The sequence below is a fragment of the Cryptomeria japonica genome, chromosome 7, assembly GCF_030272615.1.
Source record: "Cryptomeria japonica chromosome 7, Sugi_1.0, whole genome shotgun sequence".
Lineage (NCBI taxonomy): Eukaryota > Viridiplantae > Streptophyta > Pinopsida > Cupressales > Cupressaceae > Cryptomeria > Cryptomeria japonica.
This window is the reverse complement of record NC_081411.1, coordinates 716,040,046-716,112,134: the sequence shown is the minus strand read 5'-3', so window position 1 is coordinate 716,112,134 and position 72,089 is coordinate 716,040,046. Positions and strand designations below refer to the sequence as shown.

The window sequence follows — 72,089 nt, the reverse complement described above, 5'->3', positions numbered from 1 at the left end:
GTCTTGATCCGGTGCGAGTTAAAGATCCTATTTTTATAAATCTTGATGATGATATAGATGAAAATGTTATTCATGATGAAAATGTTACTCCTCTTGCTTCTGATAGTGAATATGAACTTGTTGATGTCGATAACCATTTATCTAATGAATTTTCTAAAGCACTTATCCTAGCTCCTAGACAAGAACAATGTGGCTCGGAACATGAACATAGCCCTTGTTTGGATCTTGTGATAGCTCCATCTGCTGTGTTGGATGTTCCTCCTCTAGCGTGTTCCCTGCCTTCCCGAAACATTGATCAGCAAGATCGGGGGGTAGATGACGTGCTAGACTAGTTACATTAGCATAGCAGATTCTCTCCTCCTCTCTTGTGTTACTTCTTCCATATGTTATTCTCATTCTTCTATTTGTTGTCCTTAGTGTTGTCTACTTGAGGACGATGCAAAGCATTGAGATCTCTCGATCTCTCTCATGTTGACTCAAAAGACACATGTGTTCCCTTCTTCTAGGTGACCTTCCTTGATTGGGGAATGAAGAACAATAATGCATACATACATATGATATATATACATGAATTATCATACAGCATACTGACCCCGAGGAAAGCGAAGTCACCTTGTGCTTTGTGTTTTGTGTCTATTATCCTTGGGTTTATCTCACACTTGGGGGCTAAATCCTTGCGATAACGTGCTCCTTTCCTTTCTCATTTCTTATGTGTATCACTACGTTAAAACAATCACCCCCGGTGAGGCATGTGCGATCGCTTTAACGTAGGGGGGCATACATCCCATTCATATCTTTTCAAGATACTTGAAAATTTCTTGACAAATTTAGCTTTACCTTGAAAATTCTTGATATCTTTCTTGCATGACTCATAGTGAGGGAACCTTGCTACTGACAGTCATGGTTCTCCCTCGTGATCTTCCCTTTTAGTTTGTCAATCGAAGTCGTAAGATCCTTAGTCCACTGGGGGCTTGGTGTGTCTTGCCTCCTTGACGTGGTGAAAGTCTTTCAATGTTGTTTCCTTGTACTTTACCGGAAGTATGAGCATACATACTCCCGCTAAAGTGGGGGCTAAATGTAGCGTCCTAAAATTGCGACACTTGCAATTTCGACTGCATTTTGGTCTTCACGATGGCGACGCAACACGCAACCTGAATGGAGACCCCGAAACCTGATTATGACACTGAAAACTGCATTTTTCAAGCACTCTGGCCTGAACCTCCTTGCACCCTGCTGTCCCGGGAGGTGGGACCAGAGCGCCCAGCGCCCTGGTCCTTCAAGACCAGGGCGCCCAGTGCCCTGGTCCCTGGGTCCTATTTTGGGCCCGGTCTCCTAAGGGGTCTCGGGTCTTTTTGTTTGCAAATTGGAAATTAACTTTCCTGGTCGGCCTAAGGTCGGGAAAATCAGTCTATCAGCCCTAAATAACATTTTTCTCTCTCATTTGGCATAAAGAGGATATGTGTACAAAGCGTGGAAACTATACTCAAGCATTCAAGCATTCAAGCATTCAAGTATTCAAGCATTCCTTCTAAGTCTCCATTCAAGGCTAAGTGTTGCATTCAAGACAAGGATTCAACCATTGAAGAGGAGATCACATACAACATATTACTACAACATACAACATACAACATCTAAACCTTCGCACATAAGGATACCAACATCCTTAGAACAAGGTATTAGTACTTGTTTTACAGTCATTTACATTTACAGCTCTTGCTCATTTCTTGGTTAATTCCAAAACCGGGGTTTGACCTAAAGGCAAACCCCTAATCCCTAACCCCCCAATCGTCTTCGCTTTTCTGTGTGTAGGTTGCAGGTACACGGCTGAAATTGAAGATCTGGAATCCTTGTGAAGAGACGAATAGATCCCCCTTCGTTTCGCGGATTTTTCGGAGGACCGTGGCGCCGGGCGCCATCGTCCCGACAACTTTTGCTCAAATTTGTAGGACAGCGCCGTATCGACATTTTACTGCTAATTCCAGGTCCGCAGCTTCATCCTATAACCCGAACTCAGTTTATAAGCGAATCTTTATGACTTTCTATGCATACTTAGCTTAATTTCCTTAACAACATTCTTTACAAAAGAGGGTAGCCTTGCTTTCCTAACCCTTGAAACTCATTTAGCATCCAATCTTACATTGTGTGGGATTGGATCTTATGAGTTTCAACCCCTCTTTTGAATGTAAAGTCTCTCCCCTAAGTGAAAAACCATCGAATCCTAGCGAACCTCCCTTCTCTCTCCTCGGAGTCGGAAGAGGGGAGAACAACTAGGGTTCGATCACGATTTTTCCGCTTTACACTCTCACATCAAAAAATATATAAACATTATAGTGAAAATATACATTTTTCTTAAGAATATAATCTTAATCTAATTATTAAATTTATATAATTATAATTATAATAATAAAATCAATCTTAAACTTAATTATTAATTATTAGTGCCAAGGTGGGTGCTAGGGTGGGTGTTAGGTGTGGGTGCTTGGTTGGGTGCCAGGGTGCTAAGGTAGGTGCTAGGGTGGGTGCCAAGGTGGGTGTCAGGGTGGGTGCCAGGATGGATGTGCACCCAGCCTAGCTAAGGTGCACACCTGACCAAGGTGGGTGTGCACAATGACCAAGGTGTGCACCCAACTTGGCCAGGGTGGGTGTGCACCTTAACCTGTGTGCACCTGGCTAAAGTGGGTGCATGCCATGGCCAAGATATGCACCCACCTTGATTGATCCTATTAAAATAACTATTAATAATTATAAAATTATATAATATAAACAACAAAATGAATTCAACTTTGGTAAGTTTTTTGCAATGGTAGGAGTAGTAGCAAGCGGTAATGGGAGAATTCAAAATTCAAATTCTCTGAAAGGTGGGAACTCTGGTTCCAATGGTGGGAGTGCCCAGATCGAAGGAGTTGGTCCTATGGGAGAGAAGGAAAAGCCTCCAGATATTCCGAAGGTTGTTGACATTCTGCAGACTGATGGTACTCTACCAGAGAAGAAAGAAGGTTCTGGGTTTCCGGGGAGGGGTCCAGTGGGGGGTCCAGCCCACGTGATGAGACCTTGGAGAATGGAAATGAACCTAGAAAATGGTCATCCCTTTTTGGAACAAAACCATCTGGTAAATCCTCTTTACCTCCTGTCAAGAATATTTCTAATCCATCTGATGGAAATTTCACTATCTCTATCCCTGATCTGGTTCTGGATCATAATATAAATAGTATGTCGAACTCCCTGGTAGGCAAATTTATGGGTTTGCATCCAAACATCAAAGTTGTAAGGGCTTATGTCAAGCAAAAGTGAGCTTTGAAGGGTAATGTTGAAATCTCGGCTTTGCCTAAAGGCCTCTTGTCTTTTACTTTCTCATGTGAAGAAGATAAACTAAGGATACTTTGTGGAAGTCCCTGGAAGGTAGGAAAGCCCAACCTTGGTTCTTCGGAAATGGCATCCAAACCTGAACATGAATGACTCCCTCTTGGCACAAGTTCCAGTATGGGTAAAATTACCAGGTCTGCCTCTTGAATATTAGGCAGAAAGCATCTTCTCAGGAATTGCAAGCTTCTTTGGCGAACTCCTCTCTATAGACCCAGTCACAACTTCAAAAAGGAGACTAACTCATGCTAGGTTTTGTGTAGGGATAGCCCATGATGTAGACATAGCAGAGCAGATAGATATAGTGTCAAAGTTGGGGACATGGAAACAACAAATAAAATATTAATCTATCCCCTTTGCCTGCTTCCATTGTAAGAAAGTTGGCTACTGGGTAAAATCATGTCCTATCAAGCCGAAAGGAGAGCTCAAGCAGACTAAACCCCCGGTTGAAAGTAAAAAGGCTCCAAAAAAAAAGGTATGGTAAGTCAAAAACTCAGAGAATAAGGAAGATGACTTTATTGACAACAACTATTTTGAACCATTGGGGGAAAATAAGGAAGTGTCCTCAACCTCTGCCTCCAATCCTCCAACTCATGAAGTATTGAGAAATGAGCCAACCAAAGTAAACAACTCTGTGACAGAGCAGATCCGAATAGAGGAATTGAAAGAATAGTCGAAAACTTCAAAAGACACAGCTGGAGTGGTAATTGGTGATACTTATGATGGTAAGGAAATGCAAAAGAAAGAGGATCAACCTGAGGAAGGGGAGATCCTTAGCTCCCAGAGAAAAGATGGATTCTTCCCCACTCATGAGAAGTTCTGAAATGCAAGAAGCCCAAAAATATGCTATACTAGGTATAAACCTTTCAGATTCAGATTAGAACTCAAAAATAGTAAATAGTGTCTCACATGATTCTAGATTCCCTAATTGGGGAGATGAAGATGAAATATCCAGAATCCTTAGTAATCTAGAAGTGGTTCTTGAGAAAGAAGCTAACTAGGAAATACCAAAAAGTAGGAACAAGAAAGGATCCACTCCCTCGGCTTCTCAACTAAGGAAATCCAGCAGAATAGCTCAAGTTGATGCTGGGTATATCTCCTCTTCCCCAAGATGACCTTCTAACCATAAAGCTAGAGACAAGGAGGCCAATAAGAACATTGCAAATGGGACCCAAAAGACTCTTAAGGAGTTAGGAATAGGTAAGTAACTATGAAGATGATCTCTTGGAATATAAGGGGACTTAACAATCCTCATAAACATGATATCATTAGGAATATGATAAGGCATAGAAGACCTGATGTTTTTATTATTCAAGAGACCAAAATGAGTAGAGAAAAAGTTGAATCTTTGAAGTTTTTAAAAAATGGGAGTATCAGTGATGGTAGTTTGGAAGGTGCTTCGGGAGGTATAGCTACCATTTGGAATCTTAATAGTGTCAAAGGCCATGTTCTTATTCAAGAAATTTTTTTCTCTTGTATCAGATTTGAGCATTTAAAAGATGGAACATCATGGTCCTCACCAATATTTATGCACGCAACACCTTGAAAGCCAGAAAATCCTTCTGGAAAAAACTTAAAGAAGTTAGGAACAGTTTCAAAAATATTAGCTGGTTGGTCATGGGAGATTTTAATACTCCTTTGAGAGAAGAGGAGAAATTTGGTGGAAGCCCCTCTCAGTTGGAAAGTAGTTTGGCCCTTATGGACTTTATAAACACTCTGGTTCTCAATGATGTGGAGATACAGGGATGCAACTAACATGAGAACTGGTAATGATCTTATCCAAGTTCACCTTGGCAGGGCTCTTATCTCCAATGAATGGTACATACATTATTTCTGCTCCCTGTCTTCCCATATCCGGGTTGGGTCAGATCATTTTCCCATCACCTTCATTGCTAACCCAATTAATAGAAGAAGACATTTTCCTTTCAGATTTGAGAAAATATGGACTCATCACCCAGAAATCACTCGTAATATTCAGAATTGGTGGAATATCCAAGTTGAGGGAACTGCTATGTACAAAATTGTAAAGAAACTTAAAAGTGTAAAGGAAAATATAAGACTCTAGAATAAATCCATCTTTGGGAACATTTTTGAGGCCAAAGGCAAAGTCCAGATGACCTCAAGAAAATACAGGTCCAAATTCAAAAGGATGGCTTCAGTACTGTGTCTATTGCTGAAGAAAATGAGACCCTTAAAAAATACCATGAAATCATTGCTAAAGAGGAAACTTATTGGAAGCAGAGATCAAGATGCATTTGGCTAAATGAAGGAGATAGGAATACAATATTTTTTCATATGTCTACACTCAAACATAAAGCGGAAAACAAGATAACTAAACTGACAGTGGACAATGGGGAGCTGGTCAAGGAGGAAGAAATTAGGATTGAAGCCAAAAGGTACTTGTAGACACTTAAAAATATATTTTTTAATTATTTTTAATTCCTCACATAATTAATTAACTAATTATGTTAGTTAAAATTATTCTCAATATTAATTAAATATAATTAATATTGTCACTATAGCATATGATTTATTTAATAAATCAATCCCTTTCTTTATTCTTCTAAAAAATCAAATCCTCACAAATCTTCCTCTTAGCTAATTAATTTCAATTAATTAGCTAACCTACATGATTCCTACAAATCATCTTCTTAATTCATCATTAACCTAATAAATTCTTCTAGAAACTCCCTAAACTCACTTAACATTATTCTTCTAATTTTTTATTCCCTCCACTCATTCTCTCTCCTAGTCAAATTCTCCTACAAATATAAATCCCACCTAACATTTCCTCTAATCCCCCTCCTAATGAGTCGTTAATGGCTAATCATCATGATTAGCCACAAAGTCAACTCTTTGTCCGTTCATCTAGCCACTAGCTTTAAATGCTCTTTTTCTAGATGAATATAAGATTTTCGAAATCTCACAATCCTCTAGGCATTTCCCTCTCCCAAGGAATTTTTAATTCCTTTTTATTCTTCTAATCCCCATAATATCCATTTTGGGAGAATTTTTAATTCCTCCAATGCATCTTGTAGAGTGTGGAGATACGAAATGCCTTTAGGGCATATTTCTTGGTCTCCACACCCGCTCTTGGAGCTTGTGTGAGCTCACAAGTAAATCGTAGCCCCTCATCTCAAATTCATCCTAGCCATTTGTTTTCCTCTCCTCTTCCTATAAAATAGGGCTCCATCCCTTCATTCAAAACATCTTGAAATCTAGTAAGCTTATGCTGCCCTTTTGAGCCCAGGAAATCATCTTGGCAACTTGATCATCTCATCCTTATCATTCATCCTTATCATTTGTGCACAATATTGGAGAGCCATCCACATCTAGCAATCAAAGGAGCACATCAAGTGGAGCATTATCAAGGGGCGCCTTCACTTCATCAAGCTCAATCTGAAGGAGAAGGTAAAATAGCAAGGTGAAATGGTTTTTTTATGATATTTTAGCATTCAGCATGTTTATTTTGTTATGTTTTGATTAGTTTACCTTTCAAATCTATTTTTCCCTCTTCAGTACTTTTCAAAACTTCTTAGGAGGGATCATAGGTTGGATACTGATGCTCAATCTTCTTTTCTTCAAAATATTCCTTGTCTTATTGATGAGTAGATGAATATCTCTCTTTCTTCCATTCCTTCGATTTTGGAAATCAAAAATGTTGTTTTTTCTTTTGATGGTTATAAAGCCCCCAGACCAGATGGTTTTCCCATGTTCTTCTTCCAAGAATTCTGGGACATTGTCGGGAAAGATGTTTCCAACAGGGTCAAGAAATTTTTTGGGGCCAAGAGAACTTTTGAAGGAAATTAATGGCACCTTCATTTCTCTTATTCCCAAAACCCAAGGTGTTGACTCCATGGACAAGTTCAGACCTATCAACCTATGTAATTCTTTCTATAAGATCATCTCCAAGGTTCTTACTACCAGAATTATGACTGTCCTTCCTTCTTTGATTAATCATTAGCAAAATGGTTTTGTCCCAGGAAGACAAATTCTCAACTCCATTATTATTGTTCATGAGAATATTCATTCTCTTGTTAGGACTAAGAAACAGGGTCTCGTCCTCAAGCTTGATCTCTCTAAGGCCTATGACTAGGTTGACTGGTCTTTTCTTGTGAAGGTTCTTGTGGCTTATGGTTTTTCCACCAAATGTGTTGACCTCTTCAGCCAGCTTATTACCTCAGCCTCTTTTGTTGTTCTTGTCAATGGCTCCCCTTCCCCCTTCTTTCAAGCATCTAGAGGACTGAGGCAAGGGGATCTCATCTCCCCTATCCTCTTCATTATTATGGCTAAATGTTTTCGAAGGTCTATGGAAAATATGGTTATGCGAGGGCCTTTTAAGGGACTTCAACCCTCTTCAGTTGATCTTATCTGCTCCCACCAACAGTTTGTGGACAATACCATTGTCATGGGGGAATCAAGTATTTTTGAAGCTAGAACCTTGAAGGACACTCTTTGCAAGTTTACCTTTGGTTCTGGTCAGCTCATTAATTGGGTCAAAAGAGAATTTTTTTTCATCAATACTCCAGAGAGAAGACAACAGAGAATTAACAAAATCCTGGAATGTCGAATTGCAGATCTTCCTGCCACTTATCTTGGCCTCCCTTTGGGCATTGCACCTCCTGATTATTTCTAGAGCTCTCTAGTGGACAAATTTCATAAAAAGCTAGCTGGTTGGAAAGGTTCCCTTTTAAGTCGGGCTGGAAAGCTTCAACTTCTAAAAGCTTCACTTCAAAGCATACCTATCTATGCCTTAAGCCTTTTCAGAATTCATGTTAAGTATGTTGATGCAATTGAGAAAATTCAAAGAAAATTTCTATGGTCAAGGCTTGAGGACAAGAAAAGAATGTCTCTTGTGGCTTGGGAACAGGTATGCAAACCAAAAAGTAAAGGAGGTTTGGGACTAAGAAGAATCTGGACCTTAAATGAAGCTCTCCTATCCAAACAAGTTTGGAGAATATTCCACTCAAATAATGAATGGTGTAAAATCTGGCGAAGTAAGTACTCTCTTCTGTCCTCCTCTCTTTCCTCTTTTATCAATTCTGAAATCAGCATTAATGGGTCCCACATCTGGAATCATGCCTCTAAGTGCAGAGATAGAATTGCTAAAGGAGTTACTTGGAAAGTTGGCAATGGTAGGAAGGTTAAATTCTGGGAAGACCCCTAGCTTTTTGATAAACCTTTGACTGATATCTCAAAATGGCCCCCCTATGCCTCCTCCTGTATTAGATCTTTTGGTCCTCTAGTTGAAGGGTATTGGACAGACAATAATTGGCAGAACATTGAAAGCATCCACCCAAGCCTCACTAAGCTTAAGAAACATCTGTCTTCGGTCTGGTTGAATGAAGAGAAAGACTCCCTCATTTGGAAATATGAACCCAAAGATATCATTACTGTCTCTTCAATGTATGGTGTTCTTTCCCCTGTCCCTCCTGATAATCCTTTTTGGTCTAAAGCTTGGATAAAGGGTCTGACCCCCAAAATCAACTTTTTCTATTGGACTATTATTCAAAATAAAATCTTGACCTTAGATAACCTCAAGGGTAGAGGATTTGCCTTTCCTAATAGATGTGCTCTTTTTCTTAAGGAGGAAGAGTCAGTGGACCATCTAGCTATCCACTATTCCTATTCTGCTTTGATCTGGGAAAGATTTCTAAAGAGTTTTAGCATTGATTGGGTGTTTCCTAATACTATTAGTGAGTTGTTCTACTCCTGGAATTACCATTGGTCTAACTCCTTTTTGAGATCTCTGTGGTAGCTATCAATCCCTCACATTCTGTGGGGACTATGGAAAGAAAGAAACAATCGTATATTTAGGGACACCACTCTTACTCAAGATATTGTGTTCCAAAAAATTCAATAGGCGATTGTGGAGAAAATTGGGATCATTGGGGGGCCCTGTTTTTCAACCAACCCTCTGGAATCTCACATTTTAAGTTCCTGGAATTTGAAGAATGCTGGTAATTCTGATCCTAAGAAAAACAAAAGACTTGAAGAAAGGTGGTAAACTCCCCCTCATGGTTGGTCCAAAGTCAATTTTGATGGTGCTACAAAAGGTAATCTGGGCCCTGCGGGATGTGGAGCTATTCTTAGAGATGACAAAGGTATATGCAAGGAATTGATTGTTGTTCCAATAGGAAGTCAAACAAACCACAAAGCAGAAGCAATGGCAGCACTCCAAGGTATTCTTCTCACAAAAAGATGGAATTGCGCCTACATATAAATTGAAGGGGACTCAAACAACATCATCAAATGCCTCAAGGGGACCTCTAAGCCTTCATGGTCTATTAATAACATTATAAAAGAAGCTAAAGACCTCATCAACACTTTTGATAAAAGCTACATATCTCATATCTACCGTGAAGCTAATGGGTTTGCTGACTGGGCAGCCAACGCAGTGGTCAATCAAGATGAAATGATTACTTGGCAGGGTGAACAAGGCCTCCTTGAGGAAGTAAGATTAATCATTTTCAAGGACCGATATCATAGCATCCCAAATATTTTTGATGTACAAACTAATAATGAAACAAATTAAAAGGAGCACTTCGAGCAATTATAATATTGCTAGCACCATTTATTATAACACTCAATCAATCACTTCCCACGCTTTCTGGGTAAATTTGGTAGCTTCGAGAAACTTTCAATCTAAAGTTCTCTGCAAGTCTCAACATTCTACTCTGAATAGAGAAAATATGGGTGGAAACAAATGCCGATACAAGCCTAGTAGGTGCGAGGAATGGAAGCAAAAGGAGGCAGTCTGGAACATTCTGCAGAAGGGTGGTTTTTCTAAATTTATGGAGAGGCTTCATGGACAGGACACCACAATCACCAATTTCTTTTGTAAAAACTGAGAAAGGGTATTTTGAAGATGGGAGACTAGTTTGTTGTCATAGATGAAGACCTTATTGCCCAGGCCATGGGGCTCCGAAGGGAAGGAAGCAACTACTACAGAGATAGAAAAGTGAGCAAGGAGGCCATTGATAGATATCTAGAAACTGAAAAGGTTAAAAAATGCATGGTGAAACTAAGTAAAACTTACTATCCCCCTAGGGTTTTTGTCAAACCATGGAGGGAGGTCCTTTTTATTATAATGTGCTATATTACTTTAGATGGTAGATTCACTAAAGTATACGACTACCATTTTGTTTTGCTGAATCATTTTAGGCATGACGAGAAGGTTAACATTCCATATTTTTTGTTATGTTCTATGAATGCCACCATAAAAGCCTATAAAGAGAACCCTAAGGGGGACACTGCCATGCATCAAGGTTTAATGGTTCTTATTTATGACCATCTCAAGGCTAACCAAATAGCTCACTCGCAACCCTCTATTTCTGAGTCTGAGGAGGATGGGTCGGACTCTATTTTTTCCTTGGATGAGGGTTCTGATAGTGATCCAACGAGTGAGTTTGAGGAGAGTATGGATGACTCAGAAGTTGAAATAGGTAAGAAGAGGAAATATTTGAAAACCAGGCCTTCCTCCTCAAAGGGAAAGAAACCCAAAGGCAAAATTCTCCAAATTAGCTCCTCCTCCTCGGAGGAGGGCTCAGAAGATTCAGAGAAGGAGAAACCCCAGGGTTCTCAGAAAAAGAAAACTAAAGTTCATACACAGACCAGAAACAAACAAAAGAGAAAGGATGAGAATGTGAAGGAGTTGGAGGATCATAAGCAGAAAAAGATTCTGGAAGCTGACCAGAACTTGGAGGAGGTGACCACTGGAGAAATTCTTAGGGTTGATGATAAAGCTAATGTTGGTGACACCCAAATAAGGAACATGACAACTCTGGCAAGATTGATCTCTCCGTAAACCCACCTCCTCAGGGTATGAAAGATTTTATGGACACCATGGAATGGTTATTCACCAGTTGCAAGAAAGTTGTGGATGACAACAAAAAACTCAGCCATAGAATCCAAATTCTGGAAACTATTAACACAGGGGAAGGGAAGACTATGGCTGATTATATGGAGGATTTTGACAAATATTGTTGCTAAAGATGAAAACATAAGAGACTCCTTCAACCCCAGATTCGAGAAAATCTAGAAAGACCTATTGGAGAGGAAAGCAAAAGCTAATGCTATGGATCAAACTATGTCGCGAACTGTCAGTAAAGTCAACAAAATTGAGGAATCTCTCAAAAGTATCGTAGAGCAAAGCTTGAACATTCTGAAGGTCTCTGCTGGCAATACTAAAACTCTCATCAACAAATTGGATGAGGAGAAGGATACCCTGGACATTGACCCTGACACTGAAGGCACAGGAGATGTTCAAGGACCCAGAACCAGAACCAAAGGAAAAAAGAAAGAGAAGAAGCCTAATAAGAACCTGGATGAACTCAAAGTTGTTGTGGCCTCCTATGACCAGCTGGTGATTAAGGCGGAGGACCTTCTGAAGACTCTTTAATTGTGCAGTGTTTTCCTGGTTTCTATTGTTTTGTTGTTCCTATCTTATGTTGTCTTTTTGTTTACTAGCTTGTTGCCAGTCATTTTGTATCTAGTTTTTATATTTTAGAACTCTATGATGACATTTCTTAATATCCTTTGTTAAAGGTTTCGGGTCCTGAAAACCTGCTTTTCTAATTAATCAGAACAACAAAATGAAAATTATATAACTATTAAAAAATATATTATTATATAATTATAAATTAATTACGTTGAGAGGCGGAACACTACAGTGGCACCCACCCATTTTTTTCGGTGTAATTTTAAAGATTAGATATTTAAAAATAAAAAATTAAAGACTAAAATCTAATTAAAAAGAAACTTTCTATTATTATTATTTATAATAATGACTAAACAATGGATTATTTAAAAATAAGTTTAACAATAAAATCTAAATTAAAAAGCAATTTTCTATTATTATTATTTATTAAATATGAAAAAAAAATTAAATCTAGATTTAAAAGAAACAAATCTAAATTAAAAAGCAACTTGTTATTATTATTTATTAAATGTGAAAAAATAAAACAAATTAAATCTATATTTAAAAAAACTTCTAATTTAAAAATTATGTTTTTAAATCTAGATTTAAAAGAAACTTCTATTTATTTATTTAAAAGAAACATGAAATAAATAAATAAATCTAGACTTAAAGAAACTTCTATTTTTTTTTCATGCAAATAATTTCATATTTTAAAATAAGACTAAATTCTAATAAATATTAACAATATGAAATTAATTAAGTTATGCTAAAGGTAAAGAATTTTTAAATTTGATATCTCTTCATCTTCTCTACATAAATTTTATTTATAAAATATAGGTATGCTAGTGATTAAATGTTATAAAATTATATTGTATATATTAAAATGATTAAAAAAAATTGTGATTTTCAAAAAGTATTAATATAAAATATAATGATTAAAAAAATATTTATACAAAATTATATGAGAATGTTGTGTAAAGCCTGCAATGAAATTGTTTTAAATATTTATTTAATTTTTTATTCAATTTAAATGATGTGAATCAAATTTTTAAAAATAGCAATTGATTTATTACCTATATTCTCAAAAATAGAAAAGAAACAATTAAAATTTTGTAGAGAAAAATCACCTTTTTATAAGATTATCAATAAAAAGTGAAAAAGCTCTTAAACATATGTGAAAATGCGATTTGCGAATATTCAAATTTCCTATGTGAAAAAGCACTCCATCGAAAAGTGATGAGATAGGAGAATGACAGGAGGTCATTAGCAAAAGGGCGAGGAGATTAGCAAGGAAAAATCAATCACAAAGGAACTGTAATAATAGCTCTTTTATTTGACTTCCCGATGGCGATATGAGAAATACCCTAGGAATTTTTCATGGAGGGTCAACCAAAGGCGAGAACCAGTAGTGGAATTCTATTCTTACTATACCTCTTCCTATGCCGAATCCTGTAGGTTCCAAGAATAACAAGTGAAATTCTATCCAGATATTGGTTAATCATCATAGGCCTCAATGGGTTTATGAGAATGGTTGGTGGATAGACAAATGTGCTACTTCTAATCAGGAGAATTTCCACAAAGATAAAGTATCAAACAGGAATTCATTTCTTGATCGATATGAAAAGAGGCCAAGGAAATTCAACTAGCATGGGGTTTGGAATCCGTCATTTCCCCCAGCGATAGGAGCAAATTGTACCCCCCTAGGAAAGATAAGGGTATTTCCCTCTAAAAAATTGACTCCCGAAGTCCCTAGGAAACATCAGGTGAAAAAATTTGTCAAGATTACCTCGATCAAGCTCAACCCCATCTGGAATTTATATTCCAGATTAGGGTCTTTTGTCAAATGGAACGGCAAGAATCTCCTAGCAATAGAGGCTATTGATTAGTGGGATTCCAAATTCATGCATCAGGTAAGTATCTCTCACTTAGAGAATGATATTTTGTTCATTCGATGTAAAAATTTAGAGGTTAAGAATGAAATTCTCTCAAGTAAAGTTAGGTTATTTAAAGGTCATTGTTTTTCTTGCATCGAATGGCTTCCAAATTTTGATCCCTATTCCTTTAAACCTAAATTCATGAATAGATGGGTTGATTTGGGCCCTCTTCCAATCAAATACCACTTCCCTCATTTCTTAGAAGAGGTTGGGATTAAAATGGGCTCCTTTATTGGTTGTGAAGGTCTTGATAGGGAGGATCAAAATGAACATATTAAATTGCTTATCAATTTAGACCTTGATGTCAAAACCTTTGATCCTATGGAAATTGTAATAGACAAAGGATCGTGGATGATCAAGCTAGTTCTATATGATGGGTTCATTCATACCACAAATATAATATTGAAGAATTTCAACAAAGTCGACAGTAACCCTGCTAAATTTGAGGCTCATGCTTCTAGGCCAGACATAGTTGTTAAACTTAATGAAGGGTCAGGGGGTTTCTATTTAGAAACTATGGAGATGGCCCAGTCGGACTCCCCAAAAACCTTCTCATTCCTACCCTGATGTAGATATAGATTCCTCAAACACTAAAAAGGAATCTTTGAAACTCCTCGTTGAGGACACAAAAGCCCTTAGGACTGAAGTGGTGCATGAATTAGAAAATCTCAATCCTAAAGAATCTAATCCATGGCCCCCTTCAGTTCCGATGGAAACCTCTCCTAATGTACCCAGTATAGATAATTCAAACTCATAAATTCCCCTGGAATTAGAAACAACATTTAACATGATTGGGATCGATAATGAGGAAACTTTAAGGCCGGAAGAGGCTACTGAAAAAATTCCTCGTTCAAAAAATTCTAGATTCGATGGAGGGGGAAGTTGAAGGGGAGATGGATTCCCCCCACGATAATCCACAAATTCCCCTTATGATAGATGAGTCTAGTTGTGTTGAGCTCGAGGATTCATTTAAGGAATGTTCAATGTTGGGGATCAAACAAAAGTTGCCACAGTAAAGAGAATCCTAGTTGTGCAACAAAGGGAAAGAAAAGAGGTAGGAAGTCTCTTGTAGAACTTAGGACAATGGATGGGTTGGCTAAAGGCCAAGGTAAACTCATAGCCTTTTTTGATGCAGGGAAGGGGAAGGTCCTTCCCAAGGAGGCATGCATATTATAAAGCGGAATGTTAGGGGTTTAAAGGCCCCTAACAAACAACGTTTAATCAAACACTTTATTTTATCCTGGAAATTTGACATATTGATGCTCCAAGAGATAGTTTTCATTAGAGGATGCATATCAATTTAGTAAGAAAATAGGAGTTTGGCAAATTGACTTGGTTAAGGCGGATGGTGCCTCTGGGGGTCTAATTATGATATGGGATCCTAGACGGGTATCCTCTGACCCCTTGTTTAGTAACAAACATTGGATGGGTGGAGTTGTTAGGAGTACCTCAAGCAAACTCAGATTCTTGTTTATCAACATCTACGGCCCCATCCCAGACAATAAGAAAAGGGTGGTCTAGAAAGAGATTAGCAATCTCTTTAACCTACATCCTGATAATCATTTCATTATGGGGGGAGATTTCAATGCCATTTTAGACATGTCAGAAAAAAGCGGGGGGGGAAGGGGTTAGTAGACTCCCTCAGTCCATGAAAGATTTCAAACAATGGGTGAGTATTAACAATCTCATGGAAATTAAGGCTAGTAACGATAACTTTACATGGATTAATAGAAGGTCGGGCTTTAGCCACATTGCTTAAAAGCTTGAAAGATTCCTCTATAAAGGAAATCTGATTGAATTCCCTCATACTATGAGCTCACACATTGTTCCTGCATCAAGTTCGAATCACTTTCTAGTCCACCTTTTGATTGAAGAGGAGAGACATCCTTCTATATGCCCCTTCAAGTTTGAAAAGATGTGGATGTTAGATGAAAATTATTTTAGTTTGATTTCTCAATGGTGCGAAGAGCATTTCATAGGATCCAAAATGTTATGTTTTATATCTAAGTTGAAATCTATTAAACAAAAACTTCTTCTATGGAATAGAGAAAAATTCGGAAACATGTTGGAAGATAAAGTTAGGCTAGAAAAGGATCTAGCTGAGCTTAATGACAGAGTAATCAAGGATGGGATGAACCAACAAAGTTATCTTAGAGAGAAGGAACTTTTAGGGCAGTATTCAAACATTTTAGCTAAGGAAGAAATCTTTTGGAAGCAAAAATATAGAGAGAACTGGTTGCAACATGGAGACAAAAACACTAAATTTTTCCATAACAATACCAAATCAGAAGGAACATTAACAAGACCTCTCTTATCAAGGATGGGCATGGTTGCATCATTAATGATCCCAAACTGATAGCCCAGGAAGTTGTTAATTACTTTATGGAAGTTTTGAATAGTTGGGACTCTTCTGATTTAGGGGCTCAAACTACGGTGCTGGAAAGCATCCATAAGATTGTAAATGAAGCCCAAAATCAAATGTTAAACAACAAGTTCACAGAGTCAAAAATTCTCACTGCATTAAACCAATTGCACCATGACGAATCTCCTGGGCCTGATGGGTTCCTAGCATGCTTTTTTCAAAAATGTTGGCACATTCTTGGGAAAGATTTGGTAGAGGTACTAGAGGCCTCAAGAAACTCAAGAAATATTTTGAGAGAAATTAATTATACTCTAATCACTCTCATTCCCAAAAAAGAAAACGCTTCACAGAGTCAGAAATTCTCATTGCATTAAACCAATTGCACCATGACGAATCTCCTGGGCCTGACGGGTTCCTCGCATGCTTTTTTCAAAAATGTTGGCACATTCTTGGGAAAGATTTGGTAGAGGTACTAGAGGCCTCAAGAAACTCAGGAAATATTTTGAGAGAAATTAATTATACTCTAATAACTCTCATTCCCAAAAAAGAAAACGCAGAGGATTTTGATGATTATAGACCCATTTCATTATGCAACACCATTTACAAAGTATTAACCAAAACATTGGCAAATAGACTTAAAACAATAATACCCTGCATAATTTAGGATGAACAAACTAGATTTGTTTTAGTTAGGTCAATATTTGATGGTATTATTATAGCACAGGAAAACATTCACTCTATCCAACAAAATCATCATCCAAGAATGTTGATAAAATTAGATATCAAGAAAGCCTATGATCAGGTAGATTGGAGGTTTTTGTGCAAGTGCATGGAAGCTTTTGGATTCTCAAAATGGTGGATCAACTTAATCTTTGAATGTCATCCTGGTCCCAAAGTATTTGTTCTGGTAAATAGCTCACCTGAGGGCTTCTTTAATATTTCTAGAGGGCTTAGACAAGGAGATCCCATCTCTCCTTTCCTCTTCATCATTATGGCATAAGCTCTTGGGAGGTCTATATCTAAAACAAGATTGAATCATTAGTTAAGCAGGATTAAGGTCACAAGTGATATTGAACCCATTACTCATCAACAGTTTGTAGACAACATGATGTTAATGGGTGAAGCAAGTATAGAAGAAGCACAACAATTTAGAGACATTCTCAAGACTTATACCAAAGCTTTTGGACAACTAGTAAATAATAGCAAATCTGAAATTTTCTTCTTTAACACTAACCCATGAATTGAACTAGCTATATGTAGAATCTTGGGGTATAACAAGGGTGTTTTGCCCTCCAAATATTTAGGAATGCCTTTAGATAAAGGTCAAAGGAGAACAAACATGTGGGATAACATACTTAAAAAAAACTGATCAAAACCTAGATACTTGGAAAAACAAATGGCTATCTTCGGCAGGTAGGCTCACTATGATAAAATCAGTTTTATCTACCATTCCTATCTATTAGATGTCCTACTTACAACTCCTTAAGGGCATCAATGAAAAACTAAACAAGAAACTAAGAAGCTTCTTTTGGAACGGTGCTTCTGATAAGCAAAAGATAGCTATGATTGCATGGAATAAGATTTGTAGGCCTGTGAATACAGGGGGGTACGAGATTGAAAGATTTAAACATGCAAAACAAGGCTCTAGGAGCGAAATTGGTATGGAAAATGTATAAAGAGCCTAATCTCAAATGGGTTAAAATATTGCAATTCAAATATCTAACTAGTAGTGACCCTAGTTGCATCTTTAGGATGGCTTCGCCTCCGAAAGGTTCTAGGATATGGAACTTTTTATTAGATTGCAAAGAGGTCATCTAGGACAAGCTTACTTGGGATATTGCAACTGGGGATGAAGCCTTGTTTTGGGAAGACTCTTGGGGTGGATACTCGACCCTTGATTCCTTAGGATTCAATGAGCAAGTAATAGCATGACTTAAGGAAGAGTGGGGACCACATCTTAAAAATTATGTAAATTTTCCCAAAGGGGACCCGGCCTTGGGATGGGAATGGAAATCATTGACTGAATCTAATCTTCCTGACCAAGATATTGAAGAGATTGCTAGACATTTGAGTAGTAGAAACCTTTCCTTCCACCAAGGTAGGGATAAGTTAGTTTGGGCAGGATCCAAAACTGGTTCCTACAAAGTTAAGGATGGATACAAGTTGTTGCAAGAGAAATTAGCCTTACCTAGAACTGATCTCCCAACTCGATTATGCTGGTCTAAAATGGGACTCCCCAAAGAAGGATCCTTTGCTTGGGCTGCTCTTCAAAAGAGAATCCTTACAACTGACTGGTTTATGAAGCTTGGATTTGAAGGCCCTTCTAGATGTTCTCTCTGTGGAAATGATAGTGAAACAGTAGATCATATTCTGCTGAATTGCCAATATAGTAAAAAATGTTGGGACTGGTTATGTGAGAGCCTCAGTTGGTACTATCCAAAGCATAATGACCTTCTTAAATGGTTCCAGGGTTGGCCCTCTCAAGATAACATAGGAATCTACAATATTATTTGGAATATTGCCCCTTCAATTGTAATATGGGAGATTTGGAAGGAAAGTAATAGAAGAATATTCAAAAACAAATCTATGAATGAGATCCTTTTAATTAACAAAATAGAAGCTTCAATTGTGGAAGTAGTCAATAGTAGACTCCTACTAATGCAAAAAACTGATGCTAAACTCTCTAGATGGGATGAAATTATCAAGGGAAAGTGGCATGGTCTCAAAATCCCTCCCTTTATAGGCAAAGGGGGTTCGGGTAATAACAGTATTAGAAATCAAGTTAAATGGGCTCCCCCTTCATTGGGATGGCTTAAGCTAAACTCCGATGGTGCCTCTAGAGGCAATCCTGGCATTGCTGGGATAGGTTGTGTGATCCATAATTCTGAAGGTCAAGAGATGGCGAGTCTTTGCAAACCAATAAGTATAGAAACTAACAATATGGTGGAGATTCAAGATCTTTGTGAAGGCTTGATTATGGCTAAGGAATTGCACATTAAGAATTTAGAAATAGAAGGGGATTCAACCATTATTATTAATGCTATCAAGGCAGGCTCGACCCCCAATTGGAGGCTTAATAGCTATCTAAGTCTTCTCAAAGCTTTTGACAATCATTCAGTGAACTATATCTACAAGGAAGGCAACAAAAGGGCTAGCTTTCTGGCCAATCTAGGGGCGGATGGCCAGTTTGTATCTATTTGCAAACCTCCCTGAATGAATGTTTAGTTATCTCCTATAGTCCTTTAAGGGGTAGATTAAGGGTCTTATCTGTAGCATTCTTTAGCATGAACTGTGGGATATAAATCCTTTTATAGAAATTCTTATACCCTCACTCAGGTTCCCTTGTTCGGATAATGTAACCTTTAGGTATCTTACTGCCCTTATTTCCTATGTTTTCTTTGATTTTTTTATATATATTGAAATTTATATATGCATATTTATATTCATACAATATATATACATATACATATATAAGTGTGTATACATATACATATATAAGTGTGTACACACACACACACACACACACACACATATATGTATGTATGTATGTATGTATATATGTATATAAATACACACGCACACACACATACATACATACATACATACATACATACATACATACATACATACATGCATACATACTATATACATACATACATACATATGTATATATGTATGTATGTGTATACACACACACATATATATATGTGTAAGTATATATATACATATATATATATACATATTCATATACACATACATATATGTATATATATATATATGTATGTGTATATGTATATGTATGTATATATATATGTATGTATATATGTATGTATATATATGTATGTATATATACATATATATATACACATATACACATATATATATTTGTGTGTATATACATATATGTATATATATGTATACACATATACATATATATGTATATGTGTGTATATATATACATATATATATGTGTGTGTGTACATATATACATGTATGTATATGTGTGTGTGTGTGTATATATATATATACATATATATATGCATGTATACATATATATATGTACATGTATGTATTGGTGTATATAGAGATATATACATGTATATATATGTGTGTGTGTGTGTGTGTGTGTGTGTGGATATATATACATACATATATATATATATATATATATGTATGTATGTATGTATATATACACATATATACATACATATATATACATACATACATACATATATATAAATATGTATGTATGTATATATATATATATATATGCATATATATGTATATATATACATATATATACATACATATATACATACATATATATACATACATACATACATATTTATATATACATACATACATACATACATATATATATGTGTGTGTGTGTGTGTGTGTGTGTGTGGCATATATATACATGTATATATATAGATTGAAATATATTATCAAAAATATATTATATATATGTATATACATATATATGTGTGTGTATGCATTTATACATATATATGTATATATAGGCATATATGCATATATATGCATATACACATATATATGCATATATTGGCATATACATATATATGTATATGTATATATATATATATATATATATATATATATATATATATATATATATGTATATGTATATGTATATATATATATGTATATGTATATATATGTGTGTGTGTGTGTGTGTGTGTGTGTACACACACACATATACATTTAAACATTATACATATATATTATACAAATCAAAGAAACGAGACTCAGACTCGGCAAGGCCGACCTGGACTCGGACTCGGGACTCGGAGTCAGATTCGGCTGGACTCGGGAAAGTGAAAAACTCAAGAAATTTAGAGATTTTTAAAGATTTAAAATTTGTTTCATGCACCCTTTATTAAATACACCTTAAAGACACAATAACATCATCAAACTTGGCTCATTTGATTACATACACAAGTATACATCAATCACATAAGTATAAACGCAAATTGTAGGTGAAGGAAATGACAAACATAGATTTATAAATATTGTCAAATGTATACAATAATACAAAACTCATGGAATAAAAAATCCATGTTATCATATGATCATCATCAAATGTTCCATACAAATACCAAAGGTAAATACAACTACAAGCCTATGGCTGAAAGGAGCCTGCACCCTCCGGCCCTAACCCCCCGCGAAGGCATCTAAGGTAGGTCTTGGATGATTCGACAACCATAGCCGCTCCTCGTGACACCATGCCATGCTCACCAATATCAGGAACATTTGTGTCACTATCTACCTCTGAATCTCCTGTCTCTGCTCGTGCTCTCCACTCCTCCTCTGCCATGGCTATAGTCTCAATCTCTATATCTACCTGGTCGATCCAATTAGTGTTAGACTCGGAGGTTAAATTTTCCCTACTTCTATCGACACAGTTTCCCTCCATATTTTTCAATGGGGGTTTGGGGGTAGTGCCCCCAGGGTGGGGTCAACGCATCAAGTGTTATTTTTAAATTGGCTGACATGTTGTAACCCTAATTTTTCTCATTCTGAGGCGGAGGTTGTAGTGAACAAAGATGAGATTATTCATTTTAAAAAAACTTTTAAAAATGCATTTTTTTTGGCCTTTTTTGGGCCTTGCTGTCGGCTGAGTTCCAAGCACGGGACTCGCCGAGTTTGGCGAGTTTATGCCAAACTCGCCCAACTTGGCAAGTCTAGCGAGTTTATGCCAAACTCGCCAACTCGATGAGTCTGGCAAGTTCGCCCCCTGAACTCGGACGAGTCCGAGTCCGAGCTCGCCAGACTCGGGGGGCATGAATTGTACTCGGACTCACTGAGTTTAGCGAGTCCTAGGCGATTTTTCGATCTCTAATATAAATAGATGTGTATATATATTTTCTTTATCTCTTAGTTTGCTTTCTCCTCCCTCCCCATTTTGTTCATCGGACGCTCTCCCATGTGGTCATCATTAGTCAGTATAATGTGAATTATGCTCTGTCCTCATCATTTCTTGTTAAGCACCAAAGGTTCCATATCTGAAGGGATGACACTTTGATTTGACCTTTCATATCCTTGATATTTCTATTATTACACTTGATTATTCTTCCCTTGTCATGTGTGGCATTTATGAGAATTTCTTTGAGAGCCTTCTGGACTTCCTTATTAACAAACTTTGCATTGGCTCGGGTAGATTGGTCTTTTCTAGGTTTTCTAATGGATTATTCTATCTGTATGCTACTCGAGGAAGATAGCAGAATGATGGCTTTTAAGGGTCGTATAAAACCTGAGAGATGGTGCAGAGTCTTGAATGACCTGGATGATCTTGTAATTAGGGTTGTGTCTATAGTGATGGGGGAGGAACATATGAATTATGAGTTTAGATTCAGGGTTAATTTTGATATCCATGCTACATTTGTAGTCATCCTGCTAGTGATGGGAATAGCCAAAAATGAGGCTATTCAGCTTTGTAAGGCAATTTTCAAGGAAAATTTGAGTGGTCTAGAGTTGGTTGTCAACAATATTGATGATAACCTGATGATCCCATACCTAGAGGATTATATGAAGCCGGGTGAGAGGATTGGTGATAGGACTGTGGTAAGATGCCCTATTCTGACCATTAAGGATGTCTCCTCTTTTGAAGAGAGGAAACCCATAATTGCTAGAAATATAGCTTTCCTCCAAAAATGGCTCAACTTGAAGCCTGCCTAGGGAACGAAATGGTGGATAGATTATATGGTTGAGGAAGGTTTTGTACCCCCTCCACACTTCCCTAATACTGAAATTGAAAGATTTCAAGTATTACCTCCGGTGATGATTAAAGCTTCCCATCTGTCTGAGAAATATCCCTCTTCACTAAAGAAGATGAACCGCATGACAACGGTGGTAACTGTACCGTCAACCTCTTCTGCGACCTTTCTTCCTCCACATGGGGATTGTGTTTTCAAAGATAGAAGCTTGAAGGAATGAAATTTTACTCAATATACTTTCTTTATATGTTATAAACTAAGTATATCTTAGGAAGGCCCCTAAGAAATTTTGATTAGGTCAGTTTTGTCAAACTTGGACATAATCCAAAATGGTCACTTGGCAATAGTTTTCATGGACATTTTGTAGCACTGACACTTGATGTGTGGACTCTACTTTTATAATTAGCTACTTATAAGTGCATTTCTGAAACCTGTTAATGATTTACATATTTGTAGATGGTTTATTATGGCTCATTTTAAATGAATTATGTCATCTCTATGGGGACCTTACTAAGTTCTGACCTATATTGATGCCACCTGTAGGTTACTATATACACACAGGTGGTATTGGTATTGGTTAGAAACCTTAGTCTAGTCTGAGCTATGGTTGGCATTGTCCTCTTCTCGAACATGTTCCTGGAGTAATATTTGTGGTGTATTTGGATGCCTCTGTTTAAATGCACTCTTGCCTTTTATGGTCCCATATGTTCTTTATACGTTATATACTTAGTATCCTGGGAAACCCCAAGAATTCCTGATCTGGTCAGTTGTGGTTATCTTGGATGCATACCAGTATAGTTTCTGGGAATCAATTTTTGGATATCTTGCAGCTCTAGCATTTGATAAATGGACTTTACTTTTATAAATAGATGCTTATATTTTCATATCTTATGTTTGTCTATTACTTACATTCTAGTGACTGTCTTTATATGTAGATGGCTCAATTTTAAATTAAATCAGCTCTGTGTATTCTTTTGGTTTTTATGGAGACCCTTTCAGAGTTTGACTCGTATATATGTCATTTGTATAGTAGTATGTACATACATGTTGGCATTTAAATTGATCAGAATCCTCAGTTTGGTCTGAGCATTGTTTGTATCTGCCCTCCTTCTCTACATGGTCCTAGGTATACTACCATAAATAAGCAGTGTAGTTGGATGTCTTTGTTTATATGAAGCACTCTCGTTGTATGGTTTCTCATAATATCTAACAGATGGTCTAGATTGTTTGGGAGTTGTTTTTTGGCTTCTGCTGTGTAGAGTGTTAAATCTAGTGGCATGGATATTGAAAGCTCGATAATCATGGAAAACTAAAGTAAGGAACAATTATGTGCCTTTCCAAGAGGACATTTTGGAGCGAGCCATATACTCTATGGCTTTATAAAACAAAGCTCTATTCAATTCTTGATGTAATGTAGCAAGTAGCCAAATTATACTGAAAGAGGAAAATCCCTCAAATTTGTAAATGTATTTTTGTATTGCTTATTCTTTTATGGGGCAAGACTGAAGGTTTTCTCCACTCGACTCTTTCCTACTAATGCCCCTAGTGAGCCAAGTTGTAATAGGTTTTCAAAATTAATAAAATTCTTTGGCTCTGGCCTTTTACCAATTAAAAAAAAAGTGAAATTTATTTTATTTAAAATAGACATTTATTTTATAAATATAAAGAAATCTAAAAAAAATCCTAGAAATTTGCTTCTATAGCACCAAATCTTTTTCATCCAATCATATTGTAGACAAATAATTTCTGATTTAAAGATATAAATTTTAATTTTATAAAAATCAAATTTATTTTAAAAACAAAATAATAATCACTTTGACTTTGTGCAAATAATCAATTAATTAGCCTTGTATAATAGTAATTGATATTACATTAATTAATTAAAATTAATTGAAATATCTAAAGCCTTTAATCATTCATAAGAAAAAATATAAAATAAACTAAAATAAATTGCAATGTAAATAAAATGTCAAATAGAAAAATTAAATAACACAATTTGCTTAATTTTCAAATTAAAGTTGAAAATTTTCATGAATAAATTAATTAGTTTTGAATCTTTCATCTCCTCCTTGGTATTCTTGTTCATTCTGATGATTTGAAACGTTGATGATAAAAAATTGGTATACACGATCCATTCCAGAAGCAAACCACTCAATATTAGCATGGATTATGGAAATCTGATAACATTAATCTAAATTGATTTAAAAATTTATTAAACTTTTTAATAAATTATAATAAAAAATTAAATAATTTGACTTAAAATTAAAAAATTACTTTTATATAAAGATGGCACATTTTTTTTAATCTCTAAATCAATTTATAAGACTTTCACACATTCATAAAAACAACAAAAATATTAACTTCCTCTGCTCTTTTGTTCTAAATGACAACAACTTTACTCAATTAAAGAGAGAGAGACACATAGATACAGAGAAATGGAATAATATGCCTCAACTATCCTGTCATGCAATTTCTTTTCATTGCTCTATAACTTGATAAAGAAAATAAACCAAAATTATTAATATTTTTAGTTTTCCAAACCATTGCAAAAAGAAAGAATTCAAGCCTTCATGTTAAGAACTGTTTTTCCTGGAAATTTGGGTATAAAACGCAAAATAGTCTACTTTTCAGACGACACATTGTAGTTATGTAAAGTAGAGATAATTAATAAATTTTGAATCCATGATTAAATGTTTCAAACAGGTACCGATCACTGAAATAGAAAGAATGCATCTGTATAAAAATAAAAAATTACTTACTATGAATGACTAAAAATCCCCATTCAAGCAAATTCACAGTAAAAATAGCGAGACAAATTTTTTTTAAAAAATGTAAACACAAAGGAAAGAAAATGTGAAAGATTTGTTTCCAAAGAATATGGAGTCACATTATTGAAAAGAAATCCTTTGACTGAGGGCTATGACAGTGCTGCTCTGCAGATTCGAACTCAGGACTTAATACAATATATGTACATGTATGTATATACATACTATGTACACACATATATATACACGTTGAACTTAAATTGTTGGTTTAACTCATTTTTATTTACTAATAATGATTAATTAGCTATGTATACAAGAATTAAGAGGTGAAGATTAAAATAGCAGTATACCTAGGTAATTGGTGAAGTGTAAGAAGGCAAAATTTTATGGTCGTGCAGAAACGTGAATGGTGAAAAGCATTTCAAGACAAGTGCCATGTCTTTCAGAAATAGAATACTGTCTACCCTGTCTCCTGCATTAATTGCTGCCAAAAACAGAACACCAAGTGCAAATTGCTCTGTCAGTCTTTTTGTCCACCAACTGCATATTAAATACACAGAAAAAATCCCACCATACATGAAACGTTGAAATCCATCCTATCCATATCTATTAATATAAAATCCAGATCAGAGTCATTTTAACCTGCAAAAATCCTAACCATATAAAAAGTGAAGGTATAAAAAAGAATCCAGATCAGAGTAATTTTTACTAATATTACTTAAACCTGAACCGTTACAGAGAAATAGAATGAGAAGCTATTCTGACCAGGGATATGGTACCTATCAGACGTATATACATTAAACATACGTTCCATAAATTGAAAATGGTCTCACAAAGACTAAGATGTGGTTGACTGCGGGTTGAACTTGAGATATGTAGGTATATGGTTGATATATGATTCTTTATTTTATATCTCGATATAGCTATAGATCAATCTGTTTGCTTAGGTTTATATGATTGATTTCAAATTGTAATAAAGAATAGCAATCCATTAAGTAAATGGGTTGATCCTCGAGGTCTATAATGTCATGTTGGAGAGGACCAATTTGGAAAGCTTGTCTGGGAATACATAAGAACAACTTTACCATCAATCTGAATTTTAGGAAAATGTTTATCTATAAATAGAATCTAGCTTGTGTGATTTCAATTTGCAAGTCTGGTTTTAAAGCTGTTTTGTTTTCATTGAAAATCCTGCTAATCATCTATGGTCATTTTGTTTTAACTGGTAATCCTATAGATAGTGAAAAGAAATCTTTTTGAGACATTGTGGGATGTACAAAAAACTATGACTAAATCAATGCAAACTGTGGCAGAGACAGTGGAAGAGATCATGAGATTGCACAGATCTCTTTCTTCAAGGCCCAGTAGTTTTGAGGAATTTGAAGCTTCCAAGTGCTTTGGTAAGGGATGTGGAGAGCGAAAAAGTAGTCTTCGATAGAAATGATTATGAAAGAGGAGAAGCCTTTTCAATTATTTGCAGTGTTGCGGGAAATGCAGAGGAACCTTGTTTGTATGAAGAAGCATTAAATATATATCATAAGCCTTCTAGCAAGTCAACTAGTGATGGTTTAGTTGATGAAGATGCTTATCTTTCATAAAATCAACCACTGAATTTTTTTAAACCTCAAAATAAATAGAATAGAATCAATAGATGCTTAAAAATTCTATCATGTTTAGATATGAAAATAGATGGACCACTGATATTTTTTTGTAAAGGTAACTAGTAACTTTTTTTTTATATTAAGTAAATAAATGTAATCAATAAAAGTATTATTAACTTAGGTGAATCAAAGGAGCTAGCAGATATAATAAACGATTTATAATACTTTAATCTGTGTATATGATCTTGACTTTTGTATCTACCTGCTGGATATATGCCCAATCCAAGTTCCCAAGTGATCTTGTAGCCTCTTGTTCTATAGAAACTGGAATTTTTTCCCCTGTGATCTGGCAGGCTTGAATCCTTTTCCATTGAATGTCAAATCCTGATGAATCAAGTTGAGCTTGTGCTTCAAGTTTCAACAGTGCAATCTAGAAGTATGTTGTCATCCAGTGAAATAGTACTTGAGACAAAAAGTATTCAAGTCTAGAAGAATATTGTCCAGAGGCTCTTGGGCTTGAACAGAACAACAATTCCTCAGTGACTTGGTCACTTCAGAACACCATCTAGCCTGTCTCCTGCATTAATTGCAGCCCAAAACAGAGCCATTGCTCCGTCAGTCTCTTTTTCCAACATTTGCAATACACAAAACAAATCCCACCATACATGAAACATTGATATCTATCCTCTCATTACATTCAAACAACAGAAATCCCAACTATATGAAAAAAAACAAAATTCATGCCGCACCATTCATTTCAGCAAATCATAACCGAATACACAATAAGACAAAGACAAAATAAAATCAGAAGCACAAATTTTATCAAAATAGGGATAGAAGTTTGCATGTGAATTGAATGCTATTAAATTCTCTAAGTAATTAATGTTCCTTCTGTCAACTCCATTGATATTTGCTTACAACATGGAAAATCAAAGTACATCATGGAAAACAGATATTGCTTACAACAAGCACGCAGTCAGCCATCTAGCTATTCAGAAGAAGCTAGACGAAATGAAGTTCATGCTAATGCAAGCAAAGTTTCTGGGTCCGTGCAAAATTGGGTGCATTGAGCATTCATGCAAGGATGTTCTCTGCTGCAAAGAGATTTAAATTGACAACTCAAACATCATGAACCACACTCTACGGTAGGGAGTTCTGAATGGTTGGCCTTCAAACAAAATCCAAAACTCAGAAGTAAACCTAAACCATCAATACGATGGTAAGAAGTAAGAACACAACAGGAAAAAATGATTATACCACAAAATAACATTGTAGGCACATTTAGGCAATGGTTAGAACTAATATGAATAGGCAAAATCAGGGATCATAATGAACCCTAACCTAACATATAAATATAAATTAAATATGCTCTCTCACCTTTTCAAATAGCACTAAAAAGTTTATTTATTGAACGACCCAACAGTACTCGAAGAGGCCATATTCTTAACCTTAAGATGGAAATCTCTAAACAAGCTTTAAGACTTCAATCTATTGAAAACTGCGTCAAAGAAATTCAACCGAGGGTACCAAAAAAATTCGTTCGGGGCAAACTAGGGGAAAGGACCTAGTAGTTGAGCATGTTCCAATTGTTGTGAGGGTTGTTGATACCTTTTGTTCCAAAAATTGAACAAATAAAACCTATTGTTTGAAACAAAAAATATCAATTTTTGTTAGGAAATGTACCAACAGTTGTTAGGAAATGTACCAATAGTTGTTAAGAAATGTACTAATATTGTAAAAAGTAACCAATCAAGTGATGCCACATCGGCTGCACAACTATTGGGGTCTCTAATGCACGCCTATTGGTCTCACTTTTTTTGGGGGCTGTTTTGGACACCTTGGCAAAAAGCATGCTGATGTGGCATCATATTTGATGATGTGGCCCTGAAACCTTAGTTATAAGCAGGGGACTTGCCAAGTAAGCTGCTGTAAAAAAATCGGAGTGATTCGAAATTTCCAAGTAGGATTTTGAGAAGCGTGAAGTTAGGGTGCACGACTACTGGGTCCTTTCCCCTAATTCTGTGGTCAAGATCAAGTTAAAAATACAAATACACGTTGAAATGTAGCGGGGCGTCACTCTATAATTAATAACTTATACTCTATAACTTTTCCAAATAACCCTAACGCTAAAGGTGAGTTGGTCTCAATATTTTATGCAGGCCATCTAGGGCTTGAAGCATTCACCAAAACCATATTCTGTAAGAAACTAATTCTATTCTTTAAGGCTGAAAAAGGTAAAACAATAAACTGAAGGTATAAAAAAGAATCTAGATTAGAGTCATTTCCAGTTCTACTAAACCCCAACAAATCCAAATGAAATTCATGGAAATTAGATCATTTCTAAACAGACCTCAGACACCCTCCAATGTATTCTGGATTCCAAACCTTATATGTGAATAAGCCTCTCTAACAAATACCCGACAATCTAATTCTAAATTTTAAACCATGTTCACAAAAACAATTCAAGATAATAGCAATAAACGCTTAGCAGGGCCAAAAATTCAGTCATAAATAATGATTTGAAAACCGAACAAAGGGTATAAATGAAACTGGTCTTAAATAAAATCAATCATATATAATCACATAATTATCTTAGAAATAAATCATTGATATAGAAGTCTTTGGGTGTAGATTTAACAATTGCATTGTTAAAAAGATATAGACAATGGTTGTAGATTTGAAACTTCATTTGTCCGCTTTATGTTAGGGGAAACGTGTATAGCCTAAAATTTATAAGGGGTCCATCCTATGGTTAAAGTTGCCTAATAGTTATGTAATGTCCCCTTTTCTAGGTGACATGAGATGAGTAGGGGTTGACCTACCATTCGAGTTCCCGTAGGTCAATGACATGGTTAGGGGGCTCATTCTGAGGGTCATGGAGCTTTGCATGGGCTCTGTGAGCCATTTTGGACCTTCAGACGACCATTCCTATTTTTTAGGGAGAACTGGCAATTGACTGAATGACCACCTGGGGGACCAAGGAGTAGAGCAGGATCCTTTTGAGCAGTTACAGGTGTTTGGAGAGAGGTTCCTACTTTTTAGGGAGATTCCCTACTTTTTAGGAGGTTGTGGCAGTTTCCATATTTGAGGTTCCACGGGACCATACCATGGTTTCAGTTTTAGGAAGATTAGGTGTGTTTCCCAGTTTCTAGGAGTATCCCTAGATTTTAGGGATGGGACTGCTAGTTGGCCCATCTTGTCCGGCATCAATCACAAATAGGTGACGAAGTCAGATTCATGTTTGGTTGGTTATTTTGGGCTATTATTGGATCTATGGAATATTTTAATATATTTAAATATTTTCTAAGTTAGTGATTAAATAAATTAAAATAAGGCTATGTATATAGCCATTTCAGAGTAATAAGGGGTTTTTGGCTTCATCTAGTTTGATATGCCTATGTGTTATAGCTCGTTGGAAAGGTCTTGAACTTTGCTACATGATTCTCACCTCCCGGAGTCTTTTTGGATGCTTGAAGCTATTTATTCGCAATAAAGTGATATTTTTCTATAGTTTGAAGTCATAATTGGGAAAGTGTCACTTTAATTATAAAGCGCAAACTTTATTATTCTTTAGGGTTCGACTTGAAAAGGGAAAGGAGTTATAAGAAGATGAAAACCTAATTGATAGTGTAGTCACACAAATCTGTCCAGCTTAATTAAATAAATATTTGCTATTTATTTGATTAAAAATCCACTAGCCATCAATTAATTAAATTAATATTTAATTAATTCATCCCCAAACATTCTTCTATTAATTAAATAAATTATTCAATTTATTTTAATTAATTCATTAAATCAAATTCAAATCAATTAAATAAATAAAATCTATTTATTTAATTAAATCCCCTTTTCCTCTTTTAAATAAATTAAATAAAACATTTATTTAAATCATTATCCCCCCCCACTTGCATTTTCCTACAAATGCAACTTGCACACATTTATTGAAATAAATGAATTTTTATTTTAATAAAATCATATTTTCCCTCACCCACCAAGTCCACTTGCAAAAATCTAATCCCCTTCTAGATTCTTCTAACCCCTTCCTAATTAGCCTAATCCATCCCCTAATTTTTGTCACATTCCTAAGCAAAATGGAGTCACTTCTCAAAGACTCCAAAGTCTTTGAAAAGCATTTAATGCTTTGTGTGTTCAACAAATTAACCCCCAAAGTCTTCCAAGACCACTAATGGCTCTTACATGACCATTTATGGCTCTTACATGACCATTTATGGCTCTTACATAACCATTTATGGTTATTTCAAACTTGTCCCCCCAAACATTTATTGTTTTGACCATATTCCTCCATTTCACATTTGCACAAGAGTTTATCCATTGGATAAAAGCTTTATTCTTTGAATAAAGAGTTTATTCATTCAACCAACTTTGACCCTAAATCCCAAAGTCATATTAGGCATTTAATGCTTATTCCCTCTCCTCTCAACCTATCTCACATTGACACTTGTCATCCTGGGATTGGGTTGAAAGTCCTCACATGGATTTGAATTCATTCAATCCTGACCCTTGTTGAGATTGCTCAATCTCAACCATCCATTGCTTCATTTTTCCTATAAATAGAGTCCATTTCTTCATAATCCAGATCCTGAAAACTTGTATGCATCTAAGCTATAGACATTTTAGAGAGCATTTTTAGCGTAATCATCTAATATCTTGTTATTTTGGTTAAAATATATCATTTTAGCATAAAAAGCATAGCATTAGCTTCTCATTTCATATTCGAAGTTCAATATTACAATCTCAATCCTCCATAAGCATCCATAGTGCAAAAAGCTGCTGAGAGCTACACTATTTTGGAACTTGGAGAGGAGAGGAACAAGGGAGAAAGGAACCAAAACCATGCTAAGAGGCATTTGGAGATGTCTCATTATCTTTGCTTCTTTAGTTAGATATATTAGCATGTTTTTAGTATCTCTCTTGGTATGCCTTTTTAGATTAGTTTTTGATTGACTAACACTAACAATCTAACGGTTTTGTGTCCTTTTGTGTTGTTGATCATTCACTAACCTTGTGCCATTTAGGAGGGCATCAGATAGCATCTTTGATCATTTTGAAACTTGCGAATTTGGGAATTGCTCTGGAAGAGTGATTTTGGTCAGGGACGCAAACCCTAGGTCTGAGCTTGCTGGGACATAGCCCTCAGCAGGAGTTGACAGTGGATTTATCTAGGATTGCACAGAGATTGTCAGAGGTAGAAGACACATCTTCTTGTCCTGAATATTCAACGTGCACATTGGAGGTTTCAACAGGGCGACTAGTCTATTTCAGCTAGCACGTGATTTGCAGCAACTTCCACGCCTCCTTTGCAACCACGCCTTGTTTGTACGTTGGTTTGAAGGGTTGTATTCAACTTATTTGGTCTTCCTTGTTCGTTGCTAGTAATATTCCTCCATCTGGCATCAATCTAGATTGAGAACAACTCCAAATAAATGTATGGATTCTTGCTGAATACAAAACTAGGTTATTTGCCTGGTATGATTTACAGTATTTTCAGATTGCTTAAGTGTTCTTACACATGAACATTATTTATTGTTTTATTTCAGTTGTTTCTATTTATCAATTACTTTACTTATAACTTCAAAACCCAAAAAGAAACAATCCCTTTCTACAACTTCTGTCTATTCTATAAAATCACCAGAAAATTACAAAAATATAGTATGTTTAATTAAGAATTTACAGCAGCAACAACAAAAGGATCCATTTGGGATCTTTCAAGTTACCTCCAAGTTGTTGAGCTTCCAATCTCTCTTGTTAATAATGGAAAACATAGTTGACTCAAAGATTTGTAATATTACTCTCAAAATTGATCGGCACTCTCATTTCTTTTTTGGGTCATAGATGCAAACAAATTATTCTAAGGTTTTATATGTGATATTTACTCTCTACAAATTTAGATTTTGTTGTTGATGGCTTCTCCCCACTTGGCCACACTTCTCCCAATCCACTGATAATTTCACCTTAATATTTACTCTATGTACTTTCAAAACAAGTCGCATGTAGGTTTACTCCAAATTTCTCCTCAATCTTTTCATCTTATAAAGACTCCTTCATAAGCATTATTTTGAAGCCTCTAATTATTGCATAATTTCTTCTTGAAAAGATGTAGTGTCTATGACCTCCTTAATTAATCATTATGCTCTCAACTTCCACATTGACTATAATAAGGATTTTTTTATGGAAGCTCTAAAGTTTGAATTGGTTGGGATCCCCTTCTAATTTCAAGAAAAGATTCCATACTACTTAGATCATCAAAAAATAGGAAGTGGTTAAGTGTGAGAAATATGTGGTTTAGTCAATGTGCTTGTTTATAAATTCTTCAATTTATAAGCTAAATTATCCAAACTATATGAGTGAAGTTCTAAGATGTGGAAGTATTTCTTGGAGAATAGAATTTATATTTATCCTCATGGGCCAATGCTTTTTCAATTTTGAGTTTTAATATATTACATATAAAGAGCCCATCTTGAAGCTTGGTTAGTCGGAGTTCAGAGAGGATTTACTTTGTATTGACCCTTACTTTCTTTCCTTTGTTATATTCCAAGTAATTATTTCTCTACAATCCTTATTTTCGTAAGACTTCCTTGGTTTTTATTGCAATATTGGTGGTCTCCAAGTCTATTGACAATTGGTAATGACATATAAAAACTTTGTGTGTTTTGCAAAGGAGATTAAATGAATAATCATACCAAGATAATACTTATACTTTCATTGGTTAATGGAGGAAAGAGATGAAAAAATTTAACTAAGAGAACAAATAGAGCACACAAATTGTCATGTAAAATGATTTAGACCTACCACTAAGTTCATTCTGTCCTAGACTCAACCTTTCATACATTCATTTGGAGCCTTTTTCTTTTATTAGTATTGTATACACTCAAAATTGTCTATGAATAATTAAATAAATACTTATTATTTATTATTTATTTAATGCTTATTCCTCTATTGCATAATTAAATTGAAAAGTTTAATTAATTTAATTCATTTGGTCATTCTTCTAATTCAATCTAATTAAATATTTAATATTTAATCATGCACTCTGCAATTCTTCTAAAGTCTCCATTAAATAAATAATTCTACAATTATATTATTTAAATAATTCTACAATTATTTAGTCTCCTTTTCCAACTCACCTTATCTCCACGTCACTCAATCTTGCCAACTCACAATTTTGTGGCTAAACAAATAATTAATTTTCAATTATTAAATGGCCATATTTATCTTCAACTTCCATCTCTTAAATGAAATAATGTCATTTTCAATTCTTCTATATTCTCTCTAACATCCCTACATCTTTGGAGGAAGTTGAGTCCACTTGTCTCAACATCCCTAAATCTTCTCCAACCATCCTATATTCTCTCAAGTCTTCAACTCCAGTCAAGGTGAGCCTTCTGACACTTGGCTACTCCTTCCACCTTCTCCTCCATCCTAAATGTGTAGGAGGAACATCTTCCTCATGTTTCTCTCACATCCCAAACAATCTCTTCATAGCCATCAATCTTGCAAGATTTAATCTCAAATGTTGATCTCTACCACATTGGATTTTTGCTCATAAAAATCTATAAAAAGGGCATTTCCTAAGAATTTTAGAGCTATATAGTCATCTAGGAGTTATCTTGCATTCACGTGAGTTTTTAGCAATCAAGCATTTTAACAATTTACAGTGTGCCTTTAACATTTTAGCTTAATCATTTTCATATAGTTTTGCACAATCATTTAGCCGTTATCAAACATCTAGTTATCAATCCATTCATCATTTGTCATCTTGGAAGCTACAACCAATGCAATCTGAGAGCAACATCTGCAACAAGATCAAAGATGATATGACACAATGAGACAACAAGTGGAGGTTTTCTATTTGAAGTATATCTCTTTTAAATGCTTCATTGGTAATTTTGGAGTTTCCTGTAGGTTTGTTTTATTGTAAAACTAAGAAAATCTTGCACGTGTTTTCTTGAAATATTTCTAGGTTACACATTTTGGCGCCCACCATGGGGCAACCCACAAAATTTCTAATATTTTTCCATAGGTTTATTCACAGGTTTATCTACACGTTTAGCCGCAGGTTTATCTACAGGTTTATCTGCAAATTTTTTTTTAACAGGTTTTTCACGTTGTTTTTCCACAAGTTTTTTTACGCTGTTTTTTTTTTCTATAGATTTATCCACATAGATAGAGAGCCCAATTTTGTAACCCAAATGAAAAATCTAGGCTTGTCTAGCCCACCTTGGTTTGTGATATTTGCTAACGGGGTTTTGCAGGTTCTCAAAGAGTTAGTTCATTTTTTTTTTTTAACTTGCTTTCTTTCAAAGTTGGTTTAAAAAGAACTCACTTCCCTTCTTGTTAGCAAAGCTTAAAATGAACTTCACTTTCTTTTGGTGCATAAAAAGAACCTCACACTTCATTTGGGGGCTCTTAAAAGAACCACATTTGTCTTTTTTTGCAAAGTATAAAAGGAACAACAAAATATCACATTTGCTTTTTGCAAGTTAGGATCATAATTCATTTTGGGCTCTAAAAAGAACAAACAACTTTTCAACTCTTGCAAAGGGTAAAAAGAACAATCAATATCTCATTTTCTTGCAAGTGAAAGGAACAAACCGCATTTGCTTATAGCAACGCAATTTCTTTTGTTAACCAGGTTTATTTTCAAGTCAAAAACAAATTTCTATGTGGAACTAAAATGAACACCATGATTGTTGGAGCAACATCTCCAAATAGCAATTAGAAAATCATTGCAATAAAGGATTAAAATGAACAAATCATTTGCCTTGTATCGAAAGTGGTAGGTTATTATGCTCTCACCTTAACCAGGTGATCAGAAAACCAGAACCATTTTTAATGTGTAACCTTTAGAGGGCTTGCCTCTCGAGTTGCCAATAGGGTCAGTGAGAGGGAACGACCCAAGTGGAAATGGGCTAAAGTCAAGCTCTTCTAATCCACTATAAATAAATTGTGTTTGTAATGAAAGTTATAGGAAACAAGTGTTGATTAGTCCATACCGACCTTATGACTCCCCATAAACCCTATAGAGAGCAACCTATATAGGCTAGGAGACCTTCCTTAACGGAGCGTAACACGCCACATGTATAGCCACTCGATCGGATGCCCTTACTAAAAAATCTCTTGTATAGAAGCCAAAATCCTTCTAGTTGTTGGTACAAGAGGTCGGACCTCTGATGAGACTCACACACATACGGTTCTAAGTAGAGAAACGAAGTTTGCCATGAGGATTGAACTGATGTTTGGTTGCCTCGGAGAAGTGAGTGTCATGGAGTGGAGCCAGTGGGGTCAAGCATCTAAGTATCTGCTTTGAATAGCATAACCTCAGAGAAACCCATGTGAGATTCAACAACTATTGTCCTGACCTGCCATAGGAATTGTGCTTGTCTTTTCAGTTTTATTTTCTAAACATTATGTATGTTGTGTTTGTAGTACATTCTCAAATCAAAATAGAAAAATCATCCCTTTTGAAAAAGAGTAGAAAACTAAAAATTTTGCAAAGAAAATGCAAAGTCACGCATTTACAACACAATCTAGCACATTTGAACCAAAACAATGGCGCATACAACCAAAACAATGGCGCATACAAGCAATTAAGTGGCACATTTGAACAATCCTGTGGCGCATTTGATTAGCACATTTGAAACAAAGGTTCATCTGGAGGAGATTCTCAGAATCCCAAAATAGATCTAAATACCCTTTTAAGAGGTTTTTCCTTTTCAACTATCTCAGACAAATTTCATCTTCCAAATCAGAGGTGTATCAAGCTAGTGATCATAAGTTTTCATCCAGCTCAATATCAACATCATATACTTAGTCTAGGTATCCAAGTTGGTCAAATTCATCTAGTTTCCAATATCGGGGAACTTTATCATATCATTTGACATACTTAGTCACATCAATAGGGGAATATTGAACCCTCTATTCGACTTAGTAAGCTTGGGTGTCCAAAACAAGGTATTTATTATCAAGTCAAACTATCAAAAATATCAAAAATGAGTCCTAGCATAAATCAAGATCAAGATATCATGACTATCCAATCTAATCCCATTTTTTATCAAGATCCCACCTGCCAAGAATCTTATGATGATCCCCTAAGATTTTGGTATTCCATCCACAATGATCCCCTTTCATCTCAAGAGCAGAGTCCCATTCAACATCCATCTCCTAAGCAAGAGCATGATATCTCTTCCATATCCTCCACTGATCTAATTGAAAATCAAGAGAAAAGTGCAAACTCGAATGATCTTATTCCAAGTCAAGATCAAGGTATCCCTTCATCCTCCAAATCCATTTTAGGTCATTTCATTCCAAAGTCAAAGCCTTCCTTCCTTCTATCCATCTTAGGACCTTACATCCACCCATCCAAAATACCTCCATATCATTCCTACCCATCCATGAATCCCATTCCTTTTGGAAGAAATCTAGATATCGAGAGTAAAATCCATAAGTCTAAATATCCAAAGATCTACATGTTCAATCTAAAAGACATGTCAAATCAAAGAAACATCCGATCCAAAAACAAAAAGCAATATCCAAAAGGCTACAAAACCCTTTAAGAAAAAAGAAAAATCAAAATCAATGTGGAGTCCCATAAAAGCATTACACTCCAAAGAACAATCAAAATTGGAATCTAGACAAGTGTTGTTCCAAAAGCTTCCTTCAACCATTTATCTAAACATCTCCCACTTTCCAAATCTATTCTTCCATCATTTCCTCTATCTATTTTGGGTCCTTATGTCCCAAAATTCAATTTTCCTCCATCACTTCATCGCCACTCAAGTTGTGTACCAATTCTCATCTTGAAGACATTTACATCTATCCTTGCACAAATCTGCAAACATCATATCTATTATCCAACACCTCTTTTCTATTTTTCCGTCTCTTTCATTCAATCCTTTTCATAAATCCGTCATCTTTGAAATAGGCGCTTGTATCATTTTGTCATATGCTCGCCCATGCTCGATCTTATGTTCACTCCATTTCCTAGATATATATTCATGAAACACTTCATAATCCAAGGTTGTTCCTCTTTAACATTATCTTTTGGTTAGGATGCATACTCAATCCAGAATGGAATCACTTATCGTATCTTGGTACCGACATCTTTTGATTACTATATCTCATACACTTAATCAATTGCTCTAAATCATTGTGATCTCTTAGTTGAAGACACAACTAGTGAAAAATCTAAAATCTTGCTTCAACACCACTGTAATTATCAAACCCATGTAAGTTTCATCACTTACAAGCCAATGCAAGCAAAACAAGAAGAGAAAAAGGCAATATCAAAAGATCAAAAACATGATCAAGAAAATAAATATCAAGAAAATAAAAATGCAATGAAATGCAATATCAAAATGCTTGGCTATGGGAACATACGAGTAACGCCATCGAGGCTATGGATGTTTGGCTGGCATTGGAGCAATATTTGTGATATTACAGTGATAACCTCGTCAGAGCTATGGATGATTGCTGGCATCGAGGCTCTATCTAGGATGCTTTTGAAGTCAGGGTAACTCATGTAGCTAGCCACATTGGTTTGTGAAGATTACAATGATCATATGAGCTGGAATGAACCCACTTGCACACACATGGGTAATCAAATATTAATTACCTCGATCCAGTTTGGGATTCTTCTTCCCTTTTGAGTCTAGTTCTTAGTCACTAGATATGTTCGGCTGAATTTTCCAGAGGTTCTAAGTGTGGGTTGGGTCTCTATCTTGAAAAGTTTAGAAACACTTATTCGGGTGGCACTAGATGTTTTGACAATCTCACATATTACCCTTTTTAAAAATGGAGACCTCTATGCTTGGGGGCAAAGTTCATCCGCTCTATTCTTCATACCATATCTCCCCTTATCTTTCCTCCAATATCCATTACCCTATCTAAACTCATCATTATCTATGATCTTGCCTCACTTTATCCATACCATCTATCATATATATTCATTGCTTCCATCATCCCTTACTATCTATGATCTTGTTTCTCTTACCCATATCCTATCTCTATTGATATCCCCTTTTCCATCCTTGATATTGATCAAAACTAAGGACAAAACATGATTTCGAAAAGCTCTTGATGTGTCCCTTCATGTTCCATAATAAGTTGTACCTCCATCTTTCACCCATTCATCTTCACCTCAACAGTTCATTCATCCATTCATAATATTCCTTGTCTTGCTAGACATTGGGGCAAACAAATACATCTTGCTTCTAATCCAAAAAATTCTAAAAAAACACAAAATGTCCAAAAAATAAAAAATAAAAAATCGACAAAATCAAATAAAAAATTAAAAATCAAAGCATGACAACATGGACCATCCATCAAATCAAATCAACAATAGGCAAACTCTCCAAAGTATACAATCAAACTGATCACATGTCTAGCTAATCAATCCATCATGTTGAAAATATATCAACATCAACATGTCTTATATAGGGAAAGGTACACTCAAAACCAAACAGATCTGTCTTACACTAGATACTCACTCTTTGAAACCAGACATTCCTATCAATCATCAAGTAATCAAAACAATGACATAGATCAGTGTCACTACTGGATTTTGTCCTAGTTAGTCTTGTCTTTATCAATTGATGGCAGGACATGTTTTATCTCTCAAAAAATAAAAAAATAAAAATCAAGAAAAAAGACAAAAAAAATCAAATATAAGGAAAAATGCAATAAAAATAGATGGTGAAAACCTGGCAAACAGGCGATATCTGTCCGTTGTCTCTTCTATCTATGAGTTCGCATTTTCTTCTCACATCCATCCATCACATCTGTGCATATTCATAATAAGGGCTTTTGTACATAATCAGACGTAGTTGTCTCAACATGTTTTGATCATTGTTGTACATCCATAATAAAGTTTGTTTCTAGCTGGGGGCAAAATCTTGAGCTTAGTTGGGGGCAACATTGAAAACTTAGAAAAGTTAAAACATTGGAAAACTTACAAAAACCAAAAACAATTTGGATTTTGAAAACAAACGACAAGTAGTAAGACAACAAAGCAAAATCAGGACGTAGACAAAATTGAATCGTGAAACTCAAACTTCGGAGATTCAACAAGCAAATTGCAATTCATATCAACAATAATTAATTGGGATGATTATTATCTGTTTTGCCTAAGAGAATGTACATGTGACATATATGATTCAAATGTTTGTATCTTGATTTTTGTTAATCATGTTCCCTATGTAACTCGATGATGTCTGAGACTAGAGGAGCTATGATGGGGCATGGTTATTTTTCTTTCTTTGTTGTTTGTTATTTATCTCTTAGTAGTATATGTACTTGTCTGAGAACATGATTGACAAAAGATCATCGAGGACGTACCGAGTCATATATGGAAGGGGATAATCCTTGTCTGTTATGCAAGAAATACTCAGGTCATCTTGGTTCCTTATACCTAGATGCTTGTATTAACTTGCTAAATCAAAATCCATGTAAGAGATACGCAGGTCATATTGATGTAATTATACCTAGGTGCTTGTATTTTCTTACAACAATTTAAAAGCTCAATGATGAATTGAAGCACTATACTAAAAGTTGAAAAGATGATAGATATCATTTAGCTAGGTCTTTGCATTTGTATTTACATTATAAGCATTTCATAAAATATCATTTCATCTATCATTAGAACATATCATCATATCGTTTAACATCATGCATTTGCACATCTCAATCTTCTTGTAATGGGATATCAACAAAATGTTAGTTCTTTATCCAATCAATCTCTTCGAGCACCTATTAGTGAGACTCATTCATCATGAGGTCACGCATCTAGTCTATTCAATCTTGAGTTTACATCATTGACGCTTATCAATCATGAGGTCAATCAAACTCTATCAATCATCAAATCTTGAAAAATATCAACGTAATCAGAGAACTGACACTTTCATCAACCAAAGTTGCAGGAATCAAATAAATTTTAACCGGAAATCAATTTTGCAAAAATCCAAACAATCCAATCGTCAATTCTCTCAATTGATCTCTTGAGGGGGCATCCTCGTATCATCATCTATCAATCAACGTTAGGGGCAACAAAAATCAAGACTTGATTTTTCTTTGAAACAATGTTGTTCCAATAACATTTCAAAGAGGGGCAAAATGTATACACTCAAAATTGACTATGAATAATTAAATAAATATTTATTATTTAGTTAATGCTTATTCCTCTATTACATAATTAAATTGAAAAGTTTAATTAATTTAATTCATTTGGTCATTCTTCTAATTCAATCTTATTAAATATTTAATATTTAATCATGCACTATGCAATTCTTCTAAAGTCTCCATTAATTAAATAATTCTATAATTGTGTAATCTCCTTTTCCAACTCACCTCATCTCCACATCACTCAATCTTGCCAACTCACAATTTTGTGGCTAAACAAATTATTAATTTTTAATTATTAAATAGCCATATTTATCTTCAACTTCCATCTCTTAAATGAAATAATGACATTTTCAATTCTTCTATATTCTCTCTAACATCCCTACATCTTTGGAGGAAGTTGAGTCCAATTGTCTCAACATCCCTATCTTCTCCAACTATCCTATATTCTCTCAAGTCTTCAACTCCAGTCAAGGTGAGCCTTCTGACACTTGGCTTCTCCTTCCACCTTCTCCTCCATCTTGCATGTGTAGGAGGAACATCTTCCTCCTTTTTCTCTCACATCCCAACTAATCTCTTCATAGCCATCAATCTTGCAAGATTTAATCTCAATTGTTGATCTCTGCCACATGGGATTTTTGCTCATGAAAATCTATAAAAGGGGCATTTCCTAAGCATTTTAGAGCTAATAGTCATCTAGGAGTTATCTTGCATTCACATGAGTTTTTATCAATTTACAGTGTGCCTTTGGCATTTTAGCTTAATCATTTTCATATAGTTTTGCACAATCATTTAGCTTTTATCAAACATCTATTTATCAGTCCATTCATCATTTGTCATCTTGGAAGCTACAACTAGTGCAATCTGAGAGCAACATCTACAATAAGATCAAAGATGATAGGACACAATGAGACAAAAAGTGGAGGTTTTCTATTTGAAGTATATCTTTTTTAAATGTTTCATTGGTAATTTTGGAGTTTCCTGTATGTTTGTTTTATTGTGAAACTAACAAAATCTTATAGGTATTTTCTTGAAATATTCCTAGATTACACAAGTATTATACATTTGCACAAGCCACCATACTCTAAAGTGACAATGCTACACCAAACCATTGATATATATATATATATATATATATATATATATATATATATATATATATATATATATATATATATATATATATATATATATATATATATATATATATATATATATATATATATATATATATATACTTCAAGTAAAAATCAATGTTCTATTGAATGCATAGTTTCCATACATGATTTGAGAAAGAGGGATTTCTCATGAGTTTCCCAAGCACTTATATTCCTTGTGAATATAGCAACTACCCAACAGATGAACACTACACTCCTGCTCATATGCATATGTATGGTCTGAATATTCATCTTCTATAGGGGCCTAATATTATTTTGTTTTATAAATTTAATAAGAGTTACAGGATCTAGCAATTTAATCCTCTATATTAAAATATCATTAATTACTCTAGGTTCATTAATACTCTAATAACTAGCACTTAACGAGGCATGTATATGTGCATATACTTCGGTAAGAACTAAAATAGCTCCACTCTATCTATTTGACCAATAATGTCTTATCACTCAATGCAACCTTTAGACCATACATTAAACCATCTTAAGCACAATAGAATATAAATTTAGCATACACAATACAACATAAATTTGACTTTCAATGTAGGTAACTTGATAGGGGTGTAGCTTATGTGCAAGTTATTTCAGAGAAGTGTCGACAATTATTGTGCTCACAATATAAAATGCCCAATTATGATAGTGAATCAGCCCAAGAAATAAAATATCACTTAATTAAAGAATATTTGTATGGCATGGATTTGTTTTGAGTATATGTTTATCTCTCTTTTTACTTATCTTTGCAGTACTAAAGGAGAACGATTTATTTGATTCAATAGGATAATCAAAAGACTGCCCAAATGAAATTATTCCTATAATAACAACAAATAGAAGTCGATGATCATTGTTTATTTTGGCAATAGCAACAATGAGTGAGCATCTAAACTTACTTCCATCTTTTAATTAAAAGCACTAACATCATGTTCCCATGCGGCTGCTTAACTCTATTTTCTACTTAAATTTAAGCAGTTAAGTGTTCCCATGCAACTTAAAAGTTGTCAAAAAAGGGATAATTTGGAATCTTTCACTATTTTGGTGGAGCAGCTATTGTTTAGGAATTAGAAATAAGCTATGGAAAACAAGGGGGGGCTAGAAATAAGCAGTGGTTGCTTATTAACAAAAATGCCACATGGCTCCACAATTTTCTTTCCCTCTTTTTTTAAAGATTTTATTTTTTTTTCTTTCCAAATTTTATGTGCACAAATTAGTACTAATGCTATTAATACAAATTTAAGATGTTTTTCTTAAAAATAAGCAACAAAGATAAATATTCATGGGGTCAGTTGTTTCACAAATAATCCCTAAAAATATTGAGCAGTGGCTGCTAGCCAAAATAAGCTAAGCAGACGCATGGGAACATGCCCTAAACAATCAGGCCCTTTGGTATCATTCCACTTTTGCAGGAAGGAATAAGAGACTCATTAATCATTAATTTATTTCTACAACATATAATAAACAAAAAGCTCACTCACATTTATTTTTCTTCTAACATGATTTTAACTGAGGTTTGCAAACCATCCCATCTTCTTAGACATATTCTACAATACTTTTTAAGACTTACAATAAGGATCTCTTAAAATGTCATATTAACTTTATTATGAATACTCAAAGAAGGTGAGGTAATCTCCCTTCAAGTTTGCAAACACCTCCAACCTACATATGACATCATAATTCATTTTTTTTCTTTCATTTCCATGATAAGTTCACCTCCCAGGCATAGGAGTTTGTTAAAATCCCATAACTGAGCTAGGAAATTCTCGAGGAGACTAGGCCATACACATATCCACATTTATGTAAATACAAGAAATAATGTACAATGAATGTAAAATAATTTCCACCCAAGGAACTTACACATAATAATGAATCTCTCTCTCTCTCCCTCTTCCTAGACCTCTACATTTATATCTATTTGTCCCTCTATCTCTATTTCTCCATGTTTGTTCTTTCTTCTCTTTCTCTATCTCTATCTTGATATCTCTTTGTCTCTCTCTACCTCTCTGTATATATCACTTCCTATCTCCATCTTTATCTTTCTTTCTCTCTCTCTCTCTCTCTCTCTCTCTCTCTCTCTCTCTCTCTCTCTCTCTCTCTCTCTCTCTCTCTCTCTCTCTCTCTCTCTCTCTCTCTCTGTGTGTGTGTATATATATATATATATATATATCACTTCCTATCTCCATCTTTATCTTTCTTTGTCTCCCTCTCTCATCCTCACCCTCTCTTTTCTTCTCTATATATTTATCTCTTACATCTCTATCTATCCCTCTCTCCTCTCTCTTTTCATCTCTTCCTCTCCTCCATCTCCATCTCTATTTTCTTAGGTTCTCTCTTGCTCACCCTTCCCCCCTATATCTCTCCTTCTTTCCATCCTACTCTCTCTCTCTCTCTCTCTCTTCCTTCTACAAACATAACTTGAAAATGTTGGTAATGGAGCTTAATTATTTTGGCGATTCAAAGGTTTTGTTTTAGTCATGTCTTGATCCATGCAAGCATCTTTGTTTCTTAAACAATATCATTTGCTAAATGGCCTACCAATTGACTTCATGTATTACACAACTATACGTAAAAAATAGAACAATTTTTTTCCTAGTTGACCTTTCAAACCTCTCTGATGTACCTATTGCACACCAAGATTCAATTGCTAATTATTTGTATTGTTTTATCGATCTCAGTTATTTATCTTTTAAATTACTTATTTATAAATATTATGAATTATTTTAACTTAAAATAATTTGAAGTGTGATATTTTCTCTTACAATTATAATTAACGTTTTCTTCTTCTTCCAATTCCATATTAATTGAATTCTCATTAAATCAAACTCCATGTTAAATCTTAACTTTTTTAAAATAAAAATAATTATTATTATTATGTAAACACAATAGTAAAGCTCTAACTATACCAATCAAATTAGCAAACATATTTATAGTATGTTTATAACCATTAAAATTGTATCAATCCAATAGCTTTACAGGGAAAAACCATAAAGCATCCGTCTCACCAAAAAGTATAAATTGATAACAAATCAACAATCCATTAAAAATAGTTACAAATTCTTAGAAAAAATACTTCTCTAGGCAACAAAGATCAAATCCAATAACTTGACTTTGTCCTCTTCAATGTGGTTACAATTGAAAAATATGTTTTCATTTATTTAAGCTGGCTGACTTGGAGCGGCTCAAGCAAAGCCTAATTTACAGAAAAACATGCTGAGAAAATAAATAAACAAAAAGAATCTCAGAATTTTCTTCAACCGGTAAGAACTTTACTTGCTGCCGAATTGTTGCTTAAGTAGGACTATCATGAATAGAATCTCATAAAATGAAGTCAAAATAATTCTTAACTGTCTCAATTTAAAACATGGGAAACAGTTCTAGCTTTTATTCAAATCATACCATCGCCAGTAGAAAGTTATGGAAAACAAACAGAGGTCTAAGAAGTCTTTCTTGTAGAAACAAAGTATATTAAAACTTTAGCCAAAATCTTTAGTTTTTTTTTTTTTTCTTAAATCTAAAGTACTTAGATAAAATATTACAAAATGAGATGAAACAATTTGAAAACCCAAGACACAGCTAAACAGGATTAAAACCACCTTTCCAATCTTGGCTGCACTCCAGCTCTTAGCCTGCCTTTTAAAAAAATATGTAGTTAAGCAAATGAGAGATAGTAGAGCTCAAAAAATATCTGTCACAAAACCAAGACTTGACTTAGTTTCTGAAACTTTCAAAGAGATAAACGATGGTACAGTCCATCAGCTGTAAGCACTTTCTGCTCAATGTTGTGGTAAAACACAACACTCCAATAACAATATTAAACCCAACTGCAAAGCTAAGTCCTACTCCCAATCCCCACCACACATCCTTTTCTTCATCATCCTCTTCATCACTTTTGCTTCTATTGACATTCTGCATTGTGGGAGGGCTTTCTGAGCTCAAGGTTGCCACAAGAGGCGTTCAGTGGGAAGCCCAATAGATCTGAATTATTTGAGAAAGCTGAGGCTTCAAATGTTGCGAACTGCCTCCCTTGTGGGATTATTCCTGTTAGATGATTGTAGGACACATCTAGAACACTTAGGAATGTCAGATTGATCAAATCTAAAGGAATAATTCCAGAGAGTTGGTTTCGTGAGAGGTCAAGGGACTCTAGCTGTACCATTCTTCCCAAGGACTCGGGGATAGCACCACTAATATTGTTTCTTTAAATGTTTAGAACAATCAAACCAATGAGAGATCCCATGCCCCCGGGAACAGAGCCACCTATTTTATTGCTTGATAGATCAAGGCATTTTACCAAACTCAAAGCTCTCGCAAACTGGAGCTCCGATCCTTTGCTTCTGATGATTATTTTCTCTACATAGGTTAACTCTGTCATGATCCAAATTCAAAGACTTCTGCGTTCATGGAGTCGTTTGCCATGCTCTTCATCTCTGAAATGCTGTCAGGAATTACTCCTGAAAACCTGTTCATTGAAAGGTCTAATATTTGAAGAAATGGTAATTTGCTTATATCTTCAGCTACAGTTCCTTAAAATCTGTTTGATCTTAAGATCAAAATCTTAAGATTAGGAAGCTTTAGAAGCCAATTTGAAGAGATGTTCCCAGTCGGATCGTTATCCCCAACATCCAATATCTCCAACTCTGTACAATTTGCAAATACTGGCAGAACCCCATTCAGACGATTTCGATTGATTTTTAGTGTTTGAAGTGAACTCATGTTTCCCAACTCTGCTGGTAAGTGGCCTTCTAAGAAATTTTCCTCCAAATTCAATACCTCAAGATTACTGCAATTTACATAACCTACAGGAATCTTACCTGCAAGTCTATTATATGATAAATCCAGAATCTGCATAGACCTTTGATCACATATTGTAGAAGGAACTCTACCACTGAGATTGTTGTGAGACAGAGATAGATAGCTGAATCTATACTCGCCAGTTTCAGGTGGAATGGATGCACAAAAGTGATTTTCTGACAGGTCCAATACAACCACTGAAGGAGGAGGAAGCGGAAGAGGACCTTGTAAATTATTGCAATGCAAGTCCAGAACCTTTAATCGTGGGCGGTTCGTTAGTTTTGAAGGTAAAACACCTGTGAAGTGATTATGAGACAGGTTGAGCTCGACAAGAGCAGGAGAATCCCATATCCACGTAGGGATTTTGCCCCATAATCTGTTATCGGACAAATCCAAACGAGAAATGTCAAACTGAGTTGTTAGGAAGGCAGGTAACTCACCTTCCATATTGCACGATCTTAAATTCAATGTCCTAAAAGAGTTTTTTGGAATCCAAGTCGGACTCATTTTCACAGTTAGCATGTTATTGGAAATATCCATGTAGACAAGGCTGTCCAGATTAAGAATAAACGACTCTGAGAAGTTCCCGCTTAACCGATTTGAGGACAGGGAAAGAACCTGAAGTTTGGATAGATTTGAAATGTTGCGAGGTATGGCTTGACTTAACATGTTGCTGCTGAGATATAGTGTCCGGAGAGAAAATAGCTGACCTATGGAAGCCGGGATTTTACCACTCAAGAGGTTTTTACTCAGATCAAGCTCGATAAGGGACTTTAGGTTGGCTAAGGAAGGAATTCTGCCGTTTAGTTGATTGTTGCCCAGATAAAGCCATGCGAGAGAGGTAAGATTCCGGGAAGGGGATGGAATGCCGCCGGTCAATCGGTTCTGATTCAATCTGACGTAGCTGAGCTTCCCAAATGCACCCAACAGAATGGGGGCGATGGAGCCCTCCAATTTGTTGTATGAAAGATCAATATAGGCTGAAGGAAACGACTTTCCTAGTGAAGGCCTAGCCCCAAACGGCGGGATCTTCCCTTGGAAGTTGTTCGATGAGATATCCAACTTTACAAGCCTTGAAAGATTTGCAATAGTGGAAGGAAGCATACCTTGCAGTAAGCAGTAGGAGACATCCAAGAGAATTAATGAGGACATGTTGGCAATTGAATCTGGAATACCTCCTGCTACAATTGTTGCTGAAAGAACAAGTCAGGTTCCCTCCCAATTCCAGATTGGCAGACTAGTCAGATTCTTGCAGATTTGGATGGCTTAACAGATCACAAGGGATGGAACCCTTGAGCTCACAGCTACCAAGCTTGAGAGAAACCAACTTGGAAAGGTTCTGTAAGCAAGCAGGTATGGACGAGAAGAAGAAATTTTCAATTTTGACTAAGTTGGAGGTGGGTTAGATGGGTAAGATTCGCAAGGGAAGTGGGAATCGGTCCAGACAGCTCACAGTTGGACATTTGAAGACGCCTGAGATTGTACATGGTGGAGATAGCTTTGGCCCATTCATCGCTTGCCACAAGCGACATATCCACCCCGGCCAGCAGCAGCTCCTCTAAATCTCCCAGGTTTCCTATCCACATCTGCATGTTCTCAATTGTGAGGAATCGGAAATGTAGTATTCGGTGGAAAGATCCAGGCAGCGCAATCTTGACATGTTGCCCAACTCCCTGGGGATGATACCCACAAATCCAGCATTTGACAAGTTCAAATACTGCAGTTTATTCAGCATATGAAATTGGTGAGGGACACCAACACCAATGAAGTCATTGTAACTCAGATCCAAGTGTTCTAGCATTGTTAAATTAAACAAGGGCAAAAGCACATCATGTCTATTTGCAGGGGTAAGAACATCATCACTGGCATATCTCCCCAAACCAAAATCACCATAGTAGCCACGAGGATACCGAAGATCCAGATGAACGACGTGGCCTGTATCTCGGTGACATAGAATTCCCTCCCACTCGCAATAGTAGGTGGAGGCATTCCACGTTTTCAATCGACCAGAAGGGCCATGAAGACCTTCCTTAAACTGCAAGAGAGAAAGTTTTTCACCTTCTCGACAGGAAGTTCCCCAAGAAATGGGCGCCATGAGTAGCATAAATGTCCAAAACAAGTTCATTGGATGTTTGGGAGTTCTACAATCCAAACGAACTGCTCCAGTTGCTCTGAGACGCCTATGACTTTGGGAGCCAACTTTTGAATGTTATTTGTGAATAAATCGAAGACTTCAATGATTCTGATCCACAGTGCAATCAAGGCCTCAAGTAAGAGTCCTGGATATTAATGGAACGTGTGGATTAGGCCAATTGATTCTTCTGATATCAGAAAATGTCTGAAACTTCAAATTGAAAAGGACAAGAGCCCTTACCGCGTTGTGCAGAGGATGAACCGACAGAGGCAGGGATTGTGGGAAAGTGGCCGCAGGAAAGAGTTAATGCAGATGCAGAGGGTTCCCTGGCCAATAGTAGACAAAATGTCTATGTGGCATTTAGGATAAAGGAGGTCTCTAATCGATAGTGGGAAAATGTCTATATAGCATTTAGGATCCACAGGGTATGTGTATGTACAATTTAGGATGGAGAGGGTCTCCTAGCAGACAACATGTCTATGTAGCATTTAGGACGCAGATGGTCCCTCTGGTCAATGGTAGACAAAATGTCTATGTAGCATTTAGGATGCAGAGGGTCTCTGATTGATAGTAGAAAAAATGCCTATGTAACATATAGGATGTAGAAGGTCCTCCTCGTTGATTGCAGACAAAATGTCTACATAGCATTTAGAATGTAGAGGGTCCTCCTCGTTGATTGCAAACAAAATGTCTACATAGCATTTAGAATGTAGAGGGTCCTCCTCGTTGATAGTAAACAAAATGTCTATATAGCATTTACGATGCAAAGGGTCTTCCTAATGGATAGCAAACAAAACATATATGTAGCATTTAGGATAGAGAAGGTCTGTGCCCATAGCAGACAAAATGTCTATGTAGCATTTAGGAGGTATCTTTGACTATATTTATTAAATAATTTTATATTATATTTTTTGCATTTTTTACTATATTTATTAAGTAATTGAAAATTAAAAAAGTTGTATTTTGACTTTTAATCAATTAATTAATTAATACAATCAAAGATGCATCCTATGTGTAGCATCTAGACTGCACCTTTGAGTTCTATATTTATTAATTAATTGAAAATTTATAAAAAAATGTTTTCTGCATTTTACTTAATTAACAAATACAATCAAAGGTGCGTCCTAGGCGCAACCCCTAGGATGCACTTTTTGTGTATTTATTAATTAATTAATAATTAAAAAAGTTGTTATATTATGATTTTTAATTAATTAACTGATATGGTCAAAGATGGATCCAAGGTGCTACATAGACGTTGTCGACAACAGGAAGACACTAGACAACAACCCAATAAATGTGTGTGCCCTAGGTTGCATTCCAACAAGGTTTTTGTGGTTACTTTTGTTTGTCTCTTTCTTTTGATTTTTTAAATCTTTTTCTGGGGCAAAAACTTAAAAAACCACAACAAATCAAAAAGTTGTTGAAATTTAATATTGGGACTTGTTGAGTTGAATTGTGATCATATGCCTTATTAAGTTTCTCATTCACACAAATGGTCCACATGGAGAGTAGATCCAACAATTGCACAAGAAGGTTCATACAAATGGCAAAATTCTTATGAATCGAAAAAATTAAGAACTTTTTGCTACTACTCTTGAGCAACACTTTCAATTGGTGGAAAATAACATATAGATCAAAGAAGACAACAAAGAAAAGGATTATATTTTCAACAATGTGTTAATCCCTAAATTAATCCACAAGTTTTTCAAGGTGTGCAAGAGATCTAGGCCTATGAAGAGGGTTTCAAACACTTCCCAACTAATCCTTGGTATGAGAAAGAGTACAAAGTTGCTAAAAGATCTTTTAAAGAGAATGAGACAAACACAAAAAAACATTAAACAAATAAATTAAAATTTGATAAAAACTAAAAAGAAAAGCTACATGACTTCAAAAAGGAAGGAATTAATTAAGTCACCAATTCTTTCCTTGTAGGGAGATTATAGTATTAGGGAGATTATAGTATTAGGGAGATTATAGTATTTATCCTAAACTTATTTCTTGCTAGTTTGTTGAATTCACAATATTTGTAATTCGAAGAATGGTTGCTTGTCATTTCTTTCTAAATGAGAAAGGTTTGTATTGTTTATGATCCTTGTTTCATTGAGATATTTTGTTAAACAATTCTTTTTCCTATGCATAAAAGGCATTAATTTATGAATAATAATTATTTTACTCTATTGACTATAGAGGTACATGTAAAAGTATGTCTTCCATATGGGAATGAATGCATTGTTCTTACGAGTTAATTATATATCAATAATATCTTAGATATGGAATTAGGTATAAAATCCCTAGATGCTTGAATGCATAAATGTATCCACATACATACTTGATTAGGAACCAAAACTTCAATGCTATCTTTAAAGATTTATCTAAGGAAGATCATTACTGTGGACTAGGAGTTTGAATTTTCCTTTCCTCTATTTAATTGTAAGAGGAACTATCCTACTATTTGCAAGAAAATTTAGGCTAAGTCTCTTAAATTTTACTTTAGAGGTGCTACCCCCAAGCTCCTAGAACTCCTCCACAATTGATGCGAGGGAAAGTGTGGTTGATAATGTCACCAAAATTTAAATAAGATGGACCTACAAGACCTCTTTGTGAATCTAGAATTTTTTATTGACAAACGCACTAAAACTACGGTGTTGTCCAACCCTATCTAGAATTTTTAGCTCCAAATTGTAGCTACAAGTCACTCTTTATTTCCTCTTTCTAGATTTGAGCTACTATGTTGGTTGTTTTTTATTTCATTGTTATTGTTGAAATTGGTTACATTCATATCATTTAGTCTAGATCTCAAATATACAATTCATAATCTAAAATCCATTGCAATATACAAAAGGAATCATAAACCACAAGTGCCCAACTCTCCTATAAGGCTATAGCTAAGCCTATTTATGTTTGCAATGTTATGTAATAGAAAATTGATATCTTAGTTTGCATTCCTAGGCCAAGATCTCACTTCCATACATTTCATTTTGGTGAACCTAAAATATCGTATCCTTGTATAACTTTTGATTTTTATTTCCAGGTTTGATTTACATTCATTTAATTAGCTCATGCTTGAATTCACATCTGAAATATATTTTTATGTACTTGCATTCATTAATTAATCACAATATTGTTATCCCATATTGATTAATCAAGTGGTTAATTGACCATAATTGTGTTATATCACAGAGTTTAATCAATTACATTGTTGTTGTCATTACATATCACTTAATTAATTGGTTAATTGATTGCATCATTGTCATTTCAATTTAGACTTGCAATAAATTTTGTGAGATAAATTAAGGCATTAAACATAAACCAATTTCTCTCCATCTTCTTCTAGTTTTTCCTTTTCCTTCTAGGAACAAGTGTGGGTAAGTGAACCAAGAGGTGGTACCCAAAAGGTGCCACTTTTTATCTTTTCATAAAAATGTGTTATTGGCATGAGATAGTCATCCAAACCTTCGAATTGGATGCTCGAGGCAAATCCAACCCAAAGGATTGGTGTTTTCTAATGCAAACAATAGGGCGAGTGCATTGGCATATTATAGATGTCATGAATGAGCAAATTTGGACACAAGTTATACCCAATCCTTGAAGAAGAATATATACATGAATTATATCATTTACTTGTATAACTCCTAAAGAGCTTAAACCACTCTCAAACATCATGCCAATATATACATGAAATATAACTTAAATTATAAGAAAGAAAAAAGATATATACATGAAATATAACTTAAAAGTATAAGAAAGGAAAATGACTTCATGTATATATTGGTAGGATATTTGAGAGTGGTTTTAGATCTCTAGGAGTTATAATATAAATCCTAGGTTTTGGACGATCATATAATTTTCAGATAGTCAAATTTCAATAATCAACATGCTCATATCAGCTTTTTCTCACTCTCTCTATCTCACTCTTTCTATCTCACTCTTTCTATCTCACTCTCTCTATCTCCCCTAAACTCTAGACCTATAGATATCTCTCTATCACTCTTTCTATGTCTCCTTTCTACCTCTCTCTACCTCACCTTCTCTCCTTACACCCATGGCTATGCCTCCCTCCCTCCCTCTCCCTTATTCTCTCTCCCTCTCTTATTATTGCTCTCTCTCTCTCTCTCTCTCTCTCTCTCTCTCTCTCTCTCTCTCTCTCTCTCTCTCTCTCTCTCTCTCTCTCTCTCTCTCTCTCTCTCTCTCTCTCACACACACACACACACAAAATCACTACCTCCCTCCCACCCTCCTCTTTCCCCCATCCCTAGGTCTCTCCTTCCTTCCATATTTACCTCTCTACCTCTCCCTCCCTATCTCTTTATCAACCTCTCCACCCCCTATATCTCTCTCACTCTATCTCTCCCCTAAGTCTCTCGCCCTCTCTCCTTAGGATCTAGGACTTATATCTCTCTCCTCTCTAGTTCTTTACCCACCTCTCCATCTCTCTCCTTGCCTCCTTACCCCTCTTTCTCTCTTTATAAGCTTCTCTCTCCCTCACCTTTATATCTCTCCCCTCTCTAGGTCTCCCAATCACTCCCTATCTACCTCTCCCTCCCTCCCTCCCTCCCTCCCTTCCTCCCTCCCTCCTTATCCTTCACTTTCTTTTTGTTTGTGTATCTCTCATTTTCTCTCTCCCTCCCTCCCTCCTTATCCTTCACTTTCTTTTTGTTTGTGTATCTCTCATTTTCTCTCTCCCTCCCTCCCTCCTTATTCTTCACTTTCTTTTTGTTTGTGTATCTCTCATTTTCTCTCTCCCTCCCCTCTCTCGGTCATCAACTCTCCCTCCCCTCTCTCAATCATCAACTCTCCCTCCCTTGTATAGGATTTAGGGAATAGAGAGTATGATATAGGGTTTAGGTATAGGGTTGAGGATATAGATTTTAGGGCTGAGGGTATTGGTATAGGGTTTAGTGTACAAGATTGATGGTATAGGTTTAGGGTACATAGGGTCAAGGGTATTTCCCATATTGATACTCTCTCTCTCTCTCTCTCTCTCTCTCTCTCTCTCTCTCTCTCTCTCTCTCTCTCTCTCTCTCTCTCTCTCTCTCTCTCTCTCTCTCTCTCTCTCTCTCTCCTCTCTCACACACACACACACACACACACACACACACACACACACACACACACACACACACACACACACACACACACACACACACACACACACACAAAACTCTCTAACCTCTCTCCCCTCTCTAGGTCTCTCCCTCCCTCTTTATCTCCCACTTCCTTCTTACCCTCATAGATATCTCCCTCCCCTACTCTCTCTTATAATCTCTCCCTATCTATTCCCTCTCTCCATTGTCCAGGTCATCACCTCTCCCTCCTACCCTCTCTTTATCCCTTTCTCCCATTTCTACGTTTCTCCCTCCCTCTCTCCACCTCTATACCTCTCCATCCATGTCTCATTAGGAACGTCTCTCTATCCCCCTCTATCTAAATCTCCCCTCTCTCTTCCATCTAGGTATCTAACCTCTCTCACACCCTTTAGGTATCTCACCTCTCTATCTATCCCCTCTCTAGTTCTCTCCCTCCCTCTCCATCTCTATCTCTCCATCACCCCTTACCCCTATCCCGTTATGAACTATCTCCTTTGCTTCCCTCTCCCCTCACCTCTTTATCTCCCCTAAAATCTAAACCTATTACTCTTCCTCTCTTATCTCTCTCTCTTTCCTCTCCCCCCTCTCTAGGTCTCCCATATACCCTCTCCCACTCTCTCTCACCTTCCCTCCTTCTCTCCATATTTATCCTTGCCTCCTTCCATATCTCTTCTTCTCTTATTATTTATCTCCAATATCTCTCTATTCTCGTGATCACTACCTGTCCCTCCCAACCTCTCTCTCCATCCCTATTCTCTCCCTCCCTCCATCTTTACCTCTCCCTCTCTATCTCATTACCCACCTTTCTATCCCCCTCTATCTCCCTCACCTCTATCTCTCTTCCCTAGGTCTCTCAACCCTCTCTTCCTAGGTTCTAGATCTCTCACCTCTATGTCTCTCTCCTCTCTAGTTCTTTCCTCTCTATTTCCTTACCCTTCTTTCTCTCTTATTTTCTTCTCTCCCTCCTTCGCCTCTCTACCTTTTCCCTCTTTATGTCTCTTAGTCACTCCCTTCCCACCTCTCCCTCCCTCCTTAGCTCTCTCTTTCTCTTTATTCTTCCCTCTCCTCTTCTCTCTCCCTTCCCTCTCAAGGTCATCACCTCTCCCTACCTTGTATAGGATTTAGATAATAAGTTGTATGATATAAGGCTTAGGGTATTGGGTACAAGATTGATGGTACAGGGTTTAGGGTACATAGGGTTGATGGTATTGGTCATATTGATACTTCCCTCTATCTCCCCATATTACTCTCTCTCCTCTCTCTCACCTCTCTTTCCCCTCTCTAGGCCTCTCCCTCCCCTTTTTCCTCTCTCCCTCTCCATACCCCCTCCCTCATTACCCCCATATCTAACTCCCTACCCCGCTCTCTCTTATTATCTCTCCCTCTCTTATTCTCTCTCTATTGTCTAGGCCATCACCTCTCCCTCCCAACCTCTCTCTCTACTCTTTAGGTTTATCCCTTCCTCCCCCTCTACCTATCTACTTCTCCATCCTTGTATCATTACCCACCTCTCTCTATCCCCCTCTATCTATCTCATTTCTCTCTCTCCCCATCTAGGTCTCTCACCTATCTTTCCCCTTATAGGTATCTAACTCATCCCCCCTTACCTCTCTCTCTCTCTCTCTCTCTCTCTCTCTCTCTCGGTATTAGGGTATATAAATTCTATATGGAATAGGTTTTAGGGAATAGGGTGGAGGGAATGAGAGACCTAGGGAAGGAGATAGAGAGGTGAGGGAAGAGAGAGAAGATAATAAGAGAGTTCATACTGAGAGAGTGGTAATGGGGGAGGGAGAGAACTATATAGGGTACATATAGAGAGATGAGAGACCTAGAGGGGGAGAGAGAGGTGACAGACCTAGATGGGAAGAGAGGGTGAGATAGATAGAGGGGGATAGAAGAGGAGAGGTGATGACTTAAAGAGGAGAGTGAGAGATAAGAGGAGGGAGAGAGAACAAAAAGAAAGAGAGGGATAAGGAGGGAGGGAGGGAGGGAGAGGTAGACATGAATGAGAGACCTAGAGAGGAGAGAGGTAGATAGGTGAGGGAGAAAGAGAAGAAAATGATAGATAAACCCTAAAATCTAAGCCTTAATAGAGATATGAGATATAGAGAGGTGGAGAGGGAGGGATAGAACTAGAGAGGGGTTAGATAGAGTTATAAGATACCTAGAGGGGGAGAGAGAGAGAGAGAGAGAGAGAGAGAGAGAGAGAGAGAGAGAGAGAGGGAAAAAGGGAAAAACCTAGAGAGGGGGAGAGAGGGTGTGATGGAAAGTTGACGATGTAGACAATGGAGAGAGATATAGGGATAAGGGTGGATGGGGAGATAGAGAGGGAGATACCTAGAAAGGAGAGTGAAGGATAAGAGAAGAGATAAAAGAATAAATAGGGGATTGAGGGAGAGGTAGACATGGAGGGAGTGAAAGACCTAGGGAAGGAGGAGATAGAGAGGTGAGGGGGTAGACATGGAGAGAGAGAGAGAGAGAGAGAGAGAGAGAGAGAGAGAGAGAGAGAGAGAGAGAGAGAGAGAAGAGAAGAGAAATCATAAATAGATAGGGATAAAGGGGGAGGGAGATAGAGGTGGAGAAAAAGGGAGAGAACTAGAGAGGGGAAATATAGATAGGTGAGAGAACTAGAGGGGGAAAGAGAGATGAGATACCTAGATGGCGAGAGAGAGGATTGAGATAGATAGAGGGGGATAGAGATGGTGGGTAATGAGGCATGGGTGAAGAGGTAGATATGTGGAGAGGAATAAAGGGACAAACCTAGAGAGGGGAGAGAGAGATTATGATGACCTAGACCATAGAGAGAGAAAGAATACAAGAGGAAGAGAGAATAATAGAGAATGGGGGAGAGAGATAGATATGGGCGTATGTATGGATGAGGAGATAGAGAGGGAGAGGGGAATAAAAGGAGAGAGATACCTAGACAGGGGAGGGAGGTAGAAGAGGAGAGACAAAAGAACAAAGAGAGGAGTAAGAGGGGATGGATGGAGAGGTAGACATAGAGGGAGTGAGAGACCTATGGAAGGAGGAGATAAAGAGGTTAGGGGTGAGAGAGAAGAGAAGGAATGAGTTCATAGAGGGGTAGGGTTAAGGGGGAGGGAGAGAGAGGTAGAAAGGAAGGATAGAACCAGAGAAAAATTTAGTGGTGAATTTTCACCAATCGGCGAATAATCGGGTTCAAGGATTTTGAAATTGGCGAATACAATAGTCGAGGGTCCATCTCCCATTCGCCCATTTTTTCTATGTTTTTTGCCATAGGCAAGGTGTTTCGCCACCATCTTTTGGGTTCCATTCATACTTTTTAGTTTTATTCACCAACATCTTAGAAAGTTCCAATCTACATGTGCCAATTTATTCGCCAATTCGAGCTAAGCAGCTCGATACAACAATCGTTTAGGACCCATTTCACCAAACATTCTGTAAGTTATCCTTTAGGAGTACCCATTTTCGCCAACTGTGTTAAGTTAATGGTAAATATAGGTCCATGATCGCCTTGGAAAATGAAACTTATCATTTCTTTATCTGGGGAGATTCACCCATTTTCACTCAATGATGCCAATAGCCCACTTAAATTCGCCAAAATTTAAGATTAATTTTAAAATGCCTCGCAAAAAATTCGCCAAATCTGGATTGGTATAAATATAGTCAAAAGTTGGTACTTTATTGTCACATTTTGTTATGTTTTGAGCTCTCTATAGTCGATTCAGATCGTAGAAAATTTTCTACTACAGACATTGTTGTATAACAGACTTCGACAAAACCAATCTGTAAGTGTGAGTGAAAATTTATTTTTCAGTATTATAAGATTATTTATCCGCGGAGTTTGTGAATTTTAGTTCATTTTTAAAAATTATTTAGTAGGGTTTCATTCATTGCCTGAGTAATCAAGATACAACCACAAGGGTCTATCTTCTTAGTTCTTAGATTCTATTTATTTCAGTTTGTATTTCTTGAGAGATGTCAAGCTGTCAAAGTCCTGAAAGTGTTGAAGGGAGGCCATCAAAGCGCATAAATAGAAGAATAAGGTCATACTTTGGTAATGTTAATATTGGTAGACCATCAAATGGAGGTACAACATATGTACTTGCAGATGCACCCAAAAATAATGTTGAAGGAGAAACCTCCAAGAAAGATCAAAATGAGATGATTGAGATAGATCCCAACATCGCATCTGATGTTCCAATGGAATTGGATTCCCATAATAGTCAAAATAAGTCAAATGAGGTTGATGTCAATGCCGCAATAAATGTTGATGTGAATGACCTAGATGATGTTGTTGAGAAAGGCGGAGATGATATTGCTAGAAGTACACAAAAGGGAATAAAAAAGGAAAATCAAAATCAGGCCACGAGTGGGAAATGACAAGGAGTTTTCAGTTATATTGGGTGTCAAGGTACCCATGCATTTAATAAGTGCCAAATCCAAACAAAGATGAGCCTTCAATAGAATGCAAGTGTACGATCTATAGTTGGAGACTAAAAAGGGATAAAAAGTTGCAGCAAAAACTAGACACTATAGAGAAGCATATCGGTAAAGTGTATGAAAAACAGATCATAGATGGAAAAGAATGGTCCGTGATTAGATGGAAAACAAAGGAAGAATGTAAACATGTTAAGTATGAAGAAGAGTATAAATAGAATATGCAAAGAAAGGAGAAGAATGCTAAACGTCAAGGTTTGATTGAGGCTCAATTCAAACATATAATGTCAGAAACATTCAAGTCGAAAAGTGTTTAGTTGAGTGTTGTTTTTCATCTTTTGAAAAATGGTCATCCTATGTCAGACTACCCTAGCTTTACTACTTTAATTTATTAAGATTTTTTAATGTTCCTAGATTTCCTCAAAAGCATTGGTCCAAAAATAGTGGATGGGAATGGGCAAGTTGTCTCGCTGATGTGGAAAAATATGATTTAAAGGAAAATATTCAATAGTCAAACTTTATTGAATTATCTTTAGATGAAGTTACAACAGTAGATAATACTTCTTGGATATGCATGCATGTGTATACCGAAATGAAACATGTCCACCAATCTCATTTACTCTATGTTGTTAAAATGAAGGAGAATTCCACAATGCAAAATATATTTGACTTAGTTAAGAATCTTTAAAATAGTTTGTTGGTATGAATGACTTATCAATTGCCAAAAATTTGGTATGTGTAGGAGCTGATGGAGCTGCAGTGTTTCAAGGTCATAGGGAATGGTCTTTGCGTAAAGCTACAAACTTCAATTTCACCATACGTGATTGGCATTCACTACATGGCCCATAGACTAAATTTAGCTTTTAGAATTGTGAGCAAATTTGATTCAGTAGTTAGAGTTGAAAATTTGGTTTATGAGCTATACTCATTCTTCTGTCGAAGTCCCAAACGATTTGCAGAATATCAAAAAAAATTCGGGGGAATAACCGATGAAAACAAGCTTCTTAAGGATGTTGATACCAAATGGATCTCCTTGTGGGGACTAGCAAAAAGAGTTTTCTCTAAATATAAATCCCTATTGGACTAATGTATGAACAACAAGGGTGAGTAAACAACTTCTGAGAATTTACACAGGTTAAGGGATGTAGAGACACTCTTAACATTGGTTGGTATTCTCTCCCTTTTGAATGAAATGAGCAAGCTTGTGAAAGTAGCTCAAGAAAGAACTATGTATATTCAAGAATATACTAGTCTGTGTAGAAGGTTAATAATGACCCTTGATAATATGTATCTATCATGAGATCCTTTTATAAAGGAAGAATTTGCTAGTTGACATCTGATAATAGATCTAGAAAATCTTGATAACTTTTGAAAGTTTAACACTAGCAGAGAGTTATGTATACACGTATGTGTATATGAGATACCAATGCACCAGTATGCCACTAGTGGTTGCAGGTGCTCAAGTATAATGAGAGATGTAACTATTACCAGGGAAGCTTTTAATGAAATTGTTAGTACTGTAAAAGATACTTTAAAGAGTATCGCGAAAGAGGTTTCAAATGAGATTGTAAGTCGATTCCCTCGAGATGAATCATTAGATGCCATGTCTATTGTGTATTCTAATTATTGGCTCAATTGTAGTAAAAGGGATTATTTTAACAAGTTATAGTGCTTGATTTATCATTTTTGTAAGAAAACCATATGCAATGTCGATGAAAATAAAATAGAAATAGATGGAATTTTAGATAAAAATAAGCTCTCACACCAATCATTTGAATATTCAACAACAATGATGGAGCAGGATAAGGCATTGGAAAGTCCCCACCGTCTGGGATCAATAACAATAGTTTGGCAAGAAATAACTCAAAGCCCAGTATTGTCTGATGGCCTATCAAAATTCGTCAAACTTGCTGATTTATGTCTAACCATGATATTGGGATCTTTTGAGGATGAGAGAGCTTTCAATGCATTGGGGTTCTTGAAATCAAAGACAAGAAACAAACTAGAAAAGAATTTGGAAAATTGTTTGAGGGTGTATACGAGTTAGTATAATGTTGGGAGTTTTCCTTATGAAAGGGCACTAACAATCCTAGAAGTCTATTTGTGAGAGGAGAGGGTTGTGCAACACTTCAAAGGTGGTAGTGTTTCTATTGGACAAATCGATGGTGGCGGATCGAATGACAGTGATAAATTTTTTTTATGTGGAGGTATGCAAATGAAACAAGATGATTCAGAGGATGTAGAAGAAACTGCAGAATAGGAGGAGTCAAATTTTGATTGGCATTTCAAATTGGTTGGCACTGATGATTGACAAAACAACATTTTCTAGGTATATATATTTTTTACTTCAATTCATATTGAATCCCATGGGCTATTGAAAATGCAAACTGTAATTGTCTAATTGATGATAATTTATACCTTTTTAACTATATAAATGAATGTTGACATGCAATTGCAATTTTCAAATTTTCCACGTTTCATTGCATAATTTAAATTGTAAAAGTTGTCTTCAAATTTAATTTATTTAACATAATTTTTCAATTTGTGTGATACTGATGTGCATCGTGTATACATTAATCTTTCCCCTAAATTACACTAATTCCTTAATATCATTGAACATAATGGAGACTGGTAGTCCAGTAGAATCTCTGTAAAGACCAATTTTACCAAGCAACATAGACATCCCGCTACCCCACGAGACATAACTGCATGATGAAGTGACTATGTGGGGTATGATTTCTTACTTGCTATTGTGTATCCCACTACCTCACGACGTTTTCTTAAGTGCCAAATGAACTTTGTGGGGTGATGGGGGGAGGCATAAAACATAAGCCCTTACTACCCCGTGATGCTTTCTTAAGTGCCAAATGAACTTTGAGAGGTGACGGGGGGAGGCATAAAACATATGCCCCCGTTATCCCGCAACACCTATAAACCGCCTAACAAGACCTTCTAGGGGAAACAAAAAGGCCATCACTTAAGTGAATATTTTTTGCACATGATCTATATGTTGAGGGTTTATACTATGGCTAATGAGGTAGATTAATATTACACAATTTATCAATTAATATGCTTTTATTTTTTAATATTTTTATCATGATGATAATTTCATCTATCACAAGGTTTTAAGTTTTTATATTGCAACTTTATAATTATTAAAGCTCATTTACTAGTCCAAGTGTGCATCATCATCTTCGGTGGGACCCATACACCACATCTGCAAGAACTTAGACAACTGTCGTCTTTCGATTGTATTGCGAGAGCCCTAGCGATGAATTATAATATTCATATGGTGGGTCATATTACATAATTTGTCAATTACTATGCAGTATGCTTTTTTCTAATATTTTTATCGTCTACCGCAAGTTTTTTAAAAAAATATTTTGATTGTCTACCACAAGGTTTTTATATCGCAACTTTATCATTATTAAAGCTTTTTTATTAGTCCAAGTGTGCATCGTCATCCTCGGTGGGGCCCATACTCCACATCTGTAGGAACTTAGACAACTGTAATCTTTCTATGGTATCACGAGAGTCTTAGTGATGAATTATAATTGGTTGAGACATGAGCCATGGATGTCCTTTCACATATGGGACTAACCTTTAGGGCCAATTCCGATTCTAAGTTCCAACAAAACATAATTCGAACTAAGCATAACCGGAATTGAGACACGTGTCAAGGTGGACCCTAGCTCAGAGAGGATTTTTAAAGTTCATTAAAACAAATTTTTTAATTTTTATTTACATCGGATCACATTGCTTTAGTCTATCGAATATGGGGGGTCATCCTTGATGGGGCCCATATGCCACATCTGTAGGAACTTAGACAAGTGTCATCTTTCTATTGTATCATGAGAGCCTTAGTGATGAATTTTAATTGGTTAAGCCATGAGTCGTGGATGTCCTTTCACATGTGGGACTGACTTTTAGGTTCATTTCTAAGACTAAGATCCAACAAAGGAAAATTTGTACAAAGCATAATCGGAATTGAGACACGTGACAAGGTGGACCCCACCTCAGAGTAAAGATTTTTAAAGTTCATTAAAAACATTTTTTTTAATTTTTTTTTTTTCATTGGATCGCATTGCTTTAGTCTATCATATTCATATGGTGGGCCATATTAACAATATTTTATCATGTGAAATAATGTCGACGAAGATCTAACAATCCAATTTCAAAGCTATGAACAACGACTTAGTTGCAAGTTGTTCCTTTGCGTGTTAATGGTCGTTTCCACTGATATTACTAATCTAAAAGCTAAGAACTAAGAAGAGTGAGTGTACATGGTAATTGAAGCAATGCAACCAATTTCAAATTTACAGGTGACCCATGATTGCTAGGGTTTGATTTTGCATAGGATTTGTTTGTTTCTAGCTACTAATGGGTTTTCTTAGTTTTGTATGGCTTAGTTGTTGAAATTGTGTAGTTTGAAGGCTAAAGATTAATTAGATTGTATACAAAAATTTTGATTATTCAATTTCCCCGAGAAGTCTAGTTTCTGCATTTTCTTAAAACCCTATTTTTTATTAAGATGGGTCGAAATTCAAAAAGAGCAAATAATGAGAGGGCCCTGGATGAAGATATTATTGCTCAATTACTTGGATCTACGAAACAAGGAAAGTATGCCCAGGGTACGGGTATTATATCTGATAGACTTGTGGATAGGGAAACATCTTGTGGGGATCCTTACGTCCCAATTAGTGGAAGGAAATTATTCATGTATTCTTATGAAAAGAGTAGAGCCCCAATACCAATGAACAATGTATGGAGATTGGATTTGGGAAAGCTTGTCATCCCAAATGTTTTTGTCAATGCAGACGTAATTAGAGTACTGACAAAAAGCTATAATCAAGAGAACAGGTATGTCTACACACATAAAGGTGTTTTGTTGGCCGGGTTTGACAGGGGAACTATTTGTGAAATATTTATGTTAAAACCTAATGCCGACATGCCTATTGGCTTTCTATCTCTGGGGAGGGAATATGAGTGGAACAAAGGTAGCTTCAAGGTAAAATGGCTTCCATTACATAAAAGGGAGAAGAAGGAAGGGAAGCCTATCTTGTTTTGGAGGACAAATGTTGAGCCTTTTGATTATCAAAATTTTGAAAATTATTTTATAAACACCTACTTTTCAGTTTGCCAAGTGTTGGGAATTGATGTACAGACCAAGTTGCATGTGCATCTAATGATTTTGATCGCTGATATTCAACACAAATATACCAACACTTTTTATGACTTTTCCTTGTTCATTTCTAATGGCATTCACAAAGCCCTTATGGATGTCAAGCATGGTAGACCTATTGTTCATTTTAGGTGGTATTATTTATTGTGCCACATTCTTTTGTATTGTGGAAGTAAGGCTTGGCAGTGGGGGCCAAATTTAAAGTTGAGAAAGGTAGATGAGCAGAGTAAGAGCTTGTCGATCCAAGAATGGATGTACTTATGGGACATGCATTATGAGAATTCCAATTATGTCATATTTGAGGAATCCTTTGTCAATATTATGATGCAAAATTTGGGTTGGCCAGTCAATTGTAGATTATCTGATAGGGTGAGGAGATTTTTGAGGCCCCTTGAGAAAGCACTTGAGTTAGGAGTGAATCATAATTGGGGAGATTGGTTTTTCTACCGTAGTTACATTGTCATTAGAGTTTACGGTGCACCAGGTAAATCCCATGTTTTGCCTAGAGATGTACTAGATAGAATTGTTTTTTTAGAAATCATTTGGCAGTTGAATGATTTTGAAAAGTTTAATTTAAGAGATAACAAGAAGGGCTCCTTCATCCCACTAAATCTATATTTCTTTGATTTTGAGATCACAGGCAAAGAAGGACTGGACTAGGTATATTTCAAGTTATTGCCATATCAAATGACTCTTGAAAAATTCAAAAAATGTGACACAAAACACTTTATTCAACACACCAGGGTTGGGGTTAAATTGAAAGGCTATGATCATGAATAGGATCAAATTGAGGACTTAATCAGAAATGTTGCTTGTGATGTAGAGGTTCAGAGGAGAAGAGAGATATGGGTTAAGCTACACATGGTAGATGAAAAAATGATAAAGATTGAGCCAACCTACAAAGGGGCACATACTGATTTGGAGGAAATGTGTCATGATAAAATGATCATAAAGTTTGAAACAGGAGGAGAGGAGGCAAACAATGTCAATGGATTGACATGATCTACATTCATGTCTGATGATAATTTTATGTAGTCTATGGAATTTAGGGACTTTGTCCTAAAGAACAAAGAGGGCCAATTTTCTATCATGGTCAAAGAAAGGTTGGCATCGGGGAACTAAGAAGTTAATGAATGATTTATAGTCGAAGTCCTAGAGGAAGTTAATTTTTATATATCGAAGAGCTTTACCAACTAAAGAGCACGCTAAGGAGTTGTATTTTGGTTCAGGTTGTAACTCCCAATATAAGGCACTATCAATGTGGTCAATATTTCCTGATGACCATAAAAATAAGTTTACAAAGAAGTTAGGATATCTTATTGGCAACTTGGTTGTTACAAGGTCAAGTGACACATTTACAACGCAAGTAGTGTACAATCACGAAGTTTTTGACAAGCTACAAGCTGATTTTAGTAAGTTGAAAATTGTCAATGAAAAATTGCTTATAGAGTATTATAAGGTGGTGTCACTCCTCCCTTCTCCATACACTAGTTCTACTTCTTCTGCTCCTTCATCTTTCCAACCATTAGATGATGGAGAGAAAAGATTCAGTGAATCGCTTGAGGAGAATAAAAATGTTGTTTCACTCCTCCCTTCTCCATATGCTAGTTCTAGTGCTACTTCTAGTTATTTTCCTCCTTCGTCTTCCCAACCATTGGTGGTGGATGCTTCAAATTCAGTTGAAGAGTTAATGGCCCTTAGGGATGAAGTAGCAAGTTTGAAAGAAGAGCTCAAAAGGAGCAAAGAGGCTCAAAAAAGGACAATAAATGATGGAGAAAAAAGAGTGAGTGATTTTCTTGTCGAGTATAATAAGGTGGTGTCACTATCAAACCCTTTTCAATTTGTGTCACCCGATGTTAGATCAATATGTTTTAAGTGAGATGATTACAAAACTACTAAACCACGTGACATCCAACGTCATTGGCAGTGCTGAAAATTTTTGGGAGTGTTATAAAACATTGAGAGATGCAATCAAAGTCCATGAAGAGGCACAAGTGAGATTGTTATGCTTCCAAAAAATTTGGTCTCGTCAAGTTAAATTTCTAAATGTCTTGCTTGATCGTGCAAAATTTGATGGTAATAGTTTTAGTTCCATTTCACAAATATTTGCAAGATTTGATGAGTTAGGAACCATCCTCCATACTCATGAGTATTTTCATGTCTTGTTAATTAAGATACTGGAAGAATGTGAACAGATGTCAGTACTGGTAGATGAGATGCCCACAATTTTGACAACAAAAGGTAAGTTGGTGAAATGTTCATACTGGAAGACTAATTTTTTCCTTACTATTGGTCACGCAAATCAAAGAATTAATAATGATGGTGTTATAAACTTCAATATGGTAACTATTACACTGGACAAGCTTTATTGCATTAAACATGCAATGGGAAATCTTTGCACTGTTGTGAAGATAGTAATAGGACATTCAGGTCATGACAGTTACATTGATCATGTGACAACAGTCAATCAACTTCTCTAGCATGAAGCCAAGAGAGTTTTTAGAACAAAACAAAAAATTCCTTCATTGTAATTGTAAATGTAATGTATATATTGTTACATTTATAATTATATTTTCATAAAAAGCAATAGCATAAATTATTATTTGTTCTCATGCTTGGATCACAATATAACCAGCCCAAAAATGTGACTCACTTTTGTATCAATGTATTGGTTTTCCAAATAATGAATACATAAGAGTATTTCTAATTTATATAGTACAATATCTCTATCTATTTAAATTTACAAATTACAAAAATGGGTTTCAATTTTGTATTAATTTTCCAATTAATTAATATATAGATGTATTACCAATTTACAAAGTAGAATATTTTTTAAAAAATTAACAAATTACATTTCTAGCCCCTGGTAGTTGTTGGTTCGCTAGTAGTGGGTCATCCAATTAGCTTCTTTAGCAGGCTCCACTATTGATCTGATGGAGTTGGAAGTTGTCCAAACTTATTATATCTGACTTTCAATTCTATTGACAATTCATAAATGCTGGCTAAAATTGACTAGAATGCAACAATCAATGATTCATTCAATGATATCAATAGTTTGATTGAATCAAAAAAATTTCCATATACATTTAGAGGAATCTACTTCAGATCATTCCTCATATTCTCCTCCATCTTTTTATGAAGTTGAGTATTGCCAATGAAATTCTCATGTGTGTCAAAAGGCTTTGACAAACCAAGCTTTGTGAATAATTCAACTTTTTCATGTAGGCCCTGCAACTTTATTTCCACCCGATCCAAAAATTCCTTAGTTTCACGTAGACTATAACATTTCTGAATCATATTTGATACCTTTATTGAGGCATCAATGTAGTTCTGAATATCTTTAGATGCCAATTCACTATCACTTCCTCTGTACAGTTTTTGCAAAATCTGGGCAGTCTTTTTCTCTTATGATTTCATGTCTCTGTTGTCACTAACATATTTTTTGAGCTTCTTATAATTTTCCATCAGCTTGTCCACCAATGAAAAAAATGAAACAATTGATCGGCCATCTTCATTATTTTCCCCCAAATCTTTTTCTTTGTATGCCTTATTGTTTTACTACATACTTCAGATAGTCTTTTTATAAAAGACTCATTTGCCTCGCTTTCTTTCATTAGAGCTTCAATCAACTTTTTATTGGCATCTTTCAAATTGTTAATCTCAGTTTGTAATTGTACTCCTTTTTTATTGCTTTCATCCTTTTTGATATTGGCTTGTGCCAGGGTTTGTTCTATTTTTTTTGTATGGGCTCTTTCATCTTCATATTTTCACAATTGTTCTTCAATTCATCTAACGTTGTCTTTTGATTTTTTAGTTCCTCCCGTGCCTAATCATTATCTTGGCTTGAAGATGTAGAGCCATATTTTATTATCTTGTTTTCTAAATCCTTACACTTGTTTTATATTGCTTTCCTTTGTGCTTTCTCATTTTCTATGTCTTTCTTGAGCTTGTCTATTTGAGTCTCTAATTGATTTTTTGGTTCTCTCTAGCTTTAGCAATGACGTGTACACCACTTGGTTGTTCCTTTTTGATACATTGATTTTGTTAGTATTTTTCATTCTTAAAAAATCCATTTGGACAGTGCTCATGTCATATTCAGATGGAACCACCCGATGCTCTAGTTTGTTGTTGACTATGGGCACTAAAATTGTGTATTCCAAGGTTTCTTTATTTGGATCAAATTTAGGAAGCACCCTAATTGTTGCAGGCTCTGAAGTTACAATAATTTGCTCTACCAATTGCTTTTTTCCTTCTTTACACATTTTTGTTTTCTTTTTTATCCCAGCTTAAAATTGTATGTAATCAAAACCTTGGATTGCTAAAACAATTGAATGCTTGAATGGAGAATCTGAACTACTTGTAGTCATGGTCATAGTAAAAAATGGACTTGGATGGGTGACTTCTAGAAATAATTCCTTTGGACTTTGAGCTGCCATAATATTTTGCTTCTTTGTAATGGTGTGTTCATTGAGATCATGTAGTTGTTCAGACTCCTGTAGAGACTATCTCTTATGACTATCAATGTGAGGTTGTGGAATTGAAGTTTGAGTTGAAACAAATTGAAATGGTCCTTCTGCAATTGTTTCCACTTTGGCAGATTTACTTTTAGATTTTTGTGGTGCTCCAATTCCACTTTTATCATGCACATCTCTAGGGGTTACTTCTTTTACAAAAAAAAATCCTTGTCCAATAGATCCCAACACTAAACCATCATAACCCATTTTTTCAGCAATTGTTGCCCCTAAAGAATATTTCTCTTTTGTGGCTTCATTTGCAAAAGGTGTGTATCCATATTTTACCTGACCAGTACCAGCATCATGTTCCATAGTTTCATCATCAAAAACAACATCTTCATCATCACTGTCAAGTTCATTGGGATGCTCTTTATTCCAAAATTTTCTAAATTCATGATCCTCTGGGATCTCATCAAGATTTGTAATACTCTTTGGATCACCTAGGTTATTCCTCATAAACCAGAACTCAGTGATTGTTTGTTGTGTCCATTTTTTTTCTTTACAAGCTTTATCTAGTCTCTCTAGTATTTTGTGTATGGTACATGGTTTGGCAGGTCTTGTATAATTTTTTTTGTACCTATTCATTGACATATCTGGTGCTTTATGTTGGTGAAATTTCATTATTTCAACTGACATCTGATCAAAAGAAACTCCTATCTCAGTGGTTGTTTCCTCTATTATTTTTTTGACCTCTTCCCAATAGTTCTTTTTTTTCAATCTTTCTAGCATGGGTTTACTTTCATGTTGAATTAAACTTTCTTTTTTGTGATTGGCTACAATTATTTGTTTGATAACATCACATGGGTCATACTACCAATGCCTGACAAATTATAAATTTTAAATTTTAAAAAAAGACTTTACAACATTGAATTATTTTCTATCAAATGCAAACCCTCCACATAAGAAAGGTAACAAAGGAAATATTATCTTCTTACTGTATTTTTAGAAGTATATGTCATCTGTACTACTTAGTTGTTGTACATACTCCAATGCAAAAACCCTCTCTATGACATGAATGGGAACTTTGTAGGGGGGTTCTTCTGATCCATAAAATCTTAGCATAGTAAAATCTTCCATTATTTACCAATCAACCAATTGTATTTGTGATCCCAATTGAATGCAATTTCTACAAGAACTAGGCAATTGAGGCATTGGAGTATCTATATTTGCTTGATACAATGGAGCCAAAAATTAGTCTACAAAACCTTTATAGTTCCTCTTATTATCATGCATTCTTATCTTATGGGTCCACTCATATATTGGATGTGGAATACCATCAGTCTTATGGAATGTAATCTCGTGTATGTTGCCCATTTCCACAAATTTTCGACTATATTTCTATAGAAATAAATAGCACAAGTAGGTTGTGAACTTGAGTGTCCTCTTTTATTTTTTGTACCTCTGCCCTCATCCTCTGCAAGTCTTCAAAATCTTGTTTTGACATGGCAGTGGAGTCCCTTGCTGCTAGCTCCTTTTTCAATATGAAATTTTTGATATATAATACATTGTGGCTAGCATTAAGAGAAACATGCTTTTGTTTAATCTTTGCATGTTTCTTCTCTTCTTCTTCAGCAACTACCTTTGCAAATTGAGCGGTATGGAATGGAAATGTGGTCGCTTCTAAGGCAGTGGTGTTAGCAAGGTTTCTAACAATAGCATCCCCAATTTTCTGCTCTATACCATAGAATACAATAGGCTTATATGTATTGGGGGCCTTTTCCCATATTGCAAATTCCTTGATGCTTGGGTTGATTCCTAATCCTTGCTTCCCAAACTACTTAGCATAAATGGGGTCCCTCTGCTTCATTACCTGGTCCATTACAAAAAAATTCTCCATATCCCAACTAGGGATTAATATCGTGTTGTTTTTTTTGATCATTTCTCTTGCCTCCCGAGGAGTGCACTCAATATTGTCTTTATCAAATTTCACAATCTCCTCATCTGATAAATTTTTCAATTTCTCCTTCAGCCAAAGATCCTTGAACTCTAAAGTTTTAACAAAATCGTCATCTAACAAAAAATGGATAGCAGGAATAATCCTTTCATCCTAAGATTGCTCTTATGGAATAAATCTAGGAATGATTTCCCTATATTAATCATTTGGGACACTTGTAGTTGTTGTTTCATCATCTCTAAATGTCTCCCTTGGAGGAGGAGAAGGTGGTGGAACATTTTTATCAACTTCATCATCTATGACCGAAACAAAATCTAAAAGATTTGCTTTCCCCTTCTCAACTTTTCTGACTGCCCTTGCTGCTGGCTGGCCTACTTGGGGAGCTTGTTGTGAGGGGACAACTTGAGAAGATTCCTCTACCAAAATTTCCTTCCCTTTCACCTTAGATATAGTTGGGGAAGCATCTATGGGCCATTCTTCAAGCAATTCTACTGATTGCTCTACATTAGCCCATTCCAATTCATTGGTGACAATGGCCTCAAAATTTCTCATTTTGTTTAGCATTCTTAATGAATTAATAGAATCCCTAAAAACTAGGCTCCTTTTCACTCCTTTCCCTCTCCAATTTCTTATGGTATTCCCATTTCTTTCTTCTTTGGACAACTTCTTTAGGGTCACAATTTCTAATTAGATCTTCATACTCATCATGCTGATAGGATATGCCCTTTACCTTCATCTTTTGAGTTCTTAGCTCATTAATGTACCCTTCTGGATCAAATTCATGAGATTTTCCAACTTGGAGCTGATAGGTACTCACTATGAAGTCTTGCACCTTCTCGAGTGTTTCACTTCCCACACTGAAATCTCCATAAACTGTGAGTCGGGGAAGGTGAGTTCCTTTCTTTTTAGTTCACATTAAATCCTTCTCCATCCACATGAGTTGCCACATGAATTCAATGAAGGAAAGCCTCGAGGAGACAATGATTGGAAAAATGTGAGGTGGTTGGGGGCACCCATATGCCTTGATTAATGTACAACTTGAGTAGTAGAATAAATCACCAAAATTATGAGCAAATGCACCCTCTATAAATTCAACATCTTTGGGCCTAGCATTATTCACTCTCAAAACCTTTACCATATCAATTGGGAGTCTTGGAAGGTGGACTCCACACATTCCTAGGACCTTAACAACAAAATGATTAAAGAAATCCCTATAATTTGAATACTGAGACCTCTTATCCCATAGTTGAGTCCATCTTTGGACTAGCCACCTCTTTCCTGTTTGTGGGTCATACTTTGTCACCTTTAGTGCCTTATCCCAATCTATCCTATTTTGAAATAGAATCAGATGGCACAATAAGGAATAATATTTAAAGTCCAATTGGACTTTCTCATCTTGTTCTTTTATCAACCCCTCATGCATTTTGTCCTGAATGTACATGGCAAAGTCATATAGTTCATTGGACTGGGGGTGTTGAATCTTTATTGTCATCATCATATAATCTACTAGCATCTTTGTTCTCCCACAATCCTCTCCCAATACTTGGAAAATGGCATAATAGGTCTTTACAAAATAATGTTCAAAAGTTATAAA

At 35.8% G+C, this 72,089-nt stretch overlaps 2 protein-coding genes and 1 long non-coding RNA gene across 4 annotated transcripts; all 3 read right to left on the bottom strand.

Moving 5' to 3' along the window:
* Positions 1–25,656: 25,656 nt before the first annotated feature.
* On the bottom strand, positions 25,657–29,691 carry LOC131040222 (uncharacterized). Of its 2 annotated transcripts, none has more exons than XR_009358380.1 (3): positions 29,529–29,691; positions 27,441–27,755; positions 25,657–26,061 (listed from the first exon to the last, which is right to left on the bottom strand). It is a non-coding gene; the product is annotated as an uncharacterized LOC131040222 (long non-coding RNA). The 2 variants fall into 2 exon arrangements; XR_009358379.1 differs by lacking the exon at positions 29,529–29,691 and adding an exon at positions 28,142–28,725.
* Positions 29,692–45,939: 16,248 nt separating this feature from the next.
* On the bottom strand, positions 45,940–49,752 carry LOC131040294 (receptor-like protein EIX2). Its single transcript, XM_057973190.2, has 2 exons — positions 49,640–49,752; positions 45,940–49,544 (listed from the first exon to the last, which is right to left on the bottom strand). The coding sequence occupies exon 2, from the start codon at positions 48,415–48,417 to the stop codon at positions 46,999–47,001; it is 1,419 nt and encodes a 472-aa protein (XP_057829173.2). The 5' UTR covers positions 48,418–49,544; positions 49,640–49,752; the 3' UTR covers positions 45,940–46,998.
* Positions 48,842–49,360, bottom strand: LOC131856970 (receptor-like protein EIX2). The gene has a single exon (XM_059208937.1). The coding sequence runs from the start codon at positions 49,358–49,360 to the stop codon at positions 48,842–48,844; it is 519 nt and encodes a 172-aa protein (XP_059064920.1).
* Positions 49,753–72,089: the final 22,337 nt, after the last annotated feature.

What these genes read in the sequence shown, in the direction of transcription:
- LOC131856970 (XM_059208937.1), bottom strand. Translation starts at nt 49,360, where the DNA reads ATGGCGCCCATTTCTTGGGGAACTTCCTGTCGAGAAGGTGAAAAACTT.
- LOC131040294 (XM_057973190.2), bottom strand. Translation starts at nt 48,417, where the DNA reads ATGTCCTCATTAATTCTCTTGGATGTCTCCTACTGCTTACTGCAAGGT.